The 72,089-nt window shown below is 36.5% G+C and overlaps 1 protein-coding gene and 2 long non-coding RNA genes across 9 annotated transcripts; 2 read left to right on the top strand and 1 right to left on the bottom strand.

Moving 5' to 3' along the window:
* The first annotated feature begins 18,429 nt into the window (after positions 1-18,429).
* Positions 18,430-25,009, top strand: LOC113281147. Of its 7 annotated transcripts, XR_003325946.1 has the most exons (8): positions 18,430-20,841; positions 21,226-21,378; positions 21,920-22,045; positions 23,038-23,122; positions 23,242-23,285; positions 24,218-24,402; positions 24,507-24,585; positions 24,687-25,009. It is a non-coding gene; the product is annotated as an uncharacterized LOC113281147 (long non-coding RNA). The 7 variants fall into 7 exon arrangements; XR_003325950.1 differs by lacking the exon at positions 18,430-20,841 and having other exon boundaries at positions 21,168-21,378; positions 23,038-23,114; positions 24,224-24,402; XR_003325948.1 differs by lacking the exon at positions 18,430-20,841 and having other exon boundaries at positions 21,168-21,378; positions 23,038-23,114.
* A 6,736-nt stretch (positions 25,010-31,745) lies between these two features.
* Positions 31,746-32,761, top strand: LOC113277326. Its single transcript, XR_003324854.1, has 4 exons — positions 31,746-31,987; positions 32,185-32,257; positions 32,356-32,429; positions 32,592-32,761. It is a non-coding gene; the product is annotated as an uncharacterized LOC113277326 (long non-coding RNA).
* Positions 32,762-46,549: 13,788 nt separating this feature from the next.
* Positions 46,550-48,349, bottom strand: LOC113278839. Its single transcript, XM_026527573.1, has 3 exons — positions 47,660-48,349; positions 47,022-47,357; positions 46,550-46,819 (listed from the first exon to the last, which is right to left on the bottom strand). Exons 1-3 carry the CDS (start codon positions 48,347-48,349, stop codon positions 46,550-46,552), a joined length of 1,296 nt encoding a protein of 431 aa, XP_026383358.1.
* Between the last annotated feature and the right edge of the window lie 23,740 nt (positions 48,350-72,089).

Here is a 72,089-nt window from a genome sequence, read left to right as displayed (position 1 = left end):
AAGTTGGAGAAATGTAACCTTTTGGAAGGGGAATCCTCTGCGTAGCGGCAGGATAAGGAGGTTGGTGACGATGGACATGTGATGTCTTGTCTTTTCCACGGTTCTCCAGAAGGCGCTCCACGTCTTCCCGAGTAATGAAATTTGATGGTTCCTTTGCTGACGAATCTGCAACTTTGCCAGTTTCATCATCATCATCCAGTATGGATTGGGATTACTCAGGATCAGCAACATCTGAGGATTTCTCCTTCTCTTTTCCCTTTTCTTGAGTCTTCTCTGTCATCTTATCAGTAAGAGTTTTGAGATAATTACACAGCTCCTTCTGTGTGCAGCCATGTCAGTCTGGTTCTTTGCGAGAGTCTCCAACACTTTGATAAGATCGGCAATGGTAGGTGGTGGATTTCCTCTAACTTCTTCAGGGTGTCGACCGAACAAGGGATGACCTTCAGCGTGAGGAGGAGTAATGTCACCACCATCAGTTTTGGAGGCCGGAATCGTTTCCGGGATATTCTGATTGTCATTGTTGTTGTTGCTTGTACTAGCGTCATTTGTGTTGGAACCTGTAACTAACCCAAACCTAAGACCATCCATCTTGTGAAATCGTGAGATTGCAACCGAGAGATTAACCTCCCACTGTGGTCGCCAATCTGTGAATGGGGAAAAATGATTTGCTGGTTTTTACGGAATTGAAGAGTCGACCGTGTGGAGACTCCTTGAATCGAGCGAAATGTTGAACCTCACACAGATGCACTACAAGATGGGAGTGCTTTAAGTTTGAGAGATCAATCTGTAACACCCCGGCCTAAACCAAGAACAATGGTCGTTCCATAGTCAATTCGGTCACAAGAGAGGATGGGTTGATCTGTAGGAGGGAAGCTGAGAAATGCGTGAGATCAATGGTGATCTGAGATTGTAGGTGTGTTGTGAATTCAACGTGAAAATGCTCTGAATGATTGAATTTTTCTCAATTGAGAGTAATTTCTGTGAGTTCGTGTAGACGAAAGATTGTCTGTATGAACTTTGATGAGAAATTGCTCGTTTTGGCGAATGTTGTTCGATTGTTCGAAAAACCTCTTTTTTTCAATCAGGATTCAGAGACATTTTATATTGCCGGAGTTGAAAACACCATGATCCCATGAAGTGTGACAGTTGCTGGAATCAGAGAGTGGGAAATGGGGAAATCGTGTTAAAACCAATTACTCATCGTGCGGATACTTGGTTAACTTTCCACCCACTACTTTGCTGACTCTTCCAACTGATTGCACGACTTGCTCACATTCTCGTCGTGGGTGAACACACGTGCCGTAGATCGCCAGACCAAAACCCTAGTTAATATCCCCCCATGTGACACGATTGAAATCTCGTGATTGTGGAGTCAGTTGCTGACTTTATGGGACGATGAGTCCATGTAGCGCTGAGTTGAACATGATTAGCAAATGTTTCGAAACTCATGAATTTAAAGTGTCTGCTGAGACGAGGTATCACTATAACCTAAGACAAGCAAAACTGTGTTGCTAAATTGTTGAATATTGGTAGTTGAACCAATATTCTTTGATTTGAGCAAATATTTCTAGTCTGAGCGAATATTGCTAATTGAATAAATATTGCCGGTTCGAGCGAATATTGCTAGTTCGAGCAAATATTATTCTTTTGATGAATTGTTGGTAGCTGGACCAAATAAAATATTAATTTAAGTTACTTTCTGCGGGTCGAGCAAAATAAATATGAATATCAATCATGGAATCAACATAAAATTATCAGAGTGTTCGAATCTGCACAGAATCACGTTTCTGCAGAGCTCTGGATTCAAAACCCTAATTTTACCGAAATGATGATTTATTGCAAATCAACACAGGACCGACTACATGGGATGACGGGTTCACCATATAACGCCAGATGCTCGAATGAGCAAAAAATACCAAAGTCTCTTGAGGACCAGTTGGTGAAAGAATGATTAAATGCTGGTTTAATCATTTACTGAAATAATGCTCGTACGAGCAACAAATCATAAAACCTGAAGTATAAAATATGAGCGGCCGACCAAGAGGTCATGAGACCGGATCTTGATGGTCGTGGACCAGTAGATGGTCGTGGGACCAGTAGTTGGTCGTTTGAGCGAACTTCCAATTGTTTGGAAAGAGTTCGAACCTAATATGAGCAACTGAGCAAATTAGGTTAAAATCATTAAAACATGCGGGAACAGCTGTTTGCAAGGGGATGTGCCCGTGTCACCATAGTGTTCGTGCTTCAGTCTTGAGAATTTTGATATTTTCTGATGCACGTTTAAGCAACATTTGGAGAAAATATGCAAAATCCATGGTTTTGCTGAAACCGGCAATAATACATGAGATGATGAAAATAATAAATAAACAAGGAATCATAAGTTGTGGGACCGGCCACGGCTAGGGCATGGTCGACCGGCTGACACGCGGTCCCACATGCTTTTCCCAATTTTATGTATTTTTCTCTGATTTAAGGGAAATTCCATGAAACTGGAGAGTTTGGCGAAATTATGGAACTTCCATGAGATGAGAGACATAAATTAAAATATAAAATAGGGAATGGGAGTGTGGGACCGGCAATGGTCGTGGCATGGCCGGCCGGCCAATGGGCGCGGCCTCCAAGGCACTCTTCCCAATTTTATGTAATTTTGATGATTTTAGATATTGTTTTCATAAAATCAAAGGGATTTGTTGAAAACCAAGATATTTTGTTGAAATCAGGGAGTTTTCATGAAATCAAGAAGCCAAACACCAAATAATAATAAAATAACGGGCATGTGGGACCAGCTAGGGCATGGCCGGCCGGCTAGAGCCCAGTCCCACAAGTTTTCCTAATTTTTTTTAATATTTTCCATGATTTTAGAGAAAATACATTAAATTAGATAATTTTAGGGAAAATTCATAAAATCAAGGAATTTTCATAATTTGAGAAGGAATAATAAAATAATGGGACGTGAGATGTAGGACCGGCCACGGCCAAGGCATGACCGGCCGGTCAGCGGTCCCGCGACACCTTTCCCTAATTTTAATATTTTTTGATAAAATCATGTGATTTAGATAAAAATACATGAAATTAGGTAATTTTCATGATTTTAGGAAAAATTCATAAAATCAAGGAATTTTCATAATTTGAGATAAATAATAAAATAATGGAGACGTGAGATGTGGGATCGGCCACGGCCAAGACATGGCCGGCTGGTGCTCGTTCCCGTGACACCTTTCCCTAATTTTATTATTTTTTGATAAAATCATGTGATTTAGATAATTTCTTTGAAATAAAGGAAATTTGCTCGAACGAGAGGAGTTTCATGAGATCGTGAAAATATGGTAAAATATAAAATTGGGCGCGGGACTAGTCACGCCATGACTGGCAGGCTGGTGAGCCTAGTCCCGTGGCGCTTTTGTTTAATATTGTATTATTATTATTTTCCCTTCCTATTTTGCATAGGTTCCTCGTTCGTTCGTATTTTTAAAATGCTCGTTCGTGCATTCAAAATGATGGTCTGTGTATTATCTGCTAATTACAGTTGCACCATTTTGTCAGGGCTTATTCGACTCCCAGATGCCTGTTTCGTTGAATATTTATTACTAACCTGTGGAATTCTGCAGAGAAGAACCACATATTGAAGTAACAAAATATAACGAGGAATCGTAGAATATTGCTGAATATTCAGGCGATTAATTGACGACTCGTAGAATATAGCTGGATATTCAGACGATGGCTCGTAGAATATTGATGGATATTCAGACGATTTAAGATAATTAATTGTTGGCTTTGTACTAGAAGGGCTTCCTGTCTAGGAGCATTAATTATCTGAGGGTTGAGCAATATGAACTTGCTGGAGTGTCATATTCCTCTTGCATAGTCGGGGAAAATATGGTTACATCCCGAAGACGTTGTCGCTTTATACTAGCAGACATGCTGTCTAGGAGCCACCCAATCTTTCGATTCTATACAGTATGAGATGTGCCGTGGCCTCAGCTGAGAGACTGCACATCTTCATCTTCTCTGAGAGACTTTCTCCATCAGAGGTGGCATGAGCTTTCATGCACAGAGACATGAGTCTCGATACTCATCTGATTGCCGGATCCGGAGTAATTACTGAAATTGCTCAGTATTTATGAGATGTGTCGTGGCCTCAGCTGAGAGACTACACATCTACACGTACTCTGAGAGACAGCCTTCTCAGTCAGAGATTTATGACATGAGCTTTCATGCTTTAATGAGAGACATGAGTCTCAATACTCATCCGGTTGCCGAATCTGGAGTATAGTTTTACAATTCTACCCTTTGTCGAAAATCCACCATCTACAAGTACATATTGATATGTCCTCAAAACAGAAAAATAGAAATGAAAAATGAATGACTTAAAACTGAAGAAGCAGAGAAGGATTTGTTTTGAACCATTTACTTGTAATTCTTCCGAAGATAAGCAACATCCAATTGAATCTGGTAGAGACTTCAACTGCATCATCAAATAATCCTCATTAACTACAACAAGTATTAGACATATATGAGCCAAAACACAATAATCCTGTATTAAACAGTTATGAGTAACAAGAAAATGAATCATAAAATCAGATCCAAAATAAATCTCCATCAAAACAACTATGTCAATCTTATACGAATTTTCGTTTAGATCTGATTTTTTTCAGTTGATTTTGTGATGGTTTCAACGGATTTTTGTAATGATTTCATCAAATCTAGGGTTTTGTCGTTGATTTTTCTTTTGTTTGTTGATGACCGATTAAGAAGATCACTTGAATACGATGAGGTAGAAAAAAAAGAGAGGAAGTAATAGGGAAAAGTTGTTTAATGGAAGAATTTCAGAGAGAGGTTGGTTCTTTAGTATTCACACGTATGATAAAAAGGGTACTCGGATCTTTTTGCAAAGACCAGAACTTTTTTGGACCTCCTATTAAATGTTTTTTCTGGATGGACTACCGACTAACCCGGGTCGGATTTTATGGACTAAACAGGAAATTCCTCAATAGAAAATTTAGGTCAAATTCTATGTTAACAAAAAAAAATCGCAGATCATATTGTTGTGCTTCCAAATTTAGGGAGGAAGGTGCGCAGCGGTGATGTGTTAATATTTTATCAATTTTCTTAAAGCGATACATTAGCCTATCAGCTGATAAGGTGAGCAGTAATGCTTAGTCTACCACGGGATTTCAACCGCCAGAAATCCCGCCCCTCACACCTTTTAGTGGGACCCATATGTCCACCCCCTATCAACTCCAGCAAATCCCTGGGTTCTCTTTTGCGGGATTTTTGGCGGTGAAGCCCGCAGTCAACATAGCATCACTCTTAGGTGAGCCCATGAACTGACTTATAATCACTCCATCTCGATGTGACACTCACAGCTCAAATGTGTCCGATTACATATACATGTTTAAGTGAGTAATTAAAACAGGTGAAGAAAATAATGTCAAAGACAGATACATATCATGATGATCTCGGTGGTGGAGAAGATAACTTTTAGAAGTTTTTTTCATATCTTTTCTGCTTCAAAGTTGATATTGGTCTTTTTCATCTCTTTTCCCCAGGTCAGTGCTAGTTGAGCTCCTCTGCAGGCTCTGCTTGATCTGCTGAGTCCAATTGCCGGGTCTTTAACATTCCTGGATCCCATGCATTGGCCTGAGAAAGAAAGAGCCACCAAAGCAAAGTTAGTATACTGAAATCCATCACCATTAGCCAAATTATTATAAACTTCCATAATATGTATGCTAATAGTGATTCCAAATTTTTCTTGTAATTGTCTGTCTCTGGTGTGAGTGCTCAAGTTATCCTCAGTACTGCTAGCTTGATAGTAGATATTGTTTAAGATATGACTGGGTTTGTGAAGAACCCTGTCATGGGAGCAAAGGTGTTGAGTGATTTTCAAAGCAGTAGCAGCAGCATTAGGATCAATGTTCCTGAAAATTTTGTCACATCTAGCTTTCCAGGTAAACCAGCATATGGTGGCATAAGAAGAGTTCCAGCTGGTTGTGGTATTGTCGGGTGAAAACCAACTATTAAACCAATCATGAAAAGATCTGTGATTAATAAATAGTTGGTGATTCTCCCCAAAGAGATGCCTCCAAACATCTGAAGCAGCAGGTCAGGCTAAGAGCACATAGTAATGTCTTCATTTGCACACTTGCAGATATTACAGAGAGGGTCAATATAGGTTAGGATACCAGCAGACTTGGCATTAGTTGTAATTATTCCATGAGAACATTTCCATATGAATAGTTGGATGGCTGGGTTGGTATCTAATTTCCAAATATCTCCCCATGGAGCTGTAAGAGTATCTCCAGCATATTTATCCTCAATCTGTTTATCATAAAGGGATTTAACTGTGAATTTTCTAATATGAGTTAAGCTCCATTGGATGGTGTCCACAGAGTTAGGGTGATGATGTGAGGAAACCAGAGGGAAATAATGTGATGATCCCATTCCCCATTGGTATTGAAGAGTTGGTTAACAGTTTTCAGGTTGGAGGGGCAGTGAAGTGGTTTTTGGAGAATGTCAGGTAGATTTTCTATCCATCTATCTTCCCAGATATGTATGTTGGTTTCATCCCCTATTTTCCAGATATAGTACTTTTGAATGCACGTGATTCCCTCTAAAATTCCTTTCCAAATCCAGGAATCAGTGTTCTTTGGCTTTGCTTCCATTTTAATGACTTCCTTGTTTGGGAAGTGAGAAGCCTTCATATTACTGGTCCATAGAGAGTGTGGTTCTTCTATTAATCTCCAAGTAATTTTAGAAATCATATCCAGATTGAATTATTCCATGTTTTTGAAACCCAGGCCTCCTAGCTCTTTTGGTTTGTTGACAGCATCCCAAGCAATGTAGAAGAGACCTTTGGGTTTGTCTTGATCTTTATTCCGTAAGAAATTTCTTTGTATAGTATTTATCTCTTTGCAGGTGCCTTTTGGGAGCTTGAAGCAATTCATTTGATATATGCTTGATGTTGAGGTAACTGTTTGGATCATAATAACTTTGCCAGCTGTAGATAGAGTAGATTTCCAACCTGCCAGTCTAAGCTTCAGTTTGTCCACACCAGGTTTGAAAGCTTGAATCTTGCTTTTGTTGGTGAAGAGGGGGGACCCCAGGTACTTGTCAGAAGTATCAATTTTTTGGACTTTCATAGTATCACTTATGCTGTCAGCAATGCTAGGATCAGTATTCTTACTGAAGAATATACCAGATTTGGAGAAGTTTATGAGCTGTCCTGAGGAGTGCCCAAAGTCTTGAAAAATCTTGATTCTTCCAAATTAGCTTTGCAAAAAATCATACAATCATCTGCAAAGAGGAGGTGACTGATATTAGGTGCTTCACTGTAGATTTTGGTTCCATGAATAAGACCCTCAGCTTCGGCAGCAGTCAGATATCTAGATAAGGCTTCCATGCAGAACATAAATAGATAAGGAGACAAATGATCTCCTTGTCTGAGACCTCTAGTTGTTTAAAGAACTTTCAAGGAGAACTATTCACCAAGACAGTCATGGTGGTGGTGGATATGCATTGATGAACCAGATTGCACCATTGAGTGTTGAATCCCAATTGTTTCATAACTTGCATAAGGAATTCCCAATTAACTCTGTCAAACGCCTTGGCCATATCAATTTTGATTCCCATGGTGCCATTATCTCTTTTTTTGCCTCTTCTAGTATTCATGTGATGAATAATCTCATGGGCAATAGCTACGTTGTCAGATATTTGTCTGCCATGGATGAAAGCAGACTGAAAGGGGGATATGAGGGAAGGTAAAAGAGGTTTTAATCTTTGGGCCAGAAGTTTTGATATGATTTTGTAGGTAGTATTACACAAAGATATAAGCCTGAAGTGGGCAGGGGTAATGGGGTTATCATTTTTGGGAATAAGGGAAATAAAAGTAGAGTTCATCTCTTTGAGAATATAGCCAGATGTGAAGAAATTTTGGACCATAAAAATGATGTCTGCACCCACAACATCCCAGTTTGCCTGGAAAAAGTTGGGTGGAAAACCATTTAGTCTTGGGGCTTTGTCACCAGCCATGCTAAAGAGAATATTTTTGATCTCCTCAGCTTCAGGAATCTTAAAGAGATCATCATTTTCAATATTGGTGATGGTAGTGGGTACGAGGTTTATGAGAGAGGGATTTATGTTTATGTGTTCAGCAGTGGCCATAGTAGCAAAGTTATTGGTGAAACAGGCAGCAACTTCCTCTTTGTTGTGAAGCCAGGAGCCATCAGCTTGTTGAGTAGAGTCAATTTTATTTCTTCTGTACCTTTTCTTGGCTGATAAGTGGAAGAAGCTAGTATTCTTATCTCCAAGTTTGCTAAGTTGATCTCTGCTTTTGGTCTTCCAGAAGTTTTCTTGAATATTCTGCCAGTGTTCAACTTTCCTTTTAGCTTCTCTTATTTCCTTGCCTCTGTTGCTGTTAAACTGATTTTTTGTAATCCAGTCCAAGTGTTGTATGTTGTCTTCTCGATTAGTTTTGATGTTTCCATAGACCTCCTTATTCCACTTTTTTTAACTTAACTTTGATATCTCTTAATTTCCTAGCAATCTTTATAGTAAGAGATCCTTTGTGATGAGTACTCCAACATTCTGTAATGATGTCTTTGCAGTATTGGTGATCAAGCCAGGGGCCAAAGAATTTGAATGGGATGTGACCTTGCTTCCAATTGGGTTGGTATTGAGAAAAATTGGGTTGTGATCAGAGCCAATGGCAGGGGGATTTGATATAGTGGTATTTGGGTGTATTTCAAGCCAGGTTTCATTATCCAACCCTCTATCCAATCTTTGTTCAGTAAGGTGAATACCAGTTCTTCTGTTTGTCCAGGTAAAAGGACACTCATTATAGCCCAGATCAGTAAGATTTGCTTCTTCAATTTTCTCCAGAAAATTGTTAGCTTCAGAAGTATCAATAGGATGTTGGCTGAATTTCCCATTTTCATGAAGGACAACATTCAAGTCTCCCATTATCAACCAAGGAAGAGTATTAGTTTTATCAGTGTTCTCTATCATTTTCCAAGAATTGATTTTATCAGATGTGGTATAGGGACTACCATAGTATCCTGTGAAGAGCCAGGGTGTGCCTATAATAGGATAGATTGTGGCAGTAATGTGGTGATTGGAGAAGTCTTCTATAGTGACCTTAAGATTTGTTTTCCAAGCTAACACTAGGCCTCCAACAGTATTGTTTTTTCCTTTAGGTTCAATAAACCAGAAATTAGTGACTCCTATGTTTCCAAGAATGATTTTAAGTTGCTAGACTGTTGTTTAGTTTCAGATAAAAAGAAGATATCAGGATTATGTTTATCTAGCATGTTATTTAGCTGTCTACTAGTTTGGGGTTGTCCCAGGCCTTGACAATTCCAAGCCATGGCAGTGTAGAATTGCCGGAAGTAAGACACATTGGGATAAGAAAATATGATAATAAGATATCATATGCAAGAGATAGTTGAGTGAGTGGTATTGTCATTCTTTTTACTTAATCTAAGGATAGATAAAAATTTCAGAAGAAATATTTTGTTCCTATTATCATGTTGTTTAAAGTGTAAAAAATGACAGGGAGTGCAATATATTACCTTGAGATTTGGGGAAGGATTTGCTCCCTCAGGGCCACCAATAGTCAAGTTAGTCAGTTGATCTTCCTCCATTTGCATGACAGTGTTATTGCTCCTTTTGGCTGGATGATTCTAATCCCCAAGCTGTGTGAGGTGCTCAATAGGTGTGGAGGAGATAAAGAGCTTCCTTTTTGGGTCAATTAGCTGAGGGTGCAGGTTAGCGTCTACAGCTTTAAGTTTGAACTCTTTTTTCCTTCTTTCCCATAACAACTTCTTCTGGTTGTTGAAGTCATCATTGATTTGTTGTTGGATTTCTGTTAGAGATGGGGTTGTGGCAAAAACAGTAGGTATTGAGAGGTTTGTATATGGATTTTGAACTTTTGGAAAGATAGTATCAGGATTGATATCACTTATTCCCCCATCTTCAGTAGTAGGATTTTGCTTTCTAACAGTAGTTTTGATGTTGATATTCTTCTTTTTAAGCATTTTGCTCTTGTTTTTGTGCTGGTCCATGATCCTTTTGTGATTCTTTTGACAGGCTATAACCTCTGGGTTGATAGTAGGTATTTCTCCCTCTAATGGTTGATTCAGTCCAACTTTGAAGATTATGTAATCCTCTAGACCAGCTAACTCCTCACTTCTATTCTTAGGAAAAATCTGCCTTTGTGCTAGTCTCATCTTGATTAAAAATTCCTCAGCAGTATCTCTGTCAGAATAGTGTCTTATTTTGATATTACTTTGAGAGCTAATGATGTTGGAGTTGGTTGGGGTATTGGATGTTGATGGGAAGGCATTGTTTATATTGGATGGGTGAATTCTTTGGTTAACTGTTGGTGATTGTTTTTCCTTTTCTTCACAAAGGGGACCAGGATGGTATAGGATTCTACATACCTTGCAGAAAGCAATGCCATGTAAGGCATAAGCCATTTCAAGCCAGTGGGACAAAGTAGGTGTTTCATAAGCATCAATACCATATTTGAGTGCTCAGGTAACATCAATGGTTAAGAAGACTTCCAAGTTCTTCTCATCTTCATCTCTTCCATAAGCTTTCTTGGCTCCTTGAAAGATTCCTGCTGGTTTGATGACGTTGCTAATATCAGGGATGATGTGTCTTGGTACTCTTTTGATAAGAGCCCATATCTGAACTCAATAAAAATTAGCTTCATCAATGTAGTCTGGACCAGATGGTGGAACTTCTGTTAAGACTATAAGTTTATCAAAGATTCCTCTAGTTCCTCCTTTTCTAAATACCTGGTAATCTTCTATGCTGCCAAGTCTGATAGAGTAATAGTTTCTTTTTTTCCTCCATAAATTAACTTTTGCTTGTCTTCTAAGCTCCCAGTTTGTATTGATGAACCTTGAGATGGTTCTAGTTTCATGAGAGATTTTGTTGTAGTACCTTCCTATAAAGACCCATTTCCAATCCTCTTTCTTTTTGGGTAAGGTGTTTTCAGCATTGATGAAGACTTTTGGGAATAGATCTTCATGGATGTTTAGTGAGGAGTTTATTTGTTCAACCAAATTTTCAACTTGATGGGTGGAATTAGTTTCTGAGGTGGAGGCCATGAGAGGTGTTGTGAAACTAATAATGGTTGTGAGAATGGTATAGAGAATTGTATTGTGATAAGTACTAGTTCTGATAACTTTAATTTGAATTTGAATGTGTAGATAGAATGGCTTGTGGTGGTTCATTTTGTTGTTTAGTTGTTCTTGATATTGACGTGGCTTAAAATTCCAAATTTGATCTGAAGAAAAGTACAGGTACCATGTGCTAGTAGTCCTTCTCCATAGTCTGTGTTGCTGAGCTTTACTGACTATCTTGGATTGTTTGACTATTGATGTACCTTGAGGGGTTGACCTGAGAAAAGAACAAACTCTATCATAGAATAATTTATAATAACTAATGGGGTTAGCTATCCACAAAGTACTATGTATGATGATGCCTTTAGTTATGCTTGGCAGAGTGTGGCCAGGGTAAACTTTAGAATCAGTAGACTTATCAGTGATAATAGTACTATTTATGAGAGAAGTAATAATAAGACTTAGATTGTCAGAGGAGAGTAGGATTACCTTGTTGACTAATTGAGCAGTGCTAAAGAAGGGCAAACCTTGATTAAGCCTCCTGAGGAGGGAGAACTGTTCAAAAGTTTTGCAGTGAAACACATGTCTGGTCTCTCCTTGAATGTGGTATCTTTCAAACATGTGATTGATACTAGCATTGAGGAGTTCAATTTGTAGAACAAGTAAGAAGTTTTGTTGCAGTGAGAATTTCCAGTCAGCCTTGAGAGTTCTTTGAGTCAGATAAACCGCTAGCTGAATTGGGAACCTGTCTAACTGAATTGCACTTAAGTGAGTACTTCGTGGGAGATGAATTGGAGTAGTTATTGGCGCCGAATGTTCTATGTTGGCAAATGTAAGAATTTCCTCCTTCCAATTGCCATCTGTCACACAGCGAAACATGAGGTTAGTTGGTTTAAATTTAAGATGGATGTAATCCGTAGGATGTAGGTAATAATGCCCTTTAGAGAGGATAAATGAAGCGACATAGATAGGGTGTGAAGTAAGGAATACGAAAAAAAAATTCGTTTTGGAAACCGTTGTCTCTTAAAGAAGATAGACCCCAGAAATTGTCCCCTATAATCTTTATAAAAGCGTCAGTTGAAGGGAAATGAAACTTCAATTGCTCTGTTGAACTTCCTTCTTCTCTTTCTTCATAATTTTTGATAATTAGAGTTCTCCAATTGCTATGTCTGATATGGGAAATGATGATGATCGAAAGGGAAAGCGGAAAATTCACGAGGTTGAGGATGAACCAAGAATCCATTGGTATCCTCGAGAGCATTGTATTACTTGGTTGCCGTATGGAATTCCTTTTCCACAGGGTTGTGAATCCCCTAAGTATGAAGCCGATTTCTCCTGGTATTTGGAGGATTTGCATCATAATGTTGAAGTGAATCTTGAGCAAGGTTTGCAAGAAGACCGACCACCAGGTGCAATTATGCATGAGTCGTTGATGGATTCTCCAGTAGATCGTCTTCGACGACACTTCAATCAACCCAAACCTGTAGCCGTTGGACAAGATACAAGTAACCCATTTGCAGATATATATTCTAAATTTGGATTTGGCAGTAGCGCTCAACATGAAGCTGAAGGTGTGAATCAAGGTGATGCGACTATGAATGGAGATAATGGTGAGAGCTATATTACTGGGATGCCCAAATCTACAACACATCCTCAAATGGGCGGAGATGATCATTGGATTTTGTATGCTTTCCATCCCAAATATGGACCTTTTGAGGTTCATGAGGGTGTTGCTGTAGTAGCTGATCGATTCCTGGTGTCTGGTGTTAGTCGGATTGGTTACCAATCTATCACTCTTGATGCTCGAGAAAGGAGGATCATTCGTCATTTGGATGGTCAACCGATGCACAGAGACGAGACTATGCGGTTTCCAGTGATGGATGCTCTTTGTCCTTCTACAAGGAGAATAGGTTGTGCTATTTTTGCAGGTTCTGGATCTCCAGGAACCCAACCAGCTGCTAATCCAACTTCTCATGCATTTGTGCCTGAGGGAAGTGCTTCTACAACTGCTCCTGAACCTTCGATTTATGCTCCTGATGTTGCTGAAGGTGGTGCTGATGTTGATGAGATTCAATCTACCGATCCTGGTTCGCAAAGAGTAACATCTAGAGTTTGTTTGACTCGCAGTCGAACTAGAAGTGTTAGTCAGGGAACACAGAGCAAGACTCGAGGTACTCCACAGTAGCTTGTTAGATCTTGCTTCTTTATCTTCTTTATTTAGATTTCAGGGATTATTTTGGATGTTTGGGTGACTTTTAGATGTGGGTTTGTAGTTGTTATGGATATTTCTTCTCTTTTGGTAGCGGATTTGATGTTGAAGGATTGAAACTATGTTTAGACATGGATTATGCTGTTTATACTTTGTCTTTATTGAATGGTAATTAGATTTTTCCATGAGATAAATTGTGATATTGGTTTGTGTGATATGGATGCAATTGTTGTTGAATTGAAAGTGTGGGGGATGATGGTGATGAAATTGACCTTGTGGGAGGTAAACTGTATTCATATGGGTAGGCTTGGATTGAAAAGTTTCAGGGGGAGGGTTAAAATTTCTTGTTTTTATCCAGTAGGATCTAAGAATGTTGGTGTGTTTCTGGTTTCTGAGTAATTGTCTATCATGATCTTGAGAGTAGAATTCCTTCCAGTTTTCCATGATGATTGAGCCAATATCAGAAGTAATAGTGATTGTTGAAGCCATATAGATGATAGTAGTACTGGGTAAGTTTAGTTTTGGTAATTTTTGAGATGCCGATGATATTTGTGATGTCTGTGATGATAGTGATACTGGTGATTCCTGTATAGATCGAAGATTTCATAGTTTAGAGTAAGTGAAGAAGGAACATCAATCAAATATTGATTTCCGGCATGGAATTCCGGTGAGAGACGGTGAGAACTAGCCGTTGGGAAGAACGTTGAGAGGCAAGAGGACAAAGAAAACGGCTAGAAGTAGTCGGGGGAATTATTTTCACGGTGAACTTAAGAGAAGATGAGAGAGATGGAGTCGTACATGATGAGTTGAGTAGTGTTTTTGGGTCCTTCTTTTATGTTTTTGATGTGGTGTGGTAAACTAATTTTAGTGAAATTAAAAGTCATTTGAGGTACCTACAATACAAACAATAACGTATCAATTTATTTTTTAGAAAATATATTATGTACCTCTCAAAACATAGACATTTTAAGGGTTAAATCAAAAAGATCTATATTTATATGTTGCTTAGATGGTATTTAACCCCTTAAACATATTATAAAGAAAAAATCGATTTAGCAACGTATTTAATGGGAACAAATAACATTGACAATTTAGTTGATTTGACGAAACTATTAAACCCACATCCATACATTCTCTTAGGGGATCCAGTGGGATTTGAGTTGTTGTTCTAACATCGAGATGTGTACATGTTAAAATAAAATCTCATTGTCAAATAATCCTCGTGATAAATGCTCGTATATTAACACTTTCCTAAAGTTTAAAATTTTGGGGTGGATAGCCACCCCCAATTCGTTGAGTTGCTAAATGTGCCATCAAAGTTTATGGGGATGAGTCAGATCATGATGTTAAGGCCTATTCCTATGCACATGCCAAAAAAATGGTGTTTGGCATGCCAGGTGGCATGGCAGACCATCTGGGCCACTATGGGAAAAAAGATAAGCGACAGACTTTCTAGCGAGCGATATTGACATGAACGCCAACAATATCGCTCGTTTTAAATAAAACGCTGGCGATGTAATGGTTATCGCCCAGTAGTTATTCTGCAACGACTATTTCCCCCTATGGTTCCTATATATATACACGCCCTTTTACCTCTCTAGATAACTCACACCTGCTTATATAGATATTTCACCTAAATTCTCAATTTTAAGTTTCATTAATCTTCTCAATGTCGAGATCCAATGAAGAAAGGGATATTATTATGAATCGGTTCAGGTTACAACAAGAAAGGTATCGTATGAGGTTGCAAGAAATTGACGAAGAGGAAGCTGAAGATAATAAACTAATCGAAATTTTGATGCTTGTACATACGGGTCAAATACCAAGAGTTCCAGAGCCCAAAGAAGTACAATCGAGAAGATATACATATCGAGGGAGGGAATTTTACCATCAGAAGCTCATGCACGATTATTTTCTTCCCAATTGTGTGTACTCTGATCGAGATTTTCAAGGTCGATTCCGCATGCCTGGTCATATGGTGAAAAAGATTATTGAAGAGCTTTGTCGAGTAAATACTCAATTCAATTATCAGTTTGATGCACTGAATATTAGAGATCATAGTCCTGAACAAAAAGTTACTCCGGCTTTAAGGATTCTAGGTTATGGCACTCCAGCGAATGCGAACGATGAGTACCTTCGTATAGGTAAAAAAACTTCTTACACTTACCTTTCATAGTTTTGTGAAGTAATGATTAATCATTTTGGTCCAACATATTTACGAAAACCAACCGACGAAGATGTTAGAAAAATATTAAGGGAGAATGAGGGAAGGGGATTCCCAGGAATGCTAGGTAGTCTCGATTGTATGCATTGGGTATGGAAAGGATGCCCTGTTTATTGGGCTGGTCAATATAAAGGTCATCATCCAAAACCAACAGTTATCCTTGAAGCTGCTGGTTCTTATGATTGTTGGATATGGCACGCTTTTTTTGGTCTTCCGGGTTCACAAAATGATATTAATGTTTTGCACAAGTTGCCTCTGTTTGAAGATTTGAAGTATGAAATTTCTCCATCTGTCCGTTTCATGATCAACGACCATAAGTACACGCATGGCTATTATCTTGTGGATGATATCTTCCTAAAATGGTCCACATTGGTTCAATGCTACCGTCAGCCTCCTGCTGGTCCATTGGGCCTTTCATACCGATATTTTAACGGTGCACAAATGACACTGAGGAAGGATGTGGAACGCGCTTTTGGAATTTTGAAGAAGAAATTTGCTATCATTTGTGGCCCATATCGTGGGTTGAGTCCTCGTGAAATGCACAAGACTATGCTCACTTGCATTATTCTTCATAACATGGTAATTCAGGAAACCCGACGTGATTCAGATTGGATTAACTATGAAGATGAAGATTTGAGGATGGAGATTCAACCAGAAAAAGGCATCCATGCAAGGAATTATGGTCAAATGACTAACTACATTCAGAACCGTAATTTGTATGACCAGTTAAGAGATGATCTGAGATTGAGTCTTTGGGCAGAGCATGGAAGATGACGATTTATGTATTTTTCTTAATTTTTTAGCTTCAGTTTAACTTATGTTATTTATTTTTCTTAATGTTTTTATGTACTGTTATTTTTCTAATTAATAAACTTCAACATTTATTTCAAACTAATACATTAATCATCTGATATTGGTATGCATAACAACATATCAAATTAAAACTTAAACTAAAACATTATAACTTGAACTTAAACTGCTATATTAAACTAGTACATTAATCATCTAGAGGAACTATTACATCAAACTCATCATCAGTTCCATCATCATTATCATCATGGTTGTTGGGCTTGCTTGATTGCTTTTCAATCTCTGCTTGAATCCTGTCAAATTCGATTTGCCATACATATTTTTGTTGGGCGTTCATAATTGAGGTGTTAGCTTGAAGAATCTAATGCTTGTCATAATCAAACCCAAATTTTTCTTGAGAAAGACGACTTTTCTTACTCTCCCGGTTTTGAAATTTCCTTTCAGTGGATCTTTGCTTCTCGACGGTCTTTTGATGTTCCATAAACTCCATCATGTTAAATCCTTTAGAACTCCCTCCTTCTTGAGCTAATTTTCTAGCCAGTTTTGCATTGTTCCTCTCTGGAAGTTTTGTCTTATTATTATTATCAACATAATTATTGAAAACTATGTTGGAATTTGAGCTTGTAGGGGTATCTGGTGAAGAATTTGATGGACCTTGTGAAAATGGTGAAGAATTTGGTGTTGAGGGAGAAGAATTGTATGGTGACCTTTCAGGTACTATTTGATTATTTGCTAAGTAATCTGGGTTATATTTGTTCAAACACTTCAAAATATGATAACAACTTTCGAAAGCGAACTGTTTACCATGTTTTTGTTCCCAATCTGTACGAACCTCTCTTTCAAAATCAACATCAGTTTGACCACTGTCCTTCCCTTTTCTCTTGGCTTGCATTATCAATGCAACATAAGCGGCCACTTCCCGGTTGATTACAATGAAGTGTTCTGACAATCCTTTTGCATCACGACCATTAATGTTCATGGTTTGTTCATAATATTTTTGAAATATATTATCCCACATGGTGTCACCATGTTGTTGTGCACCATCGATACAATCTTGGGTAAAAAAACATAATTACGACAAATACATTCATCTTCTATCATGCTGTATTTTGCACCACGGACTCGGTTCTTCTTACCCTTGCCTTGAGTTTCTGCTTGTGAACCCATTTTACAAGAAAATATATAATTGTAGAGGAGGTGTGATAGTTTTAGATTGGAAAAAGATTGAGAGATTAAGAAATTCTAGAGAGATTTAGAAATTCTGATGTGAGTTGATATGAGTTTGAAATTAGGTATTTATAGATGGGGGTCGTTAGATGAAGATCTGATGAGCGATTATCATAGTCGCGAGCGACAGCTTGACTATCGTTGTCGATTAAAAGACCCACGCGCGATGATTTGACCATCGAGCGACCGAAACTCTATCGCTCGGTGGAAACTCTGTCATGTATGCCTATATGCTAGGAATATCATATTGGCATATGAGTTTGGCAGTTTGGCATACCCATAATGGGTGCATATATGCCAAATATCATGTTTTGGCATGTGCATAGGAATAGGCCTAACAATATCAAAGTTAATAATCAATGAAAAAGAAATCAAAATATCGTAGATGAGAATAACTAGCTCGCTAGTAACTTACTAGACTAGCGATATTGTCTTCGTCTTGAAGGCAAGGTCCCTAGTTCTTTTTTTTTTGATGGTTTGGAAGAGTGGTCTTGGGCTACATTCTTAACTCCTTATAAGGAGTTATTTCTGACAATTACGGAGTTCGAACCCCTACCTCCGCAGTGGGAGGGAGCATACCAACCATCAGACCACTTGATGGTTGGCGCAAGGTCCCTAGTTCACCTTCCCACTCAGTTTTACACAATTGCATGGGCACCGTTGCTGGCTGACACTTCGTTTTTGGACTTTTTAGCTCTACATTCGATCTGAAGACCGAAGCGGTATCGTCAATGCAGGGGCAGAATGGTAATTGCATCTTATATCTTAATTGAACACCCCATATCGACAAAGTGCACGGAGAAAACTACCTGCGATAAATTTACAGTGAAATGGACTTCTGGTTTCTAGGGTCAACTACCACTTCCAAATCCATCCACAATCTTACTGCTGCTACTGCTCCAGCCTCCGGTAAGTGCTTAATTCCAGATTTTATGTCCTGAATAAGAAGATGGGTTTTTGTATGGAAGTGTTTTAGCCTTATAAAGTGTGTATCTTTCTTTACTAAAAAAAAGTTGTTTCCAAAACTAGGGTGTTTCTAAATTAGGGCATTTTTGGAGAGCCCCCTTTTTAATTAACAAGATTATAAGAAAAAAGAGGGGTCTGGGTCTTGAAGAATGTATGTGTAGGTGAAGCTGAGATAAGAAATTATTGATTATTGGGTTCTTAGTAATTTAAAAAAAATTAATGGCAAAAACTAAATTGGAAGCAGCTGTTAGGAGATCAGTTGCACTGATCCTGATGAGGAACAGTGATTATGTGGGTGCCAAGAACAAGTTACTGGAAGCAAGGAATATTTTTCAAGAAGTTGAGTTTATTGATGAGCTGATAACAATATGTGTATAGCTGAGTTACCTGTGAGTGAAATCGATTGGTATTCGGTTCTCCGGACTGATAAAGGAGCTGATGAGTCTGTCATAGAGACTATGTAAACCTGATAGGAACCTTGGAACCTATGAAGAGCAAGTTTCCGGGAATCGAATCAGCTTTGGGGCTTATTGATAAAGCCTATAATGTGCTTTCAGGTAGGCCTTGCGCTTCTGCTAAACAGCTAGAGAAGGTCGCGAATAATGGAAGGGAAACTAGTCATGGAAATTCTCTTGGATCAAAGAGAATTGTTAGTGAGAGTTCAAAGAGGGTAAAAAGTTTGGATGAGGATGATTGCGTGATTATAGCTGAGACCCAAAAACTTGATACACCCAGAGGAAAAGTTTGTACATTAAATAAAGTGGGAACATCGTTGAGAAGTTCATCTGGGAACTCATCCCCATTACTGAAATCGATGGATCACCACCAACCATGGCTCAACAACGGAAAGGCTGAAAATTTTGAATTTGGTCAGATTTGGGCCGTTTATGATAAAGAAAAAATGCCACGAAAGTATGCGAGAATCAACAGGATAGAAAGTTCTTATAATGTGGAAACAAATAGCACAGAGAACACATTATATGTTAGGTGGCTGAGGCCTGCTCCCATCAATGCAGATGAGAAAAAATGGCATCAAGCAGGGCTGCCTGTTTCTTGTGGTTGTTAAGATAGTTAAATGTAATTTGGTAATTTTCTCAGATTTGGTCACTTCATTTCAAGAATATCCTTACTCAAATGAACTGGTTGAACTTTATCCAAGAGAAGGGGATGTATGGGCACTTTATAAAGATTGGAACCCATTTGATTGGTGCTCTAATCCTAAAACGAGAAAGAAAGTGGTATTATGGTTGCATCTCTAGTAAGGGTGGCAGGGTATAGAAACGTTTTTCGAAGACTCAAAATTGATGGGGCTGACATCTCTGGTCTAATTTCTCCTCGTAATTGCGGAGTAAAGGTGCGATCAACTGACTCGACACAAATAGCCTGCTCCGATACCATATTAGAATACGGGCATCCAACTCAAAACCAATTGGTAATGAGTGGAGAGGCCCTACTAGATTATAAACCGCAGGATCTTAAATAACCCAACCATGTGGGACTAATAATCTCAACAGTTTTTCTCATAAAATCCCGGCATACAAGTTCCGAGGTGACGGGAGGGGCACATTTTCAGGTATACTACTCAAACTCAACCCATTCACAATACCTGAGGATTTAGCTGTGGACACAGTTACAGAAGAGCTACCTTCAGAAGGGAGCTTCAGTAATGGTTCCAAGCACCCAATATCGAAATCACTTCTTACGACTTCGGGTGAAACTCAATGTTCTAGATCTGGTGTTCTCTCCTCTGGTGGTCAAAACACCGAAGGATTCGTTGGCAGCTCACATCAAAGACTTGTTTCACTGATGCCATGTGAAGAAACGAAGAGTCGGGCTGATGGACTATCGAAGGATGAATATACATCAAATAATCTGGAAATGGATGGGTCAGAAAAAGAGCTGGTAGGCAACCAAACTGCTGAGATTTACGAAGAGGAAGAGGAAGCGGCAGAAGAGACTGATTCTGAGAGTGAGGGTGAGGGTGAGGGTGACAGTGACAGTTTAGGTGGATTTTTGGTAAGGAGGTCTGGAATTTCTGACTCTGGGGATAGTTCAAGTGACTCGGATGATGCAGTTAATAAGTTGGATACTGGTCATGTTATGGCAATGATAAGAAGGAACAGAACTACTGAATTGAAATGGCAAACTGAAGATGATATGCTATCCTCGTTTGAAAAGGATCCCGTCCTTTGTATGGAGGCTGTTTGTGCTCTGCATAGACGCCAAACAGCTGATGGATCAATTAAATTTAGTTGCTTTAGCAAGTTCGTCGCACTCAGGTTCGTTGTCTGCACAAGCTCCCAATATTTATTTATGTGGTTCCATTTTTTTTTATAATTCCTGAAATTTGCATAAGATGCAACTTATGGTAAAATTTGTCAATATTGTACACGCTAACCAGCGGTACACCCTATTTACCGAATCAGGCCAAGCAGGACAAAAAGGGTTAAAAACAATAATTAATTACCGTCATATCCCAACAGGTCATGACACCAGGTAGTACACGTATTATTTAGTGCCTCGTCAGCTGACACGTCGGAGGGTTAATACCTTAAAACAGAAACCTCCCGCTATTCTACCCATTTCTTTCTCTTTCTTTAAAAATTCTAGGGTTTCCATTCCCTTCCCACTTCACTTATCGTTTCCATGATCGATTGAAGCAGGTGAGAATTAGGTTTGCTCACCAATTTCAGACGTGAAACTTCCCATATCAAATTCACCCCAATATTGGTACTCAACCTACTGTTTATCGACCTTGATTGGGTTCGATTTTCATGAAGATGCGAAGATGGGAAGCTTAGCTGATTACAACATCGGTAAAATTCTCAACTTATTTCTTTATTTCTCGAATTTGGGATTTCCGATTTTCGTATTATATATTCAGGATTTGACTGGTCATGGTGCTTAGTAACTCTTCTTTTTTAATTTAATTTGTTTCATAGGTTGAAATCTATTTGGTTTCACATAAAGGGTTTTGATTATCCGTTGAAAATCGTGGATTTGGTGTTTTTTTCTGGATTCAGTTATTCATTTATAAACCGTAATTCGGTAAATCATGAATTTAATAGCTCGGACATGAAAGATCTGTTGTAGAGAAAGGTGATTTACTAGCAAGACCTAGGTTGAAATCAGGTTGTACTGGTTGGGCGTGTGTGGCAATAATTTGATTTTTTTTTTTAGCTTAATTTGACCAACCAATTAACCATTATACAGCTTGAGACTCTCTCTAGGTCATTGCAAACGGTTCTCCACAAATGAGTTCAATATATAAATATTGAGATAAGTAATTAAGCTACTGTTGCTCTACCCAAATGTCTTAGTTGCGTCTAATAAGTTTAAAATTTTTGTTCCTGGCAGGTGCTGCAGAAATATACTACAGGAAGGTGAAAATTCGATTGATGGTGGTATTATGTTTGGTTAAGAACTTCAAAAGATACCATAAAATAGCCTGCTAGTTTATAAGGCTCAGAGTAGCTTATGCTGGTAATTATTTATAATACGAATTTCATTGTCCTTTTGTGAGTTTTTTCTATGGTACGAGCTGAAACATGCTTGAGCCTGTTGCAAACTCTCTACGGATTTATATGCTGGGAAAAAACATGAGGAATTATTAGGGACAGTTTCTCTTTAGAAATATAGTGGCTTTGAGAACTTGATAAAATCTTATTCTTTTCTGGATGGATTAACACAGTGCAAGATTAGAAAGTATGAATTATGAAACTTGAGCTGGAAATACAGATTAGAATTGCATGTGAAACCCTTGTATGATTATGTTCAATTTTGGGTTTATTAGATTTTCATCAGTCCTTGTTAGGGAAATTGGGGCTTAGCATTGCCAAAATATAAGAATTTTGGTGCGTGGATCAGTTATATAGTTGTATCATTGGGAAGGGGACAAGAGTTTGAACTAATGAGATATATTTTATCTCGAGAATCTGAATGCCATATATGTCGTTCTTCTGGAACATTTACACAAAAAATGCCAAGCTTTTGTTTCTGCTTGTAATTGCTGAATATATACCAACAGGTGATAGACTTTTTGATGAAATATAAAACGCAGCGAAAACAACGCTAGTAACATGATACGATTGCTAAGAAAGCGTATACCTGTGCAGCTCAACGATAAGTTCCAGGCTATATAAATACTTACTCTTTGCTGAATATATTCTTACTCTTTGCTATATAAATACTTACTCTTCACTTCTTGGTCCATTGGTTACAATTTTTAGAGTCACACCCACTGCATGAATTCATTCCCTTAATAATTACTTACTCTTTGCTATGAAGCTATTTTAAAGTGGAATTTGCTTAAGTCATTTCTGGTATAGTTGGGAAATTGAACAATGGGAAGTCATATATTTCAAAACCGGTTGTGAAGCTGGTATTTTTCCTTAGTTTAAAAAAAGGATCACAAATCTAGTTTAGGTGAGATTACCGACTATGAATGCCTGACTTCTTTCAATAACATTGTGCAGTTGTGGAGGTGATGATCGTATTCGAGGGTGGAGGTGGAATACAATCTTTAGTTCAAGTTATCCAGTTCATGCCCAAGGTGTGCAGGTAGTCCGTTGGTAGGAGTAATTAGTTTTGTCTTCTAGATGATTACCGTGTGTTTCTGGGAGAAACTTTATGTTGTATTTTGGATTTTGTACATCTTGCTAAAAGATTTTCATTTGCAGAAACTGATTTGATGCCTGTGCTTAACTTTGAACCCTCAGCATAAGTAAGTTCTCAGTTCTCACATTACATAGCCTTTTTGTTGTGTTTACATCTAGGTTATTACAGTATTAAACTACCATAGTCTTACTCTCTGATATGCGTATGCTCTTGGCAGTCTTCAACTAATCTTACTATTATCGCTCATCCGCTCCAACATTTTGGGTTCTAGATCATAATTGGTTCAGATGATGGGATCATGCGAGTCAGGGGTCGGCTAATTTTTAGTGGAAATGATCCTTCTGTCCTGCTTTGTTTTTCTGAAATCTACTGTAACAATATGAGTGTGACATGTAACCTTAACCACTCACATGTGTAATTGCAAACAAGACAAGATCATACCTAGACCAAAATTGTTAGATTGACTTTACTGGAGTATTTCCCATGAACTAATATTTTGAGCCATGCTTGAGTTTTGTTTACACTTCTGCCATTTGATGTGTGGTAATATGGATTGTAGAAACGGAAAATATAATAACGTCATAGATCAAGAGAAACAAATGAAGTCAAAGGAAGCTTCCCCATGGTTTAGGTTCATTGGTCTGGATTCAAGTGAAAGTTGGCTGATAAGAAACTAAGAATTCCTTTTACCTATACTGCAATGCCTATTTTTTGTGGTATTTCAAGTCGTAGTCGCATCAAAAGATGAAGCTATGTTCATCTAGTTGACGAGATTCTCTATGTAGCTTATGCACACTCAAACATTTTAATCTTTTAAATACTGTATCACAAACCCATGCTTCATTCCCCAATACATGGGACATTTCCTAGTGGAAATTAACTTGATGGTCGTTTTGTCGATGAGTTGCTCTTGCTCACTGACTGTGTTCGAGGCATCTTTGTGTTTCCATGGCAATGGAGCGTGTTTATGTTCCTATTTCGGAAATTATTTGCTTCTTCAATTTATTCAATTGAGTAGCTTATTTTTTGTTCTCCAAGTGATAGGAGTTTATCAATCTGGAATTTTCCTGCCTCTGAGTGCATTTCGAAGATTGAAACCTGCTTTCCTATGCAAGATTTGGTGTCTGATGACAATCAAGTAATTTCTCATTCCTAGGAATCGTTGAGAAAATTCGAGCTGTTATTGAAGTTGGTGCGTGCCGCCGGCTTGTTGATCTATTGCTGTAAGTATAACTTTATATTGAATTATATGTTTTTTTTCCTGCAAAGCATTGAATTCTAAACTCTGCTAGATGTACGATAATTCGAGGTAGATTTCCTTTTGCAGTTGCCCATCTCTTAATGTTGCTATTCCTGCCCTCCGCACGGTTGGCAATATTGTTACTGGAGATGATTGTCAGACCGTGGTATGAATGAAAAGCTACGTCAATCAGATTTTAACTTTTACTCTTAATGAAGTGTGATGTGATGAATTCTTGCATTTAAACTTTTTTTGTTCTCTATCCAGTGTATCATTAAACATCAAGCACTTCCCTGTCTCCGAATATTTTTATAAACCTTGGAACTATGCACAAGCGTAAACTGCAGTTAGAGAATTCTTAGGAGATGGAAGCTTGTGCACTAAGTCAATAACTGGTGCCTCACAGCTGGGTCTTTCGAAATACCGCTGACAACGTTTCTTAAAGAGCAGGTCTGGCCAAAGATACATGTAAAATTTTATATGAATTTGTGATTGTTCCAAACATTATTAGTCTGTAATATTTTTTTAAGTTTTAAATGTCTATCTGGTCGCCTCCCTTTCTATGGAGAAACTAGTAAATCTTGGAATGATGGGCAGAAATCTCATGAATTACCTCATGTGCTGGCTCCATCTCACATACAGAGGATGCTGAACTAGAGAGTTCATTAAGCATGTTTGTGCTTTTCTTGCACTTGACCGTAGTGTTCAACATAACGCTCTGGTAATGCTTCTTTATACTTTTCTATTTCTTTGGAAATTCAGCTACGCTTGTTGATTGGATACAGATTGATAAAACAACATTACTGGACTCGTAACTTTTCTCAGGGGGTTGCACAAATACCGCCACGTGTGTCCGATATGGATACGTATCGGTGTGTCCAATATGGCAAATCCAAAAATGTGTCCAATATGGCAAATCCAAAAACCATGATACGGCGACACGGCGGTAGCCGGTATACATTAATATTGGCAATTTTGTCAAAAGGATTCCATAATGATGCAGTATCTAAGTTTCTGCCATTTTGTTAGCTTACTTACCAGTTTTTGTTGCATGCCTTAAGTGATCTTCGCTCCTAATCCTAGTACTGACTACTGAGTATGGTAGATTAGAGAATAGAGATTAATATTTACAGGTGCTACAAATTTATTCTTTTTATGACCTCCTTTAAAAGGTAGGCGACAGTTACTACACAACTAAAATATTATCTCTTTTAGTACAAAATATTGACTTTAGTAGGACAGCCGTATTTTGGGTGTGTCAGCATGTGTGGCTGTGTCCATACGTGGACACACGATACGGGGAGCCCCTAGAAGTACTGGTGCAACCCAAATTCTCGCAGGTTTCGTTTCAGTAGCCGAGTTTCGAAACCCCCGTATGTCTTTCAACTTACCAAATGTGGTTTGCAGGTAAAAATGGAAGTAAATACTGATGTTAATTTATAGATACCTTGATGAATATGGTTGCTTTGTTTGCTGGTTGTCAAAATCTGATTCGGTTGGGTCACCTTAACCAGAGTCAAATTTTGTTCACCAACCTATAATGCGCGAAAGAACTCGGTCATTGTTGGCTGTTTTAAACTGTATTGATAACCAAGCAGAAACATAATACATTATGACTTACGAACACACTGTGACCTGGATAGTTCGTCATGATTTTCGCTACTTACAAGTAGGAAGCAAAAATAATCTTTCTTTCTCTGAGTATCCGTTACGAGGTTTTAACTTATTACTTTTTGCAAATTTGCCATCGTCTTGGTTCTTCCATATATAGCGTTTTTTTTATTATTCTCTGTTGCCTCGCTGGTTCTCAGCATACAACAGCTATACAGAATTAGTACGATGTACTGGGATGACAAACATAGCACCCACGGTGTCTCATCGGATGTTAGCATCGATGAATTGGTTGATTTACTGTCTTAATTCATACGAATTTTCAGTTGGTGTGGATAAAATTCTTCTCTCGTTGGTAGGTAATCTGAAGTATGAGAATGTTGATGACTGAGGATTCGAAGTATGGCATCAGCAGTTCGTTCTTAATAAACTACGATTCAAGGTACTGTTTTCCTTGTTTCCTACAAAAGCTATTTAACAACGTTCTACAACCTTTGTCACTTCACTTCTGAATTTTTCTAATGCAGCATACCCTTCTCTGTCGATGACATCTCCAAGTCAACGACATAGCAGACCACGACTGATACGGGTGAACTCATGGTTCGTCTTCTTATTACAACGTGTAACCTTAACTGTTCAAAACTGTTGACTGTTAAGTCCGAAAAAATTGTGAACACTGAGATTATTTTGAATATTTTATTGCCCAGTGTCATGACTCTGAGGGAAAATAGGACATTTTTTTCTTCAGTGTGAGCGAGTATCTAAAACCATGAAATTGGGTTTCAGTGTCACCAACCTTTATTCCTCCAGGTCATGACACTGAAGAATTGGTTGACATGTTCTAGAGACGTATTGCAATTTTTTGGTGCAGTTTTCATGCGATTAGGAGTTACCTGCAGGTATGGGTTGTCAGATCTATCAATTTTTATTGGTCGGCCTAGGTACCCATGACTGGCACAGAGAATCCTTTTGGTCCCTGATTTTTTTGTACATGTATCTGTATATATTTTGTTCATCATGTTATTTTGTATTTCTGGGCAGTGGGCAAGTGATGAATGTAATTGGTTGAGATATACTTGTATTTCTGAAACCTTCAATCTTAATTGAATGCTATTACCAACCAGTGATGGGTCCAAGACAGTCGCAAAAATAAAAACCATCGACTGGTATAGTGTTAACTTCCGTGAAGCAAACCAACTTCAAGTATCTAAAGACATTACATAGAATTGAAGACATCCTACTTCAAAGCAGGATGTTACAATATCTAAAGCTTGCGGCTTTGCCATAGATCACAAAAAGATAGAGGACACTATTGATCAGATATTAGTTATGGTACATAATTATTTTCAGTTTGATCAGGTCTTGCACCAAGCAATAAACTGAACTCCATGAGTACCACTTAGACCAATGAGGATTTGTTAAGAATATTTGTTAGTGTTTTGTTGTTTCCATTCTTCTTACTAGCTAAGGCAGAACCTCAAATGAAGGGTTTTCCCTATTTTCCATCCCCACTTTTCCTATTTTCCGTCCACATAAAATCCCATCCCCAATAATCCTAAGTACCATCCACATATACTTTCATATTTCCTAAATACCACCTGTTTGACATTTTATATACACCCAAATAATGAGACTATCAAAACTGGACAAAAAGCGGTGCGGCTACGATGTGGTCGGGCCACATCATTCAAGTATGTGGTCCATCTTTAAATAGTGACACATAGTGTTTTTGTTCTCCAAAATAGTTTATTACCTAACTTTTTGTCTTAACTTCCTACTTTTTCTCAAAAAGGTAAAGCAATTACGGAGATTTAGAGGGGGTAGGTTTTCAATATGAGTACGTGTCAAAATATGAAGAGGGGCCACATACAAAATATATGTGGCCCGACCACATCATAGTCCGAGCGGACAAAAAGGAAAGGAAAAAAAAAAGGCTTCTTCTTCATCTTTATAACTAGGACTGCACAAAACCGACCCAACCCGCCAACCCAACCCACACCCGCCGGAAAATACCCACACCCGATCCAACCCACTTAGGCACGGGTCAACTATGGGTCACAACACCAAAACCCGCCATATGTTGGGTCGGTTGCGGGTGGAACCTTATCTCACCCGATCCAACCCGCCACCCGCCTAAATATTCCCAAGCCCTTAGATTAACTCCCACCCATGAATCTGAGCCATCAATCCAAAGATTCCACCACAAATAAACCTAAACAGACTAAACTTTCTTAGTCTTATCTTCTAGTTATCTTCTTCACTCTTCAATTCAGAGTCTCAGACTTATCGTTCAAATCACCGCCTTGACAAAATGGATAGTTAGTACGCCATGATTGAGATCCGATTTCATTGTTATAAGAGTGATTGGCTACTAATTTCTTACACTCTGTAGGGTCTAGATGTTAGCCAGTAACAATGGATTTAAGAGATTCTTGATGTGAGTCAAAATTGGATCTAATGGAGGTTTTTGACTGAGAAATGGTACAACGGCAATGGATCTGGGGGATTCCGGTGTGGTCAGAGATTGGGTGTTGATTGATAAGATGCAGGTGGAGAAGATAAATGGTTTGATTCATTCAATATTTCTTGTCATTTAGAGAATGTAAATGCGAGTGTTGGAGAGTAAAAAGATTGCAAAGAGTTGTGGGTGTTACAGGTCTTGTTTTATTTTTCAATGTCTCTGTATGATAGCATTTTATCAACGATTATTTGCAGAGCCAAGTATGATTTGGTTCTAAATTTCTAATGTTGGGTTGACGTAGTAAATTAGAGTTTCAGATAAACTTGCTGAAAAATTGATTTTTGTTGGTTTTACTTATGATTTATCTATTATTTTTGATTGTTTCGAGTGCGTGAGAAAACGATGTTTGTATTCCAGGCGAAATCGGAGAAGAAGAAGAAGACCGATAGAGAGGGACGGGTATACCCGCCACCCACCCGATCCAACCCGCCGTAATGTGGGTCGGGTGAAAACCGACCCATTATAATATTGGGTTGATTGCGGGTGATGATTTATGTTACCCGCCATTAATGGGTTGGGTGATGGGTGAGACCAAAACCGACCCAACCCGACTCATGTGCAGCCCTATTTACAACCGTCCACTGCTTCTTCTATTTCGTCTCCACAAAACAATAGTTTTGATATTAAATTATCGGCACTCCCATCACATGACACGTTTTTACACCTTCAATCACAAAAAACAATGCTACCACTATTATACTATATTAGCCATGAATTAAAATCCTCTATCTGTCCACTATATTGGGGTTTATCAAATAAAAATACACTGTCAATTAATGGCGTATGTTAATTAATTTCACTACATTTGAACATTGTCGAGGGGATACGTGATCAATCTTTGGCGGGATAATCGTGCGGAGGATTGGGATTGTTCACTGAAAAAACAAAGATTGGCACTGTTCACATCTCCACGCCATTATTTTCCGAGAGTGGCAAACTGAAAACAAATATCACGATGTTAATAGCGTGGAGTTGTGCACATATTTGCACGCAAAATCATATTTGCTTCTAGGTTTGGTTTGTATCTAAAAGATGATAAATGCTAAAATAAAATCCCCAAACGTGGTAATCACGTACTAAACCTAATTATGATTTTTTTAATGATCTATTGGAATTTAATTTAGGGTTTCTAACTTGATAATGGGTTTTGTTTAATGAAAAAGAGATTTTGACGAAGAAGAAGGCAAATAAATATGATAATAGTCATAGTCACAATCAACTTGACTTTTGTAGGTGGTACGTGGGAAAATTTAGAATTGAAAAGTAAATTGGTTTTAAAAATTGTGAAAGGATAGAAAATAGGAAAAATAGGGATAACCAAATAAAATTCATTGCACATTTAAACCCAATGAGGATTTGTTAAGAATATTTGTTAATGTTTTGTTGTTGCCATTCTTCTTACTAGCTAAGTAAGGCTGACTGAGCCTAAAATGAAACTCATTGCACATTTAAACTGCAATTAAACCTTATTTCATAAAACTTGAAGTCATTGTATTTATTAAACTGAATCTAAATTGGAGCTGAATGAAGTTGATTTTTAGGCTCAAAGTCACCAAAAAATCAAAACATAAATTCACACCAGTACAAGTATTTTGTAACCGACAACAAAAAGAAACCAGCTGAATAAAGCTGCTTCGTTCATACACTCTGTAATCCCTTTCCCAGTTTTGATTTCAGAATTTGCGTCGTAGTCAGACTAACCTCAGCTTGTAGCCCGCTTTTTTAGCTCTGCAGGCCCTGTCAGTTGATAAAGAAGTCTCTGCTAGTAGTCTATTTGATTATCTCTTACCAAAAATCTGCCATAAGTTGTCAAATACATGAACCAAATTTACAGATGGGAGGCAGCAGATGAGTTTTATCTTGAACAGAGTCCCACTTGTTCATACAATGTAATGTAATTGATGATGCATAAAAGTGCAGTGTAATACTTGCTAGGAAACATATGACTTTGAAAATTTATATTTAAATGCTCTATGTTTTTATGGACACAGAAAAGTAGACCCCTTTTTATTGTGGCTGAGGATGGCGAAACTGAGGCTCTGACGATGTTAATACTCAACAAACTGGTGCACATTTGTAGGGCTGTGCGCATGCGGAATAAATGACTGCGTAAGTTTTTGTAGGCGTTAGTCACCGTGTGCACAAGATGGTGCACATTTGCACTAAATGAGTCTATGAATGCCTAAGATATGTTGAAATCTTCAAAACGATAAACTGCAGAATTATGTCCTGAGCGGCACAATTTGTAATGTTAAACCTGCAACAAGAAGAAGCCAACATTATAACAAGCTACTGCTGACATAATAAAAACATATAAATTCAAAGATGATATATAACAACCGCAACAGAAGCTCCAAAACTACACACCTAGAGACAACCAATCAATCACTATTCACTATATTTCAGGCTCAATATTCTCTTAGTTTACACTCATTCATTCCATTCACTGTCATTTAGATGTCAAAATGTAATTGATGATGCATCAAAGTGCAATACAGTACTTGCTAGGTAACATATTCTATTTCACCTGCTGTACAGTACTAATTGAGAGAATGCAATTTAGAATACACATAGTAAAAATTCATATTAGTCCGTACACATGAACAATCACATCACGGACCTAACAATAGATGCATCAACAAGTCTGGAATATGCCTTGGAAACCCTAACAAGCATGGATGCTAAACAGTGACATTGTAACAAAACATAGATGATCACAAGAGTGGAAGAGAAATGAAGTACTAAAGGTTTTGAGAACCCAATGAGCATTCAGAACCAGGACATACTAATAAATGATGATAACATTCCAAAGTTGGTACCCCTTCCTGCTCTACCAAACAAACATGCCCAAAGAGATGCACCCTTTATCTCTTGTTGATGCAATTTAGTAATCGCAACTCGACCTGATTTGACGCCCATGTAAAGTACAGCTGCAACATGCATATTGCTTTGATACATAAATATGCATATGAGTATATCAAGTACAAATCAATGAATTTTTATAAGTAGTGGCACCAATGATTTGATTCTCATTGAATTGATTGAAAGTGGGTTTGCTTCTCTATTATGGAAGTGGGTTTTTGATTTGAAGTGGTTTAAGCAGGTACTGCTGAGATGGCTGGTGGTGAATCTGGTCTTCCCCTGAGGTAGAGTAGAGCTCTGTTCTTAGGCAAACTATGGTTTTTCTTATTTATTGTGACAGAACAATCTTCGTATTCCAAGGGAAGGCCTCTACCTAAGGATGACTCTTGGTCTAACTGTGCCAAAAACTGTTTTGTGTAGTGGGAAGTCTAAGAATGAGTCTTGGTCTAAAATTTTTAGTTTGTTTCTGCAGGGATTGTTGAGATGGAAGGGGGTGAATAAAGATGGTGGGATGAATTACCACTAGACTTTCTTGGGCTAATCTTTAAGAAACTATCTCTGCAGATTGGGCAAGGTTACTTCACTAGCATATAAAACTTGGCAACGGTTTTCAGATATTTCGCCTATTATTAGATATAATATTTGCTGCTTATTGTTGATAAATTGATTGGAATTAGAAAATTATTATCATGCTTGCAAGTTTGCTGTAGATTTCAAATGTTTTTACCAATAACATTGACTTAAAGCACGTCTATTGTAGCTGTGGTGTAGAATGTGCTTCAGTGTCGTGTAAAGAAACACATTAGATAATGTCATCCTTCCATGAAGGGAACCCAGTAGTGAGGTTAGTGTTTTCTATGCTAAAATGATATTCCTCAGATTGAGATCTACTGCACTGGTGCTGTACATGAATGTTGATTCATTTGTTCATTGATATTGCAGGTGCTTGATGTGTTCTCAAGTTGTTCATCATCCAACAAGAATGTACAGTTATCTTATTCGACTTTGATTCTCAAGTGAGTTGACTGCCTTTTGTGTCGCTTCATTTTCTTACGATTTGTTTGTCAAAATAGCTTTTGGATGTGTTAATTAGATACTAATCTGGTTCCTGGTTGCTGCCATGACTGTCAGTTGCACAAGCTAATATATGTCAATTTCATTTTTTGTTGCTTTCGCAGTTATGCTGTTATGATTGAAAAGAAATATCAAGAAGGCCAATCTCGAGTTCTTTCAGTAGCTATTGAAGTGTGTCCTTTTCTGTAACAAATAGATTCTTTTAATGAATCACGTCAAGTATCACTATAACATATTGTATCTTAAATGAATTAAAATGAACTCGTTTATATGATTTACAGATTGCAGAAGGCAGTGTAGATGTTGATTCAACATTCTGTGCCCTGGTTGCTGTTGGATCATTGGTATTATTTCTGAAATTTCATACCTGTTACTTGATTAAAAAAAGAGAAGATTGTTTTATTAAAGGTTGTTCTTACAAACAGATGCTCGAGGAGACTGACCTAATTCTTTCGATATCATGGGTTATGCATTAAGACTGACCTAATTCTTTCAATCAAGGAATAATTTTAGAGTTATATCTCTTTCTCTCATATTCATAAAGTTTGCAAAGACAAGTCTGTGAACATGATTTGAGGGTGAGAGTATACTTGGTGATTCCAAAGATCAATCAAGTCATATCCAACAAACAAGGATGGGTGTATCTACTTTGATTCATAACGCATAACCTGTGATATTTCAATTATAAAGGTAAACAATATAATGCGGAAAAAAGAAATAACAATAACACCTGAAGTTTTTTAAGGTTTCAGAGAATATTCCAAAACTTTCTTACCTGTAAATAGATGAATTCATCGTTCTTACCAAGTTTCTGATTTATAATAGTCCACTCACAGTCATATTTCGATCTCGGAGCCATGTTATGCATACAATATGCCATAACATGGTTTGTTTAAGATTTCGGGGAATATTCTGAAAGAATCTTACCTTTAAATGGATGAATTCATCGTTCTTGCCAAGTTTCCACTTATAGTAGCCCACTCCCGGCCAGGTTTCGATCGCGGAGCCAGGTTATGCATACAATACGCCAATTTAGTATTTGTTTAAGGTTTCAGAGAATATCCCGAAGAAATCTTACCTGTAAATGGATGGATTCATCGTTCTTACCAATTTTCCAACTTATATTAGTCCACTCACGGCCAGGTTTCAATCTCAGAGCCAGGTTATGCATACAATATGCCAGGATAAGGTTTGTTTAATGTTTAGAGGAATATTCCAAAGGAATCTTCCCTGAAAATGGACGGATTCATCGTTCTTACCAAATTTCCGACTTATAGTAGTCCACTCACGTCCAGGTTTCGATCTCAAAGCCAGGGTATGCATATAATATGCTAGAATATGGTTTTTCTAATGTTTCGAAGAATATTCCAAAGGAATATTACTTGTAAATGGATGGATTCATCGTTCTTACCAATTTTTCCGACTTATAATAGTCCACTCATGGCCAGGTTTCGATCTCAGAGCCAGGGTATGCATACAATATGCTAGAATAGGGTTTGTTTAAGATTTCAGAGAATATTCAGAAGGAATCTTACCTGTAAATGGACGGATTCATCGTTCTTCCAAGTTTCCGACTTATAGTAGTCCACTCACGGCCAGGTTTCGATCTCAGAATATGCATACAATATGCCAGAATATGGTTTTTTTAATGTTTCGGAGAATATTCCAAAGGAATCTTACTTATAAATGGATGGATTCATCGTTCTTACCAAGTTTCCGACTTATAATAGTCCACTCACGGGCAGGTTTCGATCTCGGACCAGGGTATGCATACAATATGCCAGAATAGGGTTTGTTTAAGATTTCGAAGAATATTCCTAAAGAATCTTACCTGTAAATGGATGGATTCATCGTTCTTACCAAGTTTCCGACTTGTAGCAGTCCACTCACGGCCAGGTTTCAATCTCGGAACCGTAGTATGCATACAATATGCATACAATATGCCAGAACATGGTTTGTTTAAGGTTTCAGAGAATATTCCGAAGAATTCTTACCTGTAAGTAGATGGATTCATCGTTATTACCAAGTTTCCGACTTATAATAGTCCACTGAATGCAAGGTTTCGATCTCAGAGTTAGGTTATGCATACAATATGCCATAATAGGGTTTTTTCAAGGTTTCAGAGAATATTCCAAAGGAATCTTACCTGTAAATAGATGGATTCATCGTTCTTACCAAATTTCTGACCTATAGTAGTACTCACGGTTAGATTTCGATCTCGGAGCCATATTATGCATACAATATACCAGAATAGGATTTATATAAGATTTCGGGAATATTCCGAAGGAATCTTAGCTGTAAATGAATGAATTCATCGTTCTTGCCAAGTTTCCGACTTATAATAGTCCACTCCCGTCCAGGTTTCGATCTCGGAGCCAGGTTATGCATACAATAAGCTAAAATAGTATTCGTTTAAGATTTCAGAGAATATTCCGAAGAAATCTTACTTGTAAATGGATGGATCGATTATCGTTCTTTCCAAGTTTCCGACTTATGTTAGTCTACTCAAGACCAGGTTCCAATCTCAGGGCCATGTTATGCATACAATATGTCAGAATAGGGTTTGTTTAATGTTTCGAGGAATATTCCGAAGGAATCTTACCTGGAAATGGACGGACTCATCGTTCTTACCAAGTTTCCGACTTATAGTAGTCCACTCACGACCAGTTTTTGATCTCAGAGCCTGGGTATGCGTACAATATGCCAGAATATGTTTTTTTTTAAATGTTTCGGAGAATATTCCAAAGGAATCTTACTTGTAAGTAGATGGATTCATCGTTCTTACCAAGTTTTCGACTTATAATAGTCCACTCACGGCCAGGTTTTGATCTCGCAGCCAGGGTATGCATACAATATGCTAGAATAGGGTTTGTTTAAGATTTCAGAGAATATTCTGAATAAATATATCTTACCTGTAAATGGATGGATTCATCGTTCTTACCAAGTTTTCGCCTTATAGTAGTCCGCTCATGGCCAGGTTTCGATCTCGGAGCAAGGTTATGCACACAATATGCAAGAATAGGGTTTGTTGAAGGTTTCATGGAATATTCCGAAGGAATCTTACCTGTAAATGGTTGAATTTTTCGTTCTTGCCAAGTTTCCAACTTATAGTAGTCCACTCATGACCAAGTTTCGACCTCAGAGCCAGGTTATGCATACAATGTGCCAAAATAGTGTTTGTTTAAGGTTTCAGAGAATATTCCGAAGAATCTTACCTGTAATGGATGGATTCATCGTTCTTACCAAGTTTCCGACATATATTAGTCAACTCACGGCCAGGTTTCAATCTAATATCCAGGTTATGCATACAACATGTCAGAATAAGGTTTGTTTAATGTTTCGAGGAATATTCTGAAGGAATCTTACCTGTAAATGGATGGATTCATCGTTCTTACCGAGTTTCCGACTTACAGTAGTCCACTCACGGCCAGGTTTCTATCTCGGAGCCAGGGTATGCACACAACATGCTTTGTTTAAGGTTTCAGTGAATATTCCGAAGGATTCTTACCTGTAAATGGAAGGATTCATCTATTTTACCAAGTTTTCGACTTTTAGTAGTCCACTCACGGCCAGGTTTCGATCTCGGAACCAGAGTATGCACACAATATGCCAGAATATGGGTTGTTTAAGGTTTCAGAGAATATTCCGAAGGAATCTTACCTGTAAATGGATGGCTTCATATTTCTTACCAAGTTTCCGACTTATATTAGTCAACTCACGGCCGGGTTTCAATCTCAGAGCCAGGTTATGCATACAATATGTCAGAATAAGGTTTGTTTAATGTTTCGAGGAATATTCCGAAGGAATCTTACCTGTAAATGGACGAATTCATCCTTCTTACCAAGTTTCCGACTTATAGTAGTCCACTCACGACCAGGTTTCGATCTCGAAGCCAGGTTATGCACATAATATGCCAGAATATGGTTTGTTTAAGATTTCGTTCTGACCCTACCTAATACCAATGTGGAGCCTATGTGCAACCAAATTTTCAGTGTCATGATTTTTAGAGTCGAGGGTCACCGACATTAGCAACTCTGTGTCATGATTTTAGGTTAGCCGTTGCACTGACATCAAGAAAAAATGTAAGTTGTTTACGAGGAAATATTCTTAATTATTCTGACCCTACCTAATACCAATGTGGAGCTTATGTGTAGCCAAATTTTCAGTGTCATGATTTTTATAATCGAGGGTCACCGACATTTGCAACTCCGTGTCATGATTTTAGGTTAGTCGTATCACTGACATAAAAATAAATAAAAATAAACTTGTTTACGAGAGAATATTCTGACACTACCTAATACCAATATGGAGCTTATGTGGGACCAAATTTTCGGTGTCATGATTTTTAGAATCGAGGATCACCCACATTAACAACTATGTGCCATGATTCTAGGATAGCCGTGTCATTAACATCAAGAAAAAAAAGTTAAGTTGTTTACGAGAAAATATTCTTAAGTAATCTGACACTACCTAAATATGATCCATTTTTAGATTAAATATGTAGATACTGAGAACTTAAAAAAACAAAAAAGCAACACATGAAACTAAGGTACAGTTTGGAGAATCTAGAGGAGGTTCTAACTGTAAGAAAGAAATCAGAAATGCATCCGACAAACATCCATAGTTTTAACTACTCATCATCATTGTCAATACACATCATAATCCCTAGGCCTGTCAAAGATATTTATCGAAACAAATATCGCCTCTACCGTATTCGTTATCGATAAGGGTTACCGGATATTCGATATCAGATAGTATCCGACGGATATTTAAAAATATTTTCCATATCCGTTCCGATAAGAATTTCAGATATCTGATAATATCCGATAGTATTTTATTGTAATAAAAATAATTTTTTTTTTTTATTCTTTCTCTACATTTCATAAATTAAAAAAACCTTAAGAAAATTCAACTAAATAAAATCAAATACCTTGATCAAATGCAAAAATTTCATTTTATAAATTATTATATTAAGTTAGTTTTAAACAAAACTCAAACCTTCTCTTCCAGAATTGAAAAATTCTCCGCTTTTCTAACAACCAACAAAATTGGTTGTGTTTTTGTTCTTCCATAATATTTTTATTTCTTAATGTTATATTATTAGCAAGTTAACAACTAAATAAATTATTCAAACAAAATTGTGTATACATTCTTTAACGGATATTATCCTATAGAATAATGCATTAACCGTATCCGTTTCGTTAAAGTAAGAATATCCGATAAGGATTATCCGAAATTTTGGATAATATCCCAACGATTCGAACGGACTCGGACAAATATCGAATATTTGATTTTCCATTGAGAGCCCTAAGAATTCCTCATCATTAAGGACTACATTCGAAAGAAAAATTAGAGATCAAAATGTGGTTGTAGCAAGGAAAGTATTTTTTTTACTCGGTCAATAAAATAGAATAAAAAAGCGAAAATGTACAAGGATCAGGCTAAGTTAGTGCTAAGCCAAAAAGGCCGCACACTAAAAAGCCTAAAAACGATAGTAAACCTCTCCAGGCCATTCAACAGAATGAATAAAACCTGGCCTACCCTCGTAAAACTCATAATGATCCTCAGCTAACAAACATGCTTGTTTGACCGAGACATCTGCTGAAAAATTAGCCTCTCTGTAGCTATGAATATAGCTAATATTGTTATAAAAGGTCTTCGCTATTCTCCACTTCTGCATTAGCTGCCATGGCAAATCGCCTAACGATAGCAAATATGAACTTGCAGCAAATACAAGAAGAATATCTCAACAACCCTTACCAGTGGAATTTTGGCAAGTGCGAGCGCTAAGAGCTCAAACGTAAAGTCAAGTTCACAATTCTAGTATGAGTTTTCAAAATCTGGGACCTGCTTTCGACGTCAGCGACCTAGATTCACCTTGTACCTTGTACCATGTTAGGGGTTGATTTTGTGCTATCAAATCTTTCAAAACCAACCTGCAAGATTCTTACTGGTTGGATCTTCTGTAGGGTCCCGTGTGAAGTCATCCATCTTCCTGGCACCGTATAATGCTTCCAGTCAGGTCTTCACCTTTTCCAAAACCTGTCAGAGATTTTTTCTTCCTATCATATATTGTCGGTCTTTTCTTCCTTATCAAAGTGTAGCTGGCTCCGCTTGCTTCTTTCCTGTCACACAAAACAAATCAGTTTTATTTATTTATTTATTTTTTCTTGAACCCCATCTTGACACGCACATGGAGATGGAATAGGTGTGGTCCGTCAACTTGAATTTGGGACGTCCCAATCATGAGCCCCTCTGACGTCACCACCAACAGTAAACAAAACTTGATTTGTTTTCAAACTTCTCGCAGGTCCAGCTTGTCTTCTTCTTTTTTTATTTCAACAATATTTCGTTTTGTCCTTATCAAGCAGGAGAACATCAACACTTTTTGTTTGTCTTTATCAAGCACCTCAAACTCCCTCCATAATAACATTTCAAACAATTATGTTCCATAAAATATGCTTCCCTGGTCGTGATAAATGTAATGGACCTGGTTGCCCACTATCCAGTTGGTGGGTCCGAATAACACTTGTCCGTAAAATGATCATTTGCCCTTTTGGAAAAAATCTTCTTCACACCTATAAGCACCAAAACTCCTACAAAACTAGAAAATAAAAATAATAATGCAAATGTTCGCAAGAAAATAGCAACAAAGCAAGGAAATATTATAATAAAAGTGCAAATTATGAACTTATCATAAATTCACTAAGGAACCATAGAATCTGATATTTGACATTTCTAGTTCATCTGAATGAGAATTCGAGGTCTATTTCTAGTAATATTGTAAGCTGGGTTCCATATTAGACATCTTCAGTTCACGGTTCCCCAATTTTTCGTTTCTGATAAGGGTATTCTGGTCATTTCCTGATCGCTTTCACAAAATTGTGATGAAATTGGAAGGTAATTTGGTCATTTTCACGGTTCCCAAAATTTGCCACACTAATTCCGTTACGCATATTCTAGTCATTTCTTGATCGCTATCATAAATTTGTGATGCAATTGGAGGGTAATTTACTCATTTAAGGTTCCCCAAATTTTTTTCTTCTGATAAAGGTATTTTGGTCATTTCCCGATTGATTTCACAAAATTGTGATGACATTAGATGGTAGTTTGGTCATTTTCACGGTTCCCGAAATTTGGTTTCCGATAAGGTTATTTTGGTCATTTCCTGATCGTTTTCAGGAAAATTTTGTTGGAGTTGGAAGGTAATTTGGTCATTCTCAAGATTCCCGAATTTTTTGTTAAGCTTATTCCGGTAAGGATATTTTTGTCATTTCTCGATCGTTTTGACAGTATTGTGATGAAATTTGAGGGTGATCTAGTCATTTTGGGGATTTCTAGTGGATTTATATCGATAAGGATAATATGATCATTTTTATTTGATAAAAATAACAACATATGCAATTATGATGAATTTGGAAAGTAATCTGGTCATTTTTGGAATATCTGACATATTTGTTGCACTTATTCCGGAAAGGGTACTTTGGTCATACTTTTATACAGTATGCCATAATAGGATTTGTTTAAGACTGCGGAGAATATCCCGTAAAAATCTTACCTGTAAATGGATGGATTCATCGTTCTTACCAAGTTTCCAATATATAATATTCCACTGCTTAAGGAGGATGGAAAGAGCATACGGCGTAGTAATAAAGGGTAAGCTTGAATCTGTGAATGCATGTCTTCCTGTAAAGACTATATTAGTCTTTTGTCTTGTCACACATGGGAGATTTAGGATGATTTTCCTGTTGACTCATTAGACTGAGCGGATGTCGAACGGTCTCCAGATGGTAGTGTCATTGTGGTTTGGGATTCTCTTCTTGGATTGGGCCGTTGGATGTGAAGATGGCTGTTCATAGGTAAGGTTTAAGATTGCAGTGTATATATGTTTTTTAAATCTACAACGATCTTATTGCATGGAAGCAATTTTGAAAACTTTGTCTTGTTCTTTATAAGGTTTATACAAGGTGTGGAAAGCGAGGCATGTCAACCATAATGATGGGATCAGACGAGTGCTTGAAGTTACTACGTGTACTCATGCGATCTATTCAATAGGACTTGTCATCTGATGATTGCTTCCCGGCTTCAAATTTGGTTAGCTCCTGGAATTTAGGTTCAATTCAAAGAGGTGAATTGGCTACATTGCAAGTTGTGGCCAGGAAGTTCTTAGCCCGAAAGCCAAATTGGAGCAGGTATATGTTGTTCCTGAATTTTGTACTTGTAATTATTGAATTATTTTTTTTTGATGCTTTTTAATGGTTTTGTATCCGATTTAATAACACTTGATTGTGGGATTACTGATGAGGTGCAAACGTGTGCCCATTTACACCTTATCTTACATAAGGTTTTTGGCCAGGTAAAGACCATTTATCCTTACATTATGCATGTAACTAGGATATTCAATATTGTTATTTTTAGTTTCACAGCAAAATGTAACCAAATTCTTTTGTTGCGCCAACTATGGACTATACAAGGAATGACCATTTAGTGAGGATTGTCCCAGAATTCCTTGTATAATGGTAAGTATTTTTAATTTGTTTTCTAAAAAATAGCGCAATATATATCGAGAGCCTTCATACGTTGCCTACTCGAGTACCCTTCATTTGTAACTTTGTTAAGTATCCCAACATCCATGCTGAACCACTCTTATATTTTAGGAGAGCTTCCTTTTATCAAATGACGATGGCAGCTGCTGTTGTACCTGTTAGAATACCACAAGCTTCAAGTGAAGGACCAGAATCTCGTGTTTGTGAAATCACCAAGAGCTTGTGCTAAGAAGTTTCAAACACTGGTGTAGGTTACTGTTTGTTTGGCCAGATGAGAATGGTTGGGACAAAGCTTCTGCATCTAAACATGCAACGTAATTTTTTTCTTCTCAGTATACAGTGCCATGCTTAGTGAAAACGGTGTGCGGGTTTCAAGGTCTAATTGTGAGCATTCTAGTGAAATAATTAGATTTTTTTTGAAAATGTGTTTAGGTTGCCTGATGATTTTGATAGCCGTGAGTTTTCAACTGTATCGACTCAGCATGACATAGATGACCCCTTTGAGCAGCGAGTTTGCTTGGGAATTATATAATGAAGAGACCACTGCCTACGATGATAAATCAGCTACAAAATGTGGATTAATGGAGCAGATAAATGTGACTAGAGATGCTCCGGATTATTTGTGGTACTCGACAGAGTAAGTAGTCGTAATATCTAGACATTGAGAATATAACCACTAAGTTAACAGAAACAAATAGGCCAATTATAAGTATTCTCTCGTCTTTTTCTTCTTCTTCTTCCTACTTGATCTTTACTGACTCTTATGTTGGAGAAAATGAGTTTTAATTAAAAAGATTTTATGGTCTTGGTATGGTTTGATCTAATGACCTAAGAGCATCCACAGTGGGCGAGTATAACCAAAAATTTGGGATGAGATCGTAACACAGTGGGACGGAGTAAAGATCAAATCCCAACCAAAGATCAAATTCCAGACCAAATATGGTCGCGACCAAATCCCAAATTCTAATATAGTCGGGCGTAAATTTAAAGTACGCTTGTTGCTGGGCGTAAATTTAAAATACGCTTGTTAACGGGCGGAGATTTAAATTACGCCCGATGAAATTTTAATTAAATAAAAAAAAAAAGAATGAGGCGGACTTTTAAAGTCCGCCTGATGAAAATTACAAAGAATGGGGCGGACTTTTAAAGTCCGCCTGATGAAATTTACAAAAAATGGGGCGGACTTTTAAAGTCCGCCTGATGAAATTTTAATCATGTACCGTTGCGTCACAACACGGACTAAACCCAAATTTTGATCTTTTTTTTGATCTTTAATCTTTGGTTTTGATCGCACCACTGCAGTTGCTCTAAGGGTCTAAGGATACTCACTCATTTTTGGGTGAATGAAGTGGAACCTTTAGTCCCACATTGTGGAAAACTAAAGAGGAGCTCCACTATATAATCATACACTTATGTATGAATTGTAAAACGTGGGTGGAGCGGGTGATCAAAATTAGCGGGTGGTCAAAATACATATTTTGACCCATGCGATATACGCGTATACCATGCATCAAGGAGAATTTTTTTCTTTATGAATTTAAGAAGAAAATTTTTTTTTCACATAATTATCTGGTAAGAAAATTTAATTAGGCAAAAGTATATCACAAACAATACATTTTTGTTAGATGTTTTGTCATCCACAAAATGTTGTTTTTGGTTTTGCAGGAACTACTTATAGGAGTTTGGATAACCCTAAGCTGACATTTAGTAATAATGTGAAGTTGATAGGTGGCATTAACAAGATTGCCTATTAAGCGTGCTGAGCATTTTGAATTGCGACCAGAATTTCTCACATTACTTAACCTTCAGAAACAGGTTCTTGTTTTATAAGATTCGGTATTAATTTATTTGCCACTGTTTCAGCCATTATGTTTTCTGTAGTGATAAGGATCCAGAATTTTGTATGTTATCATGCTTCTCTTGGTATTGTTATTTTCTCATTGGGTATTCTTGTTGTCTGTATGCTTTGATATTAGTTGCAATACAAGGAGGCTGAAGTTCTTCTCACCGTGAAGGTTCATATTCCATGACACCAGGCACCTATGTGGCAACCAAATTTTGAGTGTCATGATTTTTAGAAACGAGAGTCACTGACATTAACAATACGGAGTCATAATTTTAGGTTTAGCCGCGTGTCACTGACATCGAAAATTAAAAATGTAAGTTATTTACGAAAAAACCTAAAGTTATGACTAATATTGGTAATTCAGTTTTGCAGGAACTGCTTACGAGAGTTGTGCATACAGGTAGTTTTTTTCCCACATTTACCTGTAGTGTACTAAAGTTATGATGCTTTTCATTTAATTCGTCCAAAAATGCAATAGAGGTTTCTGCATTAATGGAGTTTTTCTAACATCTTGTAGTAAATGATTGACATAGTTTCATTTTTGGTTGGTGATACACGTACCTGTTACTCTTTGTGGAAGTTTGGTAAAAGGATCACGCTCCCAAGCTCACTGGCAGAGCATCGTGAAAAAACTGGATAACTAGACATTAAGAGCCAAAGCCTTCTGTAAGTTTTAACTTTATATATCCGAAAGGTTTTCTTGGAAAAAGAAAATTAAAATGTGAAATTCCCCTGTTTAACTACTTAAGATTCTCTTTAATGTAGTTGGTGTACATTAAAAATGTAATTGGTGTACATTAAATTAAGGGGAATGATCCGTTGACATGGTTATAATGACATAATCCATTGACATGGTTATCATTTTTTCTACCAAATCCAACCGACAATGAATTTAAAGCTAATATTTTGGAGACATGTTCCTCGTATAAAACTCTACATTCCTACTAAAAATGAGAGAAGGATCCGTTGACATGGTTATAATGACATAATCCGTTGACATGGTTATCATTTTTTCTACCAAACCCAATCGGCAATGAATTTAAAGCTAATATTTTGGCGACATGTTCCTCGTATAAAACTCTACATTTCTACTAAAAATGAGAGAATTCCGAAATACGAAATTTCACCATCCACAAATTTTAATTTCAACCGTTAATCTTCAACAGTTGATATTCAAAATGGTAGATGGTGGTCTTATACATCTCGGAATGCTCTCATTTTTGGTGGGAGTGTAGAGACTTATAAGAAGAACATGCCATCAAAAAATTAACCTCAAATTCATTGCCCGTTGGGTTTGGTAGAGAAAATGGCGCTAAAATGTCAAAATTATGTCATTATAACCATGTCAACGGATCCTACACCTTAAATTAAACACATTATTATAGATTCTTTAGTTTTCATTTTTTTTTATGTTGTATTGTAAAATTCCAGAGTGGGTTTTTATTTTTTTATTTTTGCTGAGAAACATAAACATTGCATTAAAACAAAAAGTCATTACAAATATCTCTTAAGGGTTCTCCACTCATGATAGAGTGCAAGAAATAAGGAGAATAATTCCAAGTGTTTTTCAAGCTGAATTTCCTACCTCGACGTGCAAGTCGATCATCTATCTTATTCTTAGAACGCATAATAAAATTTATCCTAGAGTTCACACAACTAGAAAAAGAAATCTGACAATCTTTTACTAAGTATTGACTTCTCCAGTCAATATCACCCTTTTCCTTGATTAACCAGATCCACTAACTGAAGACAATCACTGATGAAGAGGATTCTGGAGAGTTTAATCTCATCCACCCAAGAGCAAGCCAAAATTAGGGCCATTGCCTCAGCCGCAACAACACCATGAATCAAACCAAAATCCGCTCTACAACCTTTTATCCTTCCTGCATTGTCACACAAAATCAAACCGATACCCATGTTAAAGTTCTTGAAGGAGCCATCAATGAAAAAAATATGATTAATCTGTTGAATAGGAAGCCTGTTGTTGATGACAGGCACTCTAAGAGGATTAGGAGTAACAATATAAGTATTTAAAGACCTTCTAATATCCATAATAGTAGCATCCAGATTAATTTTAACCTTTCTAAAAATAACATCACATCTAAGCTTCCATATTGACCATAAAACCACAACACCAATACTCGGCCAATTCACAGCATAAGGAGAACAACCCAAATTTTTATCAAACCAAGACAAGAAAATATCATCAATCCAATAATAGTCACCCGCAATAAGATGCTGAAAGGAGAGGGCAAACCAAATATGAGATGCTATAGGGCATTGAATAAATAAGTGCATGACAAATTCCACCTCATTAAAACATAACGGACAACATTCATCAATACCAGGATTATAAAACTTGATAAGTGATAAGGGAATTAATAGGTAGCATATGCGCAAACATCTTCCAGATGAAGAATTTAATTTTAGGTAAACAGTCAATAGACCATACCCTTTTCCAGAAAGTAGCATAATCAGTTGAGACATTCTCATTCATGAAAGCTTTATAGGCAGATTTAACTGAATAATTACCATTATTAGTGTGCGCCCACATTATTTCATCTGATTTATGAACATTTATATTAAGAGATCTAATTCTAATACAATCCTCAGGGGAGAAGAGCGAAGAAAGAAGTTGTTATCATGATGATTAATAAGCTCATTGACATAGACATAATTTCCATAATCAGAATTAATCGAAGAAGGAGGACAAGTATAACCAGGCAACCAATTATGATTCCATATCTTTGTAGACTTACCATCATTCACCTTATAAACAGTATTAGCTCTAAGAAACACCAGACTGCTGACTATACCTTCCAAATCCATGAGGAGGTGTCTGTCGCCTTATCGATTTCTAACAAGTTCTGATTAGAGTAATATTTATCCTTAAGAAAAATAGTTACCAGCTGAGAAGGATTTTTACACATTCTCCATCCCAGTTTTGCAATAAGGACCCTGTTAGTAGCAAAGGAATTCCTAATACCCAGACCACCAGAAATTTTGGATTTTCCTATATCCCCCAAGAACGAAAATAAACCCCTCTTTTAGAATCTTTCTTTGACCACCAAAAAGTTCTTTGAATAGAGTCTATTTTAGAGGTAATTTTATTTGGAAAAGGGAAACAAGACATATGATAAATAGAGAGACTAGAAAGAACATGTTTTGTCACTACAGTTCTACCTGCCCCATTGAGATTAGTTTTTTTTGAGTTACCAAGCCTGTGATAAAAAATTTCAATGAGAAAATGAAAAGCTTGAGTTTTGTCTCTATTAACAAACAACGAAGTACCAAGGTACTTCTCTGTACTACTTAGAAATTTAATTCCTAAAGCTTTAGAGATTAATTTGATATGTTTATGATGCATTTTTTTACTCGTAAAGAAACCAGATTTTTCAAGATTAATGGCCTGCCCAGAAGCCTTAGCAAACTTATTAATAATTATCATTAAATTCTCAGCATAAACAAGAGAATCTTTTGAAAAGAGCATGCAGTCATCTGCAAAAAATAAATGTGAAATGGCAGGGCTATTTTTTCGAAGGTTGAAACCCTGAATAACTTTCTCATTTTCGCCTTTAATCAAAAGTTGAGAAAGAGTTTCCATACAAATGATAAATATATAGGGAGATAAGCAATCTCCCTGCCTAATACCTTTAGAAGGAAAGAACATTTACCCTGGAGATCCATTCACAAGAATAGAATAAGAGACAGTGTTAATGCATTGGTGAATAACCTGGCACCAGTCATCCGAAAAACCCAAATTTTTAAACACAGCAATTATGAATGGCCATTCCAGCCTATCAAAGGCTTTAGATAAATCTAACTTAATAGCCATGAAACCATCTTTGTTATTTTTCCTCTTTCTAGTTTTAAAGGAATGCAGAATTTCATGACTAATGATGATGTTATCATGTATTTGCTTATTAGCTATAAATGCAGACTGATAAGGAGATATTAAAGAATCTAAAACAGGTTTTAAACGATTAGTTAAAATTTTTGAAATTATTTTGTAAACAGTATTAGTGAGGCTAATAGGGCGAAAATCATTCGGAGTAGAGGGGTTACTTACCTTAGGAACTAAAGAGATAAAAGAATGATTGAGCTGCTTAAGAAGAAATTTGCTGCAAAAAAAATCCTTGTACGTGATTAATAACTTCAGTTGAAATGTGATCCCAATTATCCCTGAAGAACCCATCCAGAAAACCATCAGGTCCGGGGTATTTCCAAGGCGCCATATTTTTAATAGTTGTAAATATCTCATTCTCAGAAGGTATAGCAACAAGCTCAGAATTGAGCTCATCAGAAATGATAGGCTTGATATCCATAAGCACATCATCAATATCAGAGTTTCTCGGCATAGAAGAAGCAAATATTTTTTTAAAATGATCATCAAGGAGGTGAAGGACTTGATCTTTATTTTCCAGCCAATTACCTTGATTATCTTTAAGCATATGTATGGTGTTGTACATGTTTCTTAACTTAACAGTATTATGAAAAAATTGGTATTCTTATCATACTGCGTGAATTAGTCAATCCTCGACTTTTGTTTATAGAAGGAGTTCTCTATTTCATACCAAAAGTCCAACTGCTTAGAGTAGTTGAGAATAAAATTTCCTATAGAGGGAGTATAAGCCATATTCTGCAGTTTTTCAATTTCTGAATTCAACATACTAATTGTTGTTTTGATGTGTCCAAAAGAGTTCAAATTCCAAAAACTAAGATCATGCTTTAGATTTCTGAGCTTCCCAGCTACAATAAAACTTGCAGAGACTTTATTTACCTTTTTCCAAGAATTAACAAGAATATCTTTGAATTCAGGGTTAGCTTGCCAGCATTTAAAGTACTTAAAAGGAATAGCAAGTTTATCAGTACTATGAAAACATTGCAGCAAGATGGGGCAATGATTTGAGAAAACTCTACCTAGATTCGTAACCCTAGTTTGAGGTAGCAGCGAAACCCAATTATCATTAATAAATCCCCTATCCAGTTTTTCAAATATAAGCTCAGAAGGATTTTTGAATCTTCTGTTGCACCAAGTAAACGGATTTCCAAAAGAGAAAACATCATGCATATTTAACATCGAAAGAGAGTTCTTAATAAAATCAGACGCTAACGAATTTTCAGGAATTCCTCCCTGTTTTTCTGAGACATTCAGTATAAAGTTGAAGTCACCTAATAAAAGCCAAGGCCTATTGTCCGACTCATTGAAATATTTCAAGTAGTTCCACTGATTTCTGATACATAAAGTATTTAAAGCTCCATAGATGAAAGTGACCAAACAATTCTTAATTATTGGAGTGATATCGCATACTACATGAATCATATTAAAAGTACTGCTTAAAACCTCTAAACTTGAATTTTTTAAAAACCCAAAAGCCATACCACCAGATTTACCCACAGCAGGAACAATGTGCCAAGAATCAAAAGGTAAAAAATGCGTGTACTTATTAACAGTCTCACTATCAACCATAGTTTCAATTATACAGATAGCAGTAGGTCGATGCTTTCTAAAAAGTTTCAAAAGGTGAAGCCATTTTTTATTAGAGCAGCAACCATGCATATTCCAACATATAAACTTCATGGCGGAAAAAGCAAAAGGATTCAAACAAATAAATAGTAAAGACAAGCAATAACCAGCACAAACCAAAGCACAAATCGAAATCAAAATGATGCTAAATAAAAGCTTTTCGAATAAAAAATTAGGGACTTACTTGGTCATGAGCATCCGAAGGCACTGCATCCGTAGGGTCAGCATCCATCATCATGAGATCAACCTCCTTCTCGAATTCTTAATCCGTAATCTCAGGCTATGGAGGAAGCATTGTCAGGGGCATAGGTTCAAGCAACACATATTCTAAAGGCTCATCCTTATTTTCCACATAAGACGAGTAGTCCATCTCCGAGTTAGGAGGCATCATCAATTCAGAGTTACAATTCATTTCTGAAGCAGCACTATAGATAAAACCATTATCTGAGAAGATATTTTGAGAAAAAGCTGAGGTTGTAGTGGACCAAATCACATTTGCCTCTACGTTAGCATTACTAGCAGAAATAGTAGAGCTCCCAGAGGAAAAAGACAAATCAGCAGGAGGGTTAAAAGGTGGCAATGAAGAGATAGGGGGCCAATGAGGTGTGGGAATCATTGTAAAAGACGATGAGGCTGAGTAATTACCCTGAGCAAAAGATTCGAAGGAAGTTCGAGATCTTTTGCCTTTGCTATCATGCAAAAGTCCATCCGTGCCAAAAACAATGCTTGCATAAGATTGTGAGAATCCAGAAAAGTTCATTCCATGATTCCCATTTGCATTCTGAGCTCCATTGCTAGATGGTTCCCTAATAGTGAGAGGAGAAAACCTAGTTTCCGAGGAGGAAACAACAGGAGCAAAGAAGAATAAACCAGTACTCTTAATGGTTGCAGATGGCTGAAGACTGACTGAGAAAGCTGAAGGCTTTGAGTGGTCAACAACAGCTCCATGAAGATTCGAAGTGGTAGCAGCTTTACGGTTTCCATCATTTGAACTCTCACCAAATTCCGAGGTTCATTGCCTCCTAGTAACATCAACATGAGAAGCATTCCTTGTTGGTGCAGGAAGTGCCCTGACAAGAATCCTCATTTGAATATCCCTGCACTAAGCTTCATTGTGATACAAGACAAAACATCTCTTACAAGCCCTAAAAGGTAATTTAGGGTAAAAGGCATACATTATATAAGTTCTTTTACTAGTGTTAAAAACAACCTTCCTAGTAAGAGGAGTTTTTAAAGGAACCATAAGTTTTGCATCATATAAACTGCCTGCAGGAGAGTCAGCAGTTACAAAATTACCAAGCTGGTCCAGAACTTCCCTAACTAGACCATTATTGACTAGGTCTGAGTGAATATTGATCTGCACTGGCATCAGCGTACTTTCCCATACTAGATCAAAAATGGATTCTAACTGACCAAGCTGTTGAACTGCAAAAAGCTGACCAAAAATCAGAGTAGGTCTTGCAACATAAGCAATTTCCTTATCCTGCTTCTTCTTGAACATTACTACAAACAAGTTCTGAATTCCATTTCCTTGAATAAAAGGTTTTGCTAACTTAAAATCAGGGGAGTTGATAGCCCATGCCCTGTTGAGTTGATGCTTGACTGAAGTCTTATGGTAGTTTTTGCTGTCATCACAAAGGAGAGCAGCAAACCTGAAGAGAAACTCCTCTACATCTTCATCCAAATCAAGAATTCTTACTTGATCTGCTGGCATAAGCTTACTGAACTGACCCATTTTTCTAAACTGACTTACACACTTTCTATGAAACCAAACTATTTGAGGAGAAACAAGAAAGAAACAACTTAAAGCTACTAATTGTTGGATGAAAAACTGAAGCATACAAAGCTGCAAATTTATAGAGTCTAATTGAAGTCCAAAAGATGAGAACTTAGAGCAGAATAGACAATACATTGAATTAGGAGTAATAAGACTAATCATCTTGAATTAAGAATCAGAACTTACAACCAACCTTTCACAAGAATAACCAAACCTAGCAGAGTAAATGAGTAGCATGCAGCCTGACTCAAATTTGACAACACCAATTTTGAGAATTGACAATTAATGGCAGGAATAGATTGAGAAAAGACAATTAATGATAGGTTCTTTAACAGACCATTATTCTAATCCTATCACACAGATAATCAACTGCACAATACAAAGAACCAGAGTAATTGATGCCAACTGTAGTAAACTTTCTGAGGTTGCTTCTTATTACTAAAGCTGCAAAAGAACTGAAATTTAATAACCAGCATGCTTGAAAAAACCAACCATTCCTACACTAATTCTGAGAAGCAGTAGTAAATTAGCCAAAAACATCACCCCCTTAAAGACCTATTCAAGCAATTTCTTAGAGAATCATTAAAGAAAAAACAGTGATTATCTTCAATGCCAAATGTAATGAGATTTCTGAATTAGCCGACTTCAACAGATTAGATTGCAATTAACAATGATAATCACACTCCAATAAGGAAAAAAAGTAATTCATAAATTGAATTAAAATAAAGTAACACTGTTTTTGATGCATCAAAAGAAGCACTGCATAGAGCTAAGCTTAGAATATCAACTCTAACCAGCAGATAACTCATGATAACTTAAAGAGACTTAAGCATTTTCATACTGAGATAACCTAAAAACCCACTCTTAACTTGTATTACCTCCAAGAATTCTTTAAACCAATAGACAAAAACAATATCATATTCTAATCCCTACTGAAACAGTAGGATCTCCAATGTTGAAAAAATAAATTCTTCATCAAATAAATGGTACTCAGTTTGTTTTTCACTTCACGATGCATCTCTTATACGAGCAATTAAATGAAAATATTGATTCATACCCACTTAGATGGCAACCTTATCTTTAATAAAAACCGCGCCTCTTAGAACCCATGTTCCCAAAAGTTCTCATAATGATGGATAAAAACCCTACTTCAGCTCCTTCGTAATCCCATGACCTAAAATAGAAACAAAAAAGAGAAACCTTTCACAGCAAACAGATTAGACAAATAATCAGGAAATAAAACCGATTTACAGGATTAAAAGCAGAGTAAAATCATTAAAAAAGAAATTGATTTTGAGAAATCAAATTTATAAAAATCTAAAAAGTTAGGTCTAACCCAAAATTTTCGAATTGAAAACAAAAACTAATCAAACGTGATCAAAAAAGTATGTAAAAGAAGCTAAATTAACAGCAAAACATGATAAGAATGAAAGATTTTCAAAGCAAAAACTGAATTGAAGCAAAAAGAATCGAAAATTTTTCCGTTTGACTTAGTCAGCGTCGCATGACTTTTCGCTTGAATTTTCCTTCAACCCCGTATTTTTGTTTGGGAAAATTAGGCTCAGGCCCAACCCATGGATAACCCATAATATGAGGCCCTTAATTAAAAAAAGTTTAAATCTAGGCCCCGAGTTTTTAAAAGACCTTGATACCCTTATGCATATTGTCAAGCCCATAATTAAATAAAATTTAAATTTAGGCCCAAAATTATTAAATCTAGGCCCGAAATTATTAAAATACAGTGCGAAGGTGTAAACAGAAGTTACACATGCATATGGCATGTGTAACCAGAAGTTACACATCCTTATGATATGTGTAATGCAAAGTTACACTTGTATATATATGCAAATAAATAGACATAAAAAAAACACAAAAAAAAAAAGTTATTACTTTAATATTCATTTACAATAATTTCTTAGCATGTGTAACTAGAAGTTACACACGCATCTGTTTAGTGTAATTGAGAGTTACATATGTGTCTATCTAGTGTAACTGAGAGTTACATATGCATCTGACTTGTGTATTCAGCGTCAACTCCAGTTCCAGCGAGACCATTACCACGTTTAAGCAATTAGCTTTTATGAAGTTATCTAAAAACTGAAATATAACAACAAGCAATCAGTATTTATACGATTAAAATGAACAGTACATAAAACAATGTATATTTCAGTTTCACAAGCATCTGACTAGTGTAGCTAGCGGTTACACATGCATCTGAATTGTGTAACTAAGAGTTACACATGCATATAACATGTGTAACTAGGAGATACACATTCATCTGGCTAGTGTAGCTAGCAGTTACACATGCATATGACTAGTGTAACTAGGAGTTACACATACATATTGATATGTGTACCCAAAATCAGTATGTGTAAGTAAAAGTTACACATCTAGTTAACATGTGTAACTTGCAGATACACATGCATCTGAATTATGTAACTAGGAGTTACACATGCATCTGACTTAGATATGTCAACATAAAATCAGCAAATCCATCTCTAAATGAATAACACTAGCAAAACGAGAGGTGACTATCAAGCAATTACCAGTCATAAAATAATACAGTTAACCTTGCAAGTGAATGAGAAGCTCTTAATTAAGATATCACTGCTTCAGCAGAAAGACGTTGTTAGCACTGTATTAACAGAAAGACGTTTTACAACGCTAGTCTAGATGTACCTAAGCCATTTTCATATTATCGATGACGAAGGACATTTTAAGCAACAGAAAGTAAAGCTTCAGACAGTAATTATACTGGCAGAATAATACAAACACCTGGGAACCTTGTGCTAGCACATTAATATCGCAAAAAATGATCACACAACTGATTCAGCAGGGTATAGATATGAACCCAGGAAAACAAAATGCATGTGTAATCAGTAGTTACACATGTAAACAATAGTTACACATGCATATTAGCATAAGTTACACATACAATCATCATGTGTAACTAGAAATTACACATCTAATTATTATGTGTAACTATAAGTATAACCTGCATCTAATTAGTCTAATCTGCATCCACTACTACTCCCTACTAGGACTGTTATGTTCTTTCTCAATTTCATAAATATAACCACTATAACATATCCCATCATTATTATACATTGTTTGAGGCATGTAATTGAGATCTAAAATGTGGTTTTCAAGAATTATCATCTCATATGAAGGACAAATGATTAAGTCAACAGGGTTGAGCTTTTACCTCTGACCCTCTGAGGTGGCAACGACACACTATTCCCAGATATATGAACTCCCATGTTCTTATGAAACAATTCATCACCCTGAAAATTGCAGCACAGTAGTCAGTACCAGACAATACAAGATCCCTAAAATTTTCAAAGTGAAAACCAAATCAATATCCGAATGTAAAAGCAATTCAGCACAAGAAACATATTCATCAAGCTCGCAAATGGAAATCAAAACATGTATGCAACATATAATGCGCATCAGAAACTCTTGGCGGCATATTATCCATCAAAATTTAACAGCAAAAAGTATATAACAAAGGCATATCCTCACCTTAGCTCCAACACCACCACCACCACCGGCTCCAAAACCTGCACATATACCACCACCGCCACTTATTAGACAGAGGAGATCCTTCATACAAGAATTTCACTAACACAATAATGTTACTCAAGATGAACACGCTAACTGAAACAGTTGGGTTTCATGGTGCTTATCAGGTACACATGTAATGGCTTATGCAAACGGCAGTTACACGTGCATATGGCTTGTGTAATCTCCAGTTACACATCCATATGCTTGTGTACTCAGAGCATATAAATTATCTTCATCAGCGCTAGAAACAAGGATACACATAGAGTTGCTCAATAAATAAGATAAATGACACTTACAACATATGATGTATCTCAGCTTTAGCTTTCTCCTTCTCATTAAGCATTGGAGTCTAATGATCTGGACTTGACTATGCTTCAGAGTCGCTTTTCTGCATTAGAAACTGCTGAAACATTAAACATAATAAAATCATTAAACTGAAATATCCTATGCAACCACATGATATCATTTTTGCTCGTCTAATGCATAATATGTAATAGTTATATTTTCTCATTTCATGTCATACAAGTTTCGCAGAATACGACATAACAAACTTCCAAAAGAATTTACTTGCACGAAGCTATGGGACTGAACAAAGGATAAAACCATCTAGCAAGTGGAAGAATCATAAACTCCATCTTGCAAGTTTTCTTGAGTAATATATGTGGTTTTACAGCATGTGTAACTAGCAGTTACACATCCATATAGCTTGTGTAACTACTAGTTACACATCCATATAACTACTGAAATACAAGCTCAGCAAGACCAGTGACAAAGAAAAAAAAACTAAGCATTACAACACTATGAAAATAACCCATGTAATCTAGAGACTCTAAAAGCTACTACTTATCCAACCAACATAAGCTCAAACATGAAATTTTATGCTACTACATCTATTACAACACTATGAAAACACACAACTAGAATACCACTTGTGTTTCAAGAACAACCATGGTACTGAACAAATTTACTTGTTATTACCGAGATTCAGACACTATATACGCAGAGCAAAGAGCAGAAGCCTGACTTATATAGCTTGTGTAAACAGCAGTTACACATGCATATGGATTGTGTAACCTGCAGTTACACATCTATGGCTTGTGTAACCTGCAGTTACACATCCATGGCTTGTGTAATCAGCAGTTACACTTGTATATGCCTTGTGTACTCAGAGCATATATGTTATCTTCATCAGCGTTAGAAATAGGGATCAAATAGAGCTACTTGCGATTCTTAAACAGTGAAGACTACTCAATAAATAAGATCAAATAGCACTTGATCAACTGAAATCCGGCATACTATAACGTATATAACTAGCAGATGCTAGTGCAACTTCTTTTAAATTCTGCGCAACTTAATTTATTAGGTGAAACAAGACTTTAACCAACACGACGGGTAACTCATGAATCAATGATGTACATTAGACAATGGGTATTTACTACTAAGTCAAACTAAAAACTGCCATGTTTTTCCACGGAGACAAGAATTTATCATTCCACACAATGTGTTCACATGTTAGTATGAATAATTACCATCAAAGCCTAGAAGAGGGTAAGTCACCACATAAGCTCCTGATTTTGCTACAGCTCCAAGAAGAAAAGTTCACTGTATCACATAATAACAACATTAGGCACTTGAACTAGCCTAAACACAAAGATGATAATTATAATATTATCCAATTGACATAACACAAAGGAATTTAGGAAGTTGTACACATACATTTATCTCCGCAATAGAGTTAAAATCATTGAATTTTAATTGTTTCTCCAAATCAGAGTTGTTTTCACTTGCAACTACAAAACCTAGCTTCAGCAACATCTGCTCCTCCTTCACCCTATTAATCAAAGACTTGATAAGTTTCATTTTGAAATGAGCATTATGTATCAGTTTCAACTTAGAGATAACATATAATATCTGCGAGATTGTGAGATAGCATTATATAATATTCAACTTAGAGATATCATATAAAACAAATCTGGATCGAACTTAAAACAATCAATCAATAACAGTTAACGCTAGGCATGAGCTCAGTTTGAAAATCAAAGTAAATAAAATTCGTATCAAATAGATGGGTAACAGAGATAATAATTCACTGATTTTGAATCTGAAAACAAAATTTCGATCGAGATAAGAGATTAAGATATAGATCGAACTTTTTTCAAGAACCCTAAAAAAATTCTTATAATTTTTCTTGAAATTTGTTAGTGATTTTCTCTCAAAAGTATGATTAAGGTGAGATTATAACAGGATTACTCTGGAAATCAAACTTTCAAGAACATATACAGGTAGATATTTGCTTGAATCGCTTCGAAAATCGAAGTATAAAATTCGTAACAACAAATAAACTTATCTGCATGTCGATTTGATTCTGTAGATGAATCTTCAGGTGCAGTTGATCTTCTTCATCTTCCATATGATCTCTCTATATCAGATGTGGTTGACCTTCGTAACAACTGAGACTACAGAGGAATCGATGGAGAAGATCAAAAAACGGTGAAAAAAACCTAAAACTACTTCATCTTTGTTGCAGTAGAAGATCTAAAAGAAGAAGATGAAAATGAATCTCATAAGAACCCTAGAATATTTTTTTGTCTGCAAACGAGAGAGATAAAATGAGAGAGAAAGAAATTTGGAAAATGAAAATATCTACCGACATTCCTCTTGTATTTATTGCAAAGGGTAGTTTTGTCAATAAAAAAATACATTAAATAAAATTATGGGCCAGATCCGAAGAGAATTTGATATTTCGGGCCTAGCAATATCATTTTTCTAAAGTATGGAGTTGATAGTGGAGGATCCATTTTGTGGGGCTTCTAAATATTGAACCCATATAATAGGGTGGTTATAGTATTTTTCACTTTTTGTTATTCTTTTTTCATACAAGATGAGTGGGTTTTTGTGAAAAGAAAATATTTGCTTGTCAGTGGTGATGCTCGGTGGACAATAACATGTACCGTGTGGTGGATAGTTGGATACAGTTTTATAATAGCATTCTTCTGTAAGAATTAATTTTAAATGAATCCTGCTTCAGTTTCTGGCTCTGCCTCTCTTAGGAAATAGGATCCGTTGTAGTTTTACAAGTCATTGCAACTCTTTCAAGAAAGCAGGTGGCACCCAATGGTAATGTAACACTGTCATGCGCATCCGCAATATAAGCAGTTCAGGAGCGATGAGTCCAAAATAATGCTTGGCCATGTTGAAGCACGTGGCATCTTTTAGTTGATCATGGATAAGTACCAGCTGCTGAAGCTATTTGTGATGTTGTTTTTGAACGACAGCGGTTTCAATCAGGAATACCAAATCCAGTAACAGTATCTTGTGGTAACATCAAAACAGACATTCAATTCTAAATAGCACAATGAAATCAGCCTGCCAAAAAGGAAGTATATTCGCGCGAGTCAACTCATTAAACAAAGCCTCAAAAAGTTCTCAGCAAAGCTTAAACTTTGTTTTCACATTAAAAGCAGTGCAACAGAAAGGGTGTAAAAATGTGCCAATTTTGTTACATTCAATTTTTTTTTCTTCCTATCCGCAGGAACAAAGAGAGTTTATGAATTTAGTGTTGGATTTGGTTGGTCTAGTTCTAAGTACATGCTTTCTGCATCGCTCAAAAATGCTGTCGTAAATGAGATCAAACTGTACACCTGCTCTCTCCCGATTCACAATGAAAAAAAGTATGAGATCAACTTCTACAATCTTGTGGTACCTGCATTTAATCAAACATCAAATAGTTGTACTAAGTTGATCTTAAAGATATCAACAACATGTCGCTTAAACCAAACAGCTGCGGAAAGCTCAAGGGAGACCAAAAAAAAAAAAGAAACAAAGAAGTGGATCTTTCACAAAGAACCAACTGACTAAACACATGAGAGATTGTTGCGTTTGACAAGGAAGCGAAGTCGATAACTTTGTTATGATAATCTATATATACTAAGCAAAAGGCAGATAGGACGGAGCTGGTTGTGCGCATGGCTGGACTTAGTGTTTCTGGAATAACAGCTTACCAGATTCCGTGTTGCAAAGGCTGGCAATCAGAGTCGTTCTCAACAAATTTGTTGGGATGCTCGGTTGGGAGTCTGGGGTAAGTCATTGATATGGTGCTGACTGCTCCGTCACTGTCCTGCCAATCTTGCCAATCTTCATCCCTGCACAAATTTAATAAAAAATATGACCAAATTGCAATATAATAAAAAATGTGACCAAATTGCAATATGGAGAGTCGCAGCATTTGATTTGGTCTCCTTGGAAGCACTACAAAGCCACTGCCTTGGATTCCCAATCCTGCTTTTAAGAGCGAATATATCCCAAAAGTATGTGTTAAGAGTCTAATCAGTGATTGCATAATTATTAATTGTAACATACCTGTATCCTTTATACGGAAGCGGCGCATCTGGCGGGTGTCTCCACTGGCTCATTTGCAAGGCTCTGACGAAAAGCCTAGGATGAATCCCTAGTATGCTAGAAGGCAACGCAATACCCATTAGGTTTCTTGTCTTCTTAGTAGCATAGCTGAAATAACATGTATCGGGGAATGTACATAGATGAGAATTGAGCCTCATTGATCCTTGATTAGTAAGGTCTGGCAGGATCCAATCTCCTGATGCAAACGGACCTGTATTCCCCAATAAAAAGTCAACTAAACCCGTAAGACCTGACTTCTTCCATGACATATTTAAATGATCAAACTCAAAATTGTAGCAAGCTTTTAGCCATGGTATATCAAGCCAATCGTAAATTATACTACCCAATCTACACAGTTGTAGTAGACATATAGGCTTCATCGATCTCCCATCATCCGGTCTGTCACAAAACAAAACCGTTAATCTACATCCATTACAAATAAGATCCACAAGACGGATCATTATAATCAATTCAAAACAACACTCACTGCATTCCATCCAAGTAAGTTCTTGTTGTTCCATTGAACGCTCCAGACAAAGGCGATGTGCTCAACACCGAGTTCTCGCACGTATTCTCAACCACTTGAAAGCCTAATAACGCAATTAACCATACCTTAAATTTAAATTCCTGAAACCATCACCATACTCAAAATCAAATAGTCATGAATCACAAAAAGTTGCCAATTGTTGTGCCGAGAGGTTCATATCGTTCCTCAAGGCTTCACAGGATCTGGCATCAGAAACGAAAAACTACACAATCAACGGAAGCTAATGCACATAGAACACACAAGACATAGAGATTTACGTGGTTCGGCAATGTGCCTACGTCCACGGGCAGAAATTCACTTACTTCATATATCAGAGAATACACAATGCACACGACACTCAACACCCCTTCTTCTTCTTCACATTCTCAACTCACCTTCAAATCTCCCCCAACTCTCCCAGCCCCAAAGCCATGAGAGGATCTACATCTTGCTAATGGAGAGATTACTTCTCTTCTTTGTGAGGAGATGTCTACAACCTAATGGTTTAGACAATATTGATGTAGATGATGTAGATGCCTATGACCTAAAGGTTATGCCTTTATTTATAGGCTTACAATGCTTCGATTAGGAAACCAAGCTTTACTCTAATTTAGGAAACCTAAACTAGCTAAGATAGGAAACCCTTGTTTAGATAGAAGTCTAAACATAATTCTAAAAATCAGTCAAAACCGATTTAAGAAATCACACTGATGTTTCCTAAAATCTAGCCAATATCCAACAATTCTCCACCTTGGCAAGATTTCTAGGACAATTTCAACTTCACTATTCTCCGATTTCTCCACCTTGGCATGAAATCTCGACATTCACCTTCCACGCTTTTGTATTCTACTACCTTCAATCACCCAGAGGTGCCAATCATTCGTAGATGCTTCAATTCCACTAAAGGACTTCAATCACCCATAGGTGCCAACCATCCGGAGATATTTCACCTCCATAAAAGGACTTCAATACTTCACTCACCCGTAGGTGCCACCCATCCGAAGATGTTTCAATCCCTCATAGGGCTTCAATTCTCCAATCATCTAATGATGCTTTCATACTTCAATCATCCTAAAGATGCTGCACTCCTACAAATGGGCTTCAATTTTTCATTCATCCGAAGACGTTGTTGCACTGGTACAATATCCAAAATGCTTGTCTAAGGTTCAAATGTGTCCACCGACACCAACACAACAAATGGTGTTTCAAATTCCTTTTAAGATGCAATGTGCTTCAACATGTGCTTCACAAATTCGATCTCATAACAGGGATGCAACTGTGTCTAAAGACACCAATACACCTGAATGGTGTAGCAAACTCAAAAGACATGATTAGGTCCAGGAAGGGCTTACCCGAATTCCACCACTTCTTTTGCTACTTTGCTAATTTCTCAGCAAATCCAATTATCTATGAATTCTTGACGCGTCTTCAGCTTCATATTTTTTGGTTCTGAAGGTTCGGTATTAATCCTTGATCTCTCTGATCATATTGCAGGGGAAATGAAATAGCTGAGTTTCTAACGGATAGTAACCCACAAGGTGACTTGAAGAAGTCTGTAGAAGAGCTGGAAAATTTTATTCCTGAAGGATTTGAAGATTGTAAAAGTATAGCTACATTCTACTCGAATCAGTTGTTCATGATTTATCAAAACAAAGAAGATCCTTTGTTTGGTCCTTAGGTTAACAACCGGACATTGTCATTCATGTTCAAATGTATCATTATTGTTGTAAAATAAACACATATTTAAAGGAAAATTGGAAAAATGCACTGTATTTCGATGCCGCCCCACAAAACAAAAGTTATAGGAAAATGCCCCACCGTCTGATTTTCCGTCCAAATGCAGTTAAATGGTCAATACCCTCACATGTGTGCTCCTTCAACACAAGCTTAAACCACACGTCATCTTCGTGTTCCTGGTGTGCATCCTCAACTTGCATACCAGAAACTTTGATCCTTCATCATCTTCAATCCGCGAATCAATAATGCTCTATCACCAACAAGATAATGGCTATATAAACTTAAAAGCACAAAAAGCCACAATCAAACAAACTCAAATTACTTCTATTCATTCACCACAAGCCAATACAAACTCAAATTTCCCCTTTAAAACCATCTAATCGATCCTCGCCATGATAATCGTCTCTGCATCTGGTTCTCATTTTTTTTATAACCATTTTCGTCTCTGGTTTTAATGCGTGAAGATAAAATAAAGAAGATGAACTTAAAGTGGTCGGTCAACAAAAACGGGGAACATCTTTAGCCCTCCAATCCACGTGTCGCGACAATAACAACAAATGCACTGGGGTGAAAAAATAATACGTGTAATGACTATATCTCAGTGGGAGAGACATTGACTAGTCAATATGGTGATATTGACATTTGGACGGAAAATCAGACGGTGGACATTTTCCCATGACTTTTGTTTTATAGGGTAGTTTACCGACGGGGCATCGAAATATTGGGCATTTTTTCAATTATCTCAAAAATTAATGTTAGGGTTCTCTAATATCATCATGCACTCAACTCACTGTGTCCCAAATGCATCTCGGCTCTCTTTTGTCCCTCCAGTTTTTATTTATTTATTTGGTTTTACTTGGTTGTTTATCTAGTATGGAGTGAAAAGAGCTGTTTCCTTCTTATTGTGTTTGTTACTGGCTGCAGGTTATATATATGGTATGGGAATCCAATTTTGTGCACACTTAAAGAGCCCTAAAGAGTGTGGACTTAACAAATCAATTTTATTTGTTCTGCCCATCAACTAAGAATTGAATGCCCATCGTATAATAGCTCTACATGAGCTATCAGCAAATCTCGTCTTCTTTCAAAAATAAAATAAATTCATTTGCTCTTTTATTTTTGGCTTTTAACATAATTAGGATCCAAAACCGGCAAATAAGAGGCGTGTTTTAAAGAAAAATGAAAAGTTTCTTTATCTTTTTTTCTTTTCATGGAGTAGGCTAGTGTCTGTAACGGCTTAATACGATGGACTAGGTCCCGGGATTTTTCTGCATTTGCGGTTTCCTCGTTAACAAAATTTCTGGTGTCTGTGTTATTTCTTTTCCGCACTATATTTTGTTATATAATAGAAATATCACAGGTTGTGCGTAAGTTCAATCAATTGAGAATCTAACTTTTGGTTGTTGATTAAATTGATTGACACTTGGATATTGGCTTTTAATATCGTCCAAAGCATATCTTATATTCAATCGGGCTCGCAAATTCCTATTTGTTTGATTGCGGATTGAATTGAGAAACATAGATACAACTCTTGGATATCAAATTGTTGATTGCGGATTGTTTGATTCATATTTCTCTCTGTGGCGTTTGACTATCCATGTTTTATAAATTATGCCCCATTTTCACTTTCATATATCAAATGACATGGTTGAAATTCTAAGCGTAGTAAATCCATTTTCGGGATTGATCTGGCCACTTTTTTTAGAAAGTTGTGATTCGTTGGCGCATGATTTATGAAATTGAATAAATTATTCTCCTTATGGATGATCTTTTCCTTTGGTTTCAAATTGATTTATTGAACTTGAACTCCAAACCCCCTACACCGGTTCAATCTTTAAATTCACATGTCATGTTTAATTTGACAATGATAAATAATACTTAATTTTTCCAAGTTAGTAAAAAACTATTAAGTATGTAAAGGACTAGAAGCTTACAATTGGATTGGTAAATTATTTTGTTCACATGATGTGGTGTTGCAGGTACAATAATTACTATTATGATTAATAATGACCGAATAACACACATCTCAAAAATAAAATCTCAAAAATAAAAATAAATTTTGTGCAATTCGAAGTAATGGCATCTTTATTAGATTCACTCTACGGTTCAAGTACATTTGATTCTAATTGTACTGTATCAATTTTCACAAATCAAACCCACACATTCCTGTCAGTTTGTGAATTACTTGCGAAGGAATATGGAAGAAATAAGAGATCAGTCATGTCAAGAACCTTTTTCTTTGTCAAGTACATTAGTTCATGTGGTGATGAGATGAAGAGATGAATGAGTATCAAACTTAGTGGAAAGTACATATAATTTTTGGTCCACAAGGTTTTCATATGGACACTTTATTTATCCCTTAAAGGTACATGCGGGAATATTTTTGTTTTGAATGGATTGCTTGTTAGTGTACAAATGTGGATTGATGGATTAAATTATAACTTTAGTAAGTGGGAGAATAAAGTTGAACATTACCGCGCAAATGATAATAATCCTCACTGGCTCTGGTTCATTTATTTGTGAGAATATTTTTGAAGTATTGATTCATAATTATGTTTTTTTGCGAGTTAGTTTTAACCTCAAGTTCTCATTGTGGCGTTTGGCTATCCATTTTTTGTAAATTCTGCCCCATTTTCACTTTCATATATTAAATTACATGGTTGAAATTCGAAGCGCAGTAAATCCATTTAAGGGATAGATCTGGCCACTTGTTTTGAAAGTTGTGATTCATAGGCGCATGCCTTACGGAATTGAATAAATTATTCTCCTTATGGATGTTCTTTTCCTTTGGTTTCAAATTGATTAATTGAATTTTAACTCCAAACCCCCTGTACTGATTCAATTTTTAAATTCGCATGTCATGTTTAATTTGATAAAGATAAATATTAATTAATTTCCCCAAGTTAGTAAAAACTATGAGGTATGTAAAGGAATAGAAGTTTACAATTGGATTGGTGAATTATTTTGTTCACATGATGCGGTGTTGCAGGTACAATAATCACTACTATGATTGATAAGGAGTGACTAACACACATATCAAAAATAAAAATAAATTTTGTGTAATGCGAAGTAATGGCATCTTTATTAGATGCACTCTATGCTTCAAGTACATTTGATTCTAATTGGACTGTTGCAACGTTCACAAATCAAACCCACTCACTCCTGTCAGTTTGTGAATTACTTGCGAAGGAATATGGAAGACATAAGAAACCAGTCATGTCAAGAACCTTTTTGTTTTACAAGTACATTAGTTCATGTGGTGATGAGACGAAGAGTTGAATGAGTATCAAACTTTGTGTCAAGTACATATGATTTTTTTATCCACAAGGTTTTTATATGGACACTTTATTTATGCCTTCAAAGTACACGCGGGAGTATTTTTGTTTTGAATGGATTGCTTGTTAGTATAACAATGTTGATTGATGGATTAAATTTGACTTTAATAAGTGGGAGAATACAATTTAACATTACCGCATGAATGATAATAATCCTCACTGGCTCTTGTTCATTTATTTGTGGGAATATTTTTGAAATATTGATTCATAGTTCTAATTTTAACCTCAAATTCTCTCTGTGGCGTTTGGCTATCCATGTTTTATAAATTCTGTCCCATTTTCACTTTCATATATCAAATGACATGGCTGAAATTCTAACCGTAGTAAATCCATTTAAGGGATAGATCTGGCCACTTTTTTTGAAAGTTGTGATTTATTGGCGCAAGATTTTTGAAATTGAATAAATTATTATCCTTATGGATGTTTTTTTCCTTTGGTTTCAAATTGATCAATTGAATTTGAATTCCAAACCCCTTCACTGATTCAATTTTTAAATTCACATGTCATGTTTAATTTGATAATGATAAATAATAATTAATTTCCCCAAGTTAGTAAAAAACTATTAGGTATGTAAAGGACTAGAAGCTTACAATTGAATTGGTAAATTATTTTGTTCACATGATGTGGTGTTGCAACTACAATAATCACTATTATGATTAATAAGGACCGAATAACACACATCTCAAAAAAAAAAAAAAACTCAAAAATAAAAATAAATTTTGTGCAATGCGAAGTAATGGCATCTTTATTAGATTCACTCTATGGTTCAAGTACATTTGATTCTAATTGGATTGTATCAACTTTCACAAATCAAACCCACTCACTCCTGTCAGTTTGTGAGTTACTTGCGAAGGAATATGGAAGAAATAAGAGACCGGTCATGTCAAGAACCTTTTTCTTTCTCAAGTACATTAGTTCATGTGGTGATGAGATGAAGAGATGAATGAGTATCAAACTTAGTGGAAAGTACATATAATTTTTGGTCCACAAGGTTTTCATATGGACACTTTATTTATGCCTTAAAGATACATGCGGGAGTATTTTTGTTTTGACTGGATTGCTTGTTAGTGTCGCAGTGTGGATTGATGGATTAAATTATAACTTTAGGAAGTGGGAGAATAAAGTTGAACATTACCGCGCAAATGATAATAATCCTCACTGGCTCTGGTTCATTTATTTGTGGGAATATTTTTGAAGTATTGATTCATAGTTATGTTTTTTTGCGAGTTAGTTTTAACCTCAAGTTCTCATTGTGGCGTTTAGCTATCCCTCTTTCATAAATTCTGCCCCATTTTCACTTTCATATATAAAATTACATGGTTGAAATTCTAAGCGTAGTAAATCCATTTAAGGGATAGATCTGGCCACTTTTTTTGAAAGTTGTGATTCATTGGCGCATGATTTTTGAAATTGAATACATTATTATCCTTATGGATGTTCTTTTCCTTTGGTCTCAAATTGATTAGTTGATTTGAATTCCGAACCCCCTACACTGATTCAATTTTTAAATTCACATGTAATGTTTAATTTGATAATGATAATTAATAATTAGTTTCTCTAAGTTAGTAAAAAATTATTAAGTATGTAAAGGACTAGAAGTTTACAACTAGATTGGTAAATTATTTTGTTCACATGATGTGGTGTTGCAGGTATAATAATCACTATTATGATTGATAATGACTAAATAACACACATCTCAAAAATTAAGTTAAACTCAAAAATAAAAATTAAAATTTTGTGTAATGCGAAGTAATGGCATCTTTATTAGATGCACTCTATGCTTCAAGTACATTTGATTCTAATTGGAATGTAGCAACTTTCACAAATCAAACCCACTCACTCCTGTCAGTTTGCGAATTACTTGTGAAGGAATATGGAAGAAATAAGAGACCTGTCATGTCAAGAATCTTTTTCTTTCTCAAGTACATTAGTTCATGTGGTGATGAGATGAAGAGATGAATGAGTATCAAATTTAGTGGCACGTAAATATAATTTATGGTCCACAAGGTTTTCATATGGACACTTTATTTATGCCTTCAAGGTACACGTGGGAGTATTTTTGTTTTGAATGGATTGCTTGTTAGTGTCACAGTGTTGATTGATGGATTAAATTATAACTTTAGTAAGTGGGAGAATACAGTTTAACATTACCGCATAAATGATAATAATACTCGCTGGATCTGGTTCATTTATTTGTGGGTATATTTTTGAAGTATTGGTTCATAGTTCTGTTTTTTGTTACGAGTTAATTTTAACTTCAAGTTCTCTCTGTGGCGTTTGTCTATCCATGTTTTATAAATTTTGCCCCATTTTCACTTTCATATATCAAATGACATGGTTGCAATTCTAACCGTAGTAAATCCATTTAAGGGATAGATCTGGCCACTTTTTTTGAAAGTTGCGATTCGTTGGCGCATGATTTTTGAAATTGAATAAATTATTCTCCTTATAGATGTTCTTTTCCTTTGGTTTCAAATTGATTAATTGAATTTGAATTCCAAACCATCTACACTGATTCAATTTTTAAATTCACATGTCATGTTTAATTTGATAATGATAAATAATAATTAATTTCTCCAAGTTAGTAAAAACTATTAAGTATGTAAAGGACTATAAGTTTACAATTGGATTGGTACATTATTTTGTTCACATGATGTGGTGTTGCAAGTACAATAATCACTATTGTGATTGATAAGGACTGAATAACACACATCCCAAAAATAAACATTAGAAACTCAAAAATAAAAATTAAGTTTGTGTAGTGCGAAGTAATGGCATCTTTATTAGATGCACTCTATGCTTCAAGTCCATTTGATTCTAATTGGAATGTAACAACTTTCACAAATCAAACCCACTCACTCCTGTCATTTTGTGAATTACTTGCGAAGGAATATGGAAGAAATAAGAGACCGGTCATGTCAAGTTAACCTTTTTCTTTTACAAGTACATTAGTTCATGTGGTGATGAGATGAAGAGATGAATGAGAATCAAATTTAGTGGCAAGTACATATAATTTTTGGTCCAAAAGATTTTCACATGGACACTTTATTTATGCCTTCGAGGTACATGCGGGAGTATTTTTGTTTTGAATGGATTGCTTGTTAGTGTCACACTGTGGATTGATGGATTAAATTTGAACTTTAGTAAGTGGGAGAATACAATTCAACATTACCGCATAAATGATAATAATCCTTATTGGCTCTGGTTCATTTATTTGTGGGAATATTTTTGAAGTATTGATTCATAGTTATGTTTTTTTTTTGCGAGTTAGTTTTAACTCAAGTTCTCACTCTGGCGTTAAGCTACCCATCTTTTGTAAATTCTTTCCCATTTTCACTTTCATATATCAAATAACATGGTTGAAATTCTAAGTGTAGTAAATCCATTTAAGGGATAGATCTGGCCACTTGTTTTGAAAGTTGTGATTCATTGGCGCATGATTTATGAAATTGAATAAATTATTCTCCTTATGGATGTTCTTTTCCCTTGGTTTCAAATTGATTAATTGAATTTGAACTCCAAACCCCTTACACTAATTCAATTTTAAAATTCACGTGTCATGATTAATTTGATAATAATAGATAATAATTAATTTCCTCAAGTTAGTAAAAAATTATTAGGTATGTAAAGGACTAGAAGTTTACAATTGGATTGGTGAATTATTTGGTTTACATGCTATGGTGTTGCAGGTACAATAATCGCTATCATGATTGATAATTACTGAATAACTGGTAGGTTTCTAAAAAGACCTACAAACTAATACCGCAAGTGCACGGTGTCGATTGAAGCTAATGTGCAAATACGGGTCGATCCACAGAGACTTGGGGTGTTATGAAGTTTTCCTAGCTATCTCTAACTGCTAACAGAGCATGAATGGACTGAAATGAGAGCTGTGAGAAGTGAACAAAATCAGAACTAACAGTTATAGCAAAAGTGAAAATATGAAAATTAAAATTTGAAAACAGGACAGGAAAGAAAATTAACAAGAACAGGACATGGAAGATGTGAATGTGGATGGGAATGAAGTGTATGGAGATGGATGAGAATTCTCTTTCACCTAGCTAGTTCACCTAGGTTAACCTTGTCATGTGTCTAGTTAACTACCTAAAGTCCTTGGATTAACCCCTAGCATTGCCTATCTGATTAAAGCATAGGCAATCACAGGTCACTTAGGGTCTAGGTCTCTAACTAATATGGCTTTGTTAATCCCTCAGACTATCACTGACTCCTAGCATTAATGGTCTGTTTAAAGCACCACTAATCACAAGCCAATGAACTCTTGGAAAGTCACTAACCTAACTGTTTTGAGCTCAACAGGGACTAACCCAAATGGCTAACCATCATGGCTTAAGGGTCTTCTCACCCTAGTGTGGATTTAGAACATGTTTAACATAGTGATTAACATAACATGAATTAAAGTATCAAACATCACAAAATTAACAGTAACAGTAAACCCTAATAATTAAAATTGAAGAACCCTAAATTGATTTGAAATGGAAATTGAAATTAAACATGAAATTAACCCAATTAGGGGGTATCTCGGATGACCCAAGAACCCCCTTAAACATTCTACATCGTTTCCTATTTATAGTTTTTAAAAAACCCTAAATTTCTACAAACCCTAATTTGAAAATCCCCAAATCAGCAGGATTAGGGTTTCGATAAATAAAATTAACTCACCCTCTGATGCAAATAGACTCGACCCATGCTTGTACTTCTCCTCCTCTGCTAATCCTCTACTCGAATTTCTCCCAAATTTTGTCTTCTCTTCACTGTGGTGAAACCCTGGTTATGTTTGTCTTTTTGGCAGCATCAAAAATCAATGCTAAGAACAAGACAGACACGACTAGGGAAAAGGTAGGTGATGGTGGTGGTGTCCTTGTGGTCGTGGTGGAGATGGAGACGGCGGAGCAGACATGGCAGTGTCTGCCATGGTCGGGGGAAGAGGATAAATTTGGGGGAAGTGTATTTGGGGAAGAAGAGAGTGGGTGTTTGTTTTGGGTCGATGGGTTTGATGTTTAGGTGTTGGTCAGGTGCAGCGGAGTTTGATGAACAACGAGTGGAAGGCGTTGGATCATCAACTTCAGATTGAATCTAACGGCAAGATAGAAGAAGGCTCTGAGCGACCGTTGGATTAAGTGATACAACGAAGCTGACGGCTCCAGATGGAGTTAGGTACTATGGTGTTTGACAGGAGCTTTGGATTTTGATGCACAATGATGAGGCGACCGTTGGATGACAAGATGGATCCAATCTGACGGCTCTCATGGAAATGGGTATGGATAATGGAAATGGATTTGGGTAAGGGTTTTGGGCCTTGGGTATGCCAAGCCCATATCTTCTTTAAGAACAATTCTTCCTCTTCAAGCCCACTTCCAATTGATCCGGCTCTTGCAAACATCATTCTTCGCTTCCTCCTAGCGGGAGTCTTTGCCGGTTCCTTTGCTCTTTTCGCTCCGTGAGTTAACCAGGCTTTATTTAGTACCTAAAAATGCAAAATTAATTAAGAAAAGTATTTATTCTTGAAAACAACGAAAACACAGAATATGGGATAAAATGTAGAATTAATGCACAAAACATGAGTTAAATGCCAAGAAAAATATATAGAAATATGCACTTTTTAGCACTCATCAAATACCCCCAAACCTGAATTTTACTTGTCCTCAAGTAAAACAAAACTAAGGAAATCCTACCTATACCACTGTCGCTGGTCTCTCGAATGCATTTAGCGTATGCACTAAGCCTTTTAAACCACTAAGTGTCCCTAGTGGACGAGTTGAAGTCTCGTGAAGGTTTGCTTAGAACGTACCTACAAAGTTCTAGGTCAAAATATAAGCTCAGATTCCATCAAATGTGACATGTGCAAGTCAGTTTAAGCTCACAGCAAAATGGAGATGTCAATCTAGCTAAAAGGCACAATCCTAGCACTGATAACAAATAAAGACATGTGATAAGAGTGTAAAGTGTATCTACACATGTGTAAAGAAAGATCGGATGTTATGACTACTAATCACCAAGAGATAGTTTCTCAGGCTAAGAACCAAGGTCGAAATCTAGCTAGCTGTCCGGACTTTACGAGAGTTGTGAATGAGTTGGAGGTATTTCACAATTACTCGCGTTGTACATCAATGGCATACACCCTCCTTGCTTATTACAATGAAACAACAAAATGACTATTTACATGACTCTTATTTACATTGACTACTCTCTTTTTATTTTTGGAACAAGAGATGATGAAATTGATAAATACTTGATTTTTTTTGTATTTTTCTGATATATTTTTTTTTTCTTCTGAATAAATACATCGTTTTTTTTTTTTTTTGATTGATAAGGAAACACTTTTGATACATATACAAAAGGAAACAAAATATTACATGACACTTTGCAAGAGGTAGCCCTTTTTGATGCACCCAGTTAAATTCGATGGTTGTCTTTCTTAATGTAACCTCCACCTTCTATCCCAACCAACCAAAGAACAAGCTAGTCAAGTTTCGTTCAGTATTCTAAAGTGATTGGCAATCGTAACTTCCTATCAAACACCTTGAAGATCGAGGCCATACATGTATTGGTAGATCGTGCGCGTGCAAATTTCTTATCACTATGTGAATTGTGCTAGAATCAGGGTGCCTAAAATCTAGACTAAGACTCCTAATAATTACATATTTGCACAAGAGTCAACATTTCAAGGTAAATGAGCTCCATTTTTATGTTTTTTTTTCAATTTTTATTTTTTTTTTCATTTTTCATTTTTTTCAAAAAGAAGGAGTTCTTGTTTTCAATTATGGCATATTATCAAAGTATCTACTTTTCCCCCAAACCTAAACTAAACGTTGTCCTCAATGTTTCAAAATATGAACAAAATTATAATACAACATATGAAGAGGATCATGTTGAGTAGAGAAAAAGGAAAAAGAATACCCGATTTCGGCGAAAGCAATATTAGAACTCCGTTATTCAAAGCAAGAATCCAACATATGTCAGCCGAGATCATATTGGATTAGCAAAATATATACAAAAGGAACAAAAGGGTTTTTAAGAAATTTTATCTACTGGATTATATACAAAAAATTCACCATACACTAACAATCTAAAGAGTTGAGGATCAACCCAAAAGACAAAGTGTAGAGGTTTCAACAGCTTCACACAAATATAACAGGAAATAAACGCAAGTGAAACTGTGAAACAAAATGAGCTACCCCCAAACCTGTATTTTTCAACGGATAAAATTTTGGAAACAAAATCTCGCAGTTTTGGGGGTTCATCATGCACAAGGTCTAGCTCGAGATGAACTTTGCTAGGGACGGGCAAACATGCTAATTCCAACTGTGGCTCCTCAAAGATATTATACTTAGATGCAAAATAGTCCAAAAGGACTTGGGAAGCACACAATTCCAAACCTAGATTAGGGACTCTCATAAAAGTCGGTTTGACAATATGGGTACAAACCAAATCTAGGTTGGGTGGAAGGACATCAGATTGTGACTTATGTAGGACGATAGGCACATCATTACTAATCACATCAACATCTCCTAAGTCTTCTACACGTGTCACAACATGCTCACAATCATCAAACAAATTGGCAAGATCACAATCAGAGTCATCAACATCATCAATAAATTTATTCTCATGCATCGGCAAATCAGGAGAAATATCACAATGTGACCTAGGTAGAGAATCAGACACATCAAATATATTTTCATGCATATTAGCATTAGTGTCTACAGAATATTCAACTATTCCTATGTCATTCTCATCTTCGCAGAATAATTGTACGAATCCCATGTCAATATCAAAATCATATGAATTACAATGAGTATTAGAAAAAACAACATTCATGAAGGTCGAGGGCGAGAAGCCATATGTTATTGAACCAACAGGTTCCACAATATTTTCATGTTCTTCTAACATATCATCACAATCATCATCATGGTAGCATGCATATTGGTCCTCATTAACAGTGGTGGTGTCATTAGTCGATTCATGTTCATCTAAATTAGGTTCATATTTAATTGATCGATCAGTGATGATTGTGTGAGTGAGGCACTAGCAAAATGTTCATTTTCACGTTGTGGTGAATGATGCATGTGTGAATAGTTATTAGGGTTCATGTATTGAGGCTCGGGACTTTGAAAATGTCCATAATAATTCCTATAACTATTGACATCATGGTCTATGGGAGGTTCATAACGTGGAGTATGTCCATACGCAAGTTCTCTAAGGGATTTGTTGTATTCCCCAACTGTAGACCAAGATCCAGACATGATTTGGCTCAAAAGCTAAGTAACTATGTTACAAAGCCCAAAATTTGGTTTTTTAATGGGTTTGGATTTTTGGGAAAAATTTGGT

Source organism: Papaver somniferum, chromosome 5 (genome assembly GCF_003573695.1).
Source record: "Papaver somniferum cultivar HN1 chromosome 5, ASM357369v1, whole genome shotgun sequence".
Classification (NCBI taxonomy): Eukaryota; Viridiplantae; Streptophyta; class Magnoliopsida; order Ranunculales; family Papaveraceae; genus Papaver; species Papaver somniferum.
The sequence above is the reverse complement of the archived record's forward strand: the minus strand, read 5'-3'. Positions and strand labels throughout refer to the sequence as shown.

Coding starts and splice junctions, on each gene's coding strand:
- LOC113278839 (XM_026527573.1), bottom strand. CDS start 48,349: ATGGTTGATAGTGAGACTGTTAATAAGTACACGCATTTTTTACCTTTT. Junction 47,358..47,659: donor TTGTTAATTCTTGGAAAAAG/GTAAATAAAGTC, acceptor AATACTGTTAAG/TTAAGAAACATGTACAACAC. Junction 46,820..47,021: donor CAACTGAAGTTATTAATCAC/GTACAAGGATTT, acceptor TCTCCTTATCAG/TCTGCATTTATAGCTAATAA.